Here is a 72,089-nt window from a genome sequence, read left to right on the forward strand (position 1 = left end):
GTGTACTCAGAATCCTGACACTTCTGACTCTTTTTTGTGAGATTTACAGCAACGGATACGAAATCTCGTTTACCTCGTAATCTCGCGAGATTTTGTATCCGTTGCTGGAATCTCACAGAAAAGAGTCAGAAGTGTCTGGATTCTGAGTACACATGACGTCCAGGCTGGATGGTCATGTGTATTCATTATCAGGACACTGTAGTAATGTTAGGGTTTGTGTATGAGGCTGCACATAGTGATATAACTATATCGCTAGTGCAGTGTAAATGAATGGAGAGGAGTGCATGATGCCGATTGGTCAGCGTCATGCACTCCTCTGTACAACGCCCACTTGTTCGAAAGTAAAAATACACCCACTTGGGCATTAAGAAAGCTCATTAGCATAAACTAAAATTGCTCCTAACGTTGTGAAAAAAGATAGTTTTTTTTAATAAAAAGCATTACTGTCACCTACATTATAGCGCCCATCTCCTTATGTAGGAGACAGGGCACTTATAATGTGGTGACAGAGCCTCTTTAATTTCTCCTGTGGTGCTGCAGATTAAAAAATTCTTACAACAGGCCAATTTTTGCATGGAAATTTTACATAGCAATTCCGCTACGTGTGAATATATCATTAGGCTAAGTTCACATGTAGAGTAAATACTGGAGAATTTCCAAGTGGAAATTCCACAGCATAATACAGTAGCAGCAAAGTGGATACGATTTGAGCAAATTTCACCCACTGCCCAATCTGCAGCATGTCAATTTTTCTTGCGAAAACACAGCAGAATTTACCGGACGGGAATTTCAGATGTATGCACCTTGCCTTATTCTGAATTGGTGTTTTTCCTTGGTGCATCTCTTTGGTTATGTTCACACAAGGCAAATACGCTGCATAAAAGCACACAGTGTATATGCCCTGGGTGCCGCAGGGAATTCCGGCCGAAAAACCGCACCAAATTGTGTCGTTTTCCAGCCGGATGTAAGCTGCGGAAAACTGCAAATAAAAAAAGTTTCATACTTACGCAGCCATGGCGACACGTCCTTCTGCCGTCCTGCAGATCGGCCTCCTGGGATGACATTTCATCCCATGTGACTGCTGTAGCCTGTGATTGGTTGCATCGGTCACATGTGATGAAACGTCATCCCAGAAGGCCGGCCTGGACGAAGAAGCACAGAATTCTAAGTAAGTATAAGATTTATTTTTTTCTGAGTTGCCATCACAGCTCTTCCGCCGTAAAAAAAGCAACACCTGCTATTTGTTGCTGGTTTTACCTCCATATTGAATTAAATGGGGAAAACCCGCAACAAAAAAGCAGCTATTGCGCAAATATAACTGACATGCTGCAGATTAAAAAACCGTAGCACAGGTCAATTTCTGAGCGGTTTTTACTCAAATCATTTATGCAGCGCGTGGTTGAGATTTGTTCAAATCTCATCCACTCTACTGCTACTGTATTATGCTGCAGATTTTCTGCAACAATATCTCTTGTGGAAAATCCACAGTATTTATGCTACGTGCGAACTTACCCTAAGGCTAGGTTCCCACAGTGCAGATTTGCTGCAGATTTTGAATGCATTTTTTAAGCCAAAACAATGAACGGAACCTAAACAGAAGAAAAATATAAAGAAAGGCAGTATTGGTCTGCTCTCCTGAATCCAGTTCTGTTTTGTGCTTACAGAATGCTGGCAAAATCTGCAGCAAATCTGCACTGTGGGAACCCAGCCTAAGGCCCCATGCACACGGCCATAATTGCGGATCAAAGTACGGACCCATTCATTTCTATTGCACTGTGAGAATCCAGCCTAAGGCCCCAATGCACATGGCCGTAATTGCAGATCAAAGTATGGACCCATTCATTTCTATTGCCCACGAACACCTTCCCGTATATTTAGAAGAAGGTGTCCGAGGATCCGCAAAAAATAGGACATGTCCTATTTTTTTATTTTGTGGACCGTGCTCCCATACTTTATAATGGGAGCACGGCCCGCAAATGCGGATAACTGTCCGCAATGACCTGGATCAAGGCTACGGCCGTGTGCCTTAGTCTTGAACTACTTAGCCTAAACACCGATTATAAACCTCTGCTTGAGCTTTATATGGGAATGCAAAAACAAAATCCACTAGATGGCAGTAGTGTCAAACATATCGGTTCTGTTTTAATGAGCTTGATTAAAAGATTTATTCATAGTCTGCAACTGTCCCTGATCAGGGTCCGGATATATTAATTATTTACTAAAGGGATTATGATATAATCACCCCTTTATTACACATTTTCTATTGGAACAGGCGATTTAAAAAGCAAATGTACTATAGAATTATAAAATATCATTCAGGACATAGCTCAATAGCAAAGCATAGACTAGTTGATCAGAGCTCTAACACTGACATTTCTGCTGCTTTATATAAAACAGGCCTGTTGATAATGCATGATTGGTGCATTGTGTTCCATGATAGCATACATCAATGGAATTAATCTATAGGTAAATTCCCGAGATACCTAAATTAGATTAACTAAAAGAATGATAAATGTTTTCCCTATTTTGCATTGGATCTCTTATGAAATGCTTACGTACATTAGAGCTAATCCAGAATAAAACCATAAAAAAAGATCTCTTCTCAATGTGAAATATTCAGAAAAAATATTTGCATGTGGACTAAAAAATTCTCAAGGCAGGGGCGTAGCTAGGGGGGGGGGCAAGCGGGGCATGTGCCCCAGGTGCAGCTAGGAGAGAAGGTAGGCGGGCGCCGTGCCGTGCGCAGATACAATTAAATACTCCTCCTGGAGCGAAATCCCCCCTGACGTCACTATCCATATATGGACAGTGATGTCAGGGGCTCCTCCTCCAGGAGAGGAATAATACCTCCCAACCGTCCCGGACGGCCTGGTGTATGTCTAGCAGTCAACTGCATCTGTGTCCTAATGCTAAAGCAAGGAAACGTGTAAGGGGGTGATACTGCCCTTCTAAAGTGAACTGTCTTCCCTGTGCATCTTTCATGTTTAGTGGTACTTCTATTCTGTGTTCCCTCTTGTCTGGAGTATGACTGCTCCTGTTTTATCTGTACCTACTATGTGTTATCCTGTGTATGCCTGCCATATTATTAGCAGCCACAAGGTGTCACTGCAGGACTAGGGACTGAGGAGACAGAGCTGTGTGACAGGAAGTGGAAGTCAGTGAGAGCCATGTGACACGGTGGAGAGAGAGAGAGAGACAGACAGAGAGAGAGAGAGGCTGCAGCCTGTGAGGAAGAGTTAGGCTATGTTCACACGGAGTATTTTGTAGGAGGAATATCTGCCTCAAAATTCCGTTTGGAACTTTGAGGCAGATTTTCCTCTCCCTGCACGCCGATTTTCGTGGCGATTTTCGCGCCGTTTTTCGCCCGCGCCCATTGAGCGCTGCGGGCATAAAACACCGTGAAATACGCTTTCTCTGCCTCCCATTGAAGTCAATGGGAGGTCAGAGGCATAAACGCCCGAAGATAGGGCATGTCGCTTCTTTTTCCCGCGAGGCAGTTTTACTGCTCGCGGGAAAAAGACGCCGACGCCTCCCATTGAAATCAATGGGAGGCGTTTTCGGGGCGTTTTTGACGAGTTTTGCGACGCGGTTTCCGCGTAAAAAAACTCGGCAAAATACTCCGTGTGAACATAGCCTTAGGGTCTTCTTCAGCCTGAAGCAGTTAATGGAGGCTGAATTGCATCCTTATTATCCAGGAAGAGCAGAAGAGAGTCCACTGTATTAGGCTATGTTCACACGGGGTATTTTGCAGAGTTTTTTGACGCGGAAATCGCGTCGCAAAACTCGGCAAAAACGGCCCGAGAACGCCTCCCATTGATTTCAATGGGAGGCGTCGGCGTCTTTTTCCCGCGAGCAGTAAAACTATCTTCGGGCGCTTCCGCCTCTGACCTCCCATTGACTTCAATGGGAGGCAGAGAAAGCGTATTTCGCGCTGTTTTATGGCCGTGGCGCTCAATGACCGCGGGCGAAAAACGGCGCGAAAATCGCCGCGAAAATCAGCGTGCAGGGAGAGGAAAATCTGCCTCAAAGTTCCAAACGGAATTTTGAGGCAGATATTCCTCCCCCAAAATACTCCGTGTGAACATAGCCTTACTGATTCTCTGAATGGAGCAGCTCTGATATGGTGAAGAATTCTGCTGAAAGCTACAGGACCCTCAGACTCTCCTATTGGCACCCAACAGACCCTGCAGGACGAGTTAAGTGTTACATTGTGGAGTTCTGGTGAAGCAGAGTGTGTTGTTATCTGCAAAGCTGCTGTTTAATAGCGAGTTGGTCTTAAAGGGACGGTAGCCTGCAAATTGAATTGTGGACTACGAACTAATGCTGTGGCACCATTGTCCTGTCTGCAGAGTAAATTGGGTTGCTTGTGAAGTTTGCAAAAAACTGCTCGAGTGTGTTACCGGTGATACTGTGAAAGGTAGTGGTTAACCGCCACTAGGACCCGCAGTGGCGTAGCAGCGACGTTCTCTAAGTTCGTGGCGCAACCAAGAGCAGAGGGCTCCTCCCTTACTCTTGGAGTAGGCCGTGAGGTAGTGTGGTGGTTCCCGCAGTGACCCACGGAGGCGCAGTAGGAACAACGATCGACCGGTCGGACACGAATATTAGACGCAACCGGTACACGGTGGGACTCCTGCGTTCAGTTGAGGTCCCCGGCCTCGAGTTGACCACTCAGCGTATTACTACTGTAATTCATCTTAATAAAATACGAAAGAAACCTATTGTCTCCTTATTGCCGCTCTACAGGTGAGCTGCAGAGGGGTCCCGTAATGTATGTGTGCTGTATTGTATTGTATTGTACTGTCTGTGTTTGCGGTGGAGAGGGGGGCTTTAACCCCTTCCTCCTGCTTGCATTCTGGAATTAAGGGCCAAGCCATTTTTTACATTGTCACATTCGAAGACCTATAACTTTTTTATTTTTGCGCCGACATAGCTGTATAAGGTCTTGTTTTTTGCGGGAAGACTTGTACTTTTATTGGTACCATTTGAGAGTAGATGCAACTTTTTGATCACTTTTTATCACATTTTTTTTAAGTCAGGATTAACAGAAAACAGCAATTTTTACATTGTTTTTTATTTTATTTTTTACGGCGTTCACAGTGCGTGTTAAATAATGTAACAGCTTTATAGTCGGGGTTGTTACGGACGCGGCGATACTAAATATGTGTCACTTTTTTGCTTTATTGTGGGGTTTTTTAATAGTAAAGCATTTTGTAAGGGGTAAAAGTGGGTTTTTCATTTTTTTTTCACATTTTTTTTTATTAACTTTATTCAACTTTATTCAACTTTTTTTTACTTTTATACTAGTCCCACTAGAGGACTTTAATATGCGATCCTCCGATCGCTATTGTAATACACTGCAATACTTTTGTATTGCAGTGTATTACTGCCTGTCCGTTTAAAATGGACCGGCATCTGCTAGGTCATGCCTGCGGTATGATCTAGCAGGTATTCGCTACAGGCAGACCTGGGGGCCTTTATTAGGCCCCCGGCTGCCATCGGAGACACAGACACTCGGCGATCTTATTGCCGGGTGTCAGTGGGATGAGAGGGAGCTCCCTCCCTCTCTCCAAAAACACTCAGATGCGGTGCACGCTATTGAGCACCGCATCTGAGGGGTTAAACGGGTGAAATCGATACTTATATCGATCTCACCTGTTCGAGCAGGGACGCCCCCAGCCCTCAGCTGCCTCTGGTAGCTGAGAGCAGGGAGATTTCACGGCTCCCTGCTCTGTTTACTTTATTCTAATGCAGCGCCGTGGAATGGCGGCGCTGTAGAATAAAGCCCATTAATGACCGCCGTGAAAAGGCTATTCGGCGGTCATTAAGGGGTTAAATTACAGGCCCCCTCTCCACCGCAAACAAAAACTGCATGACACAATACATTACAAACTGTGGGTCGCACTCCCCCTGGGGGGTCGTGTGAAGACCTCCGGGGGGTCGCGAACCACTCACGAGTTCCTGCTTCCAACTGTATTTGCGTCCTCAGGACGCAGATCCAGTTGAATTTAATCTTGGAGCAAGGAGCAGACGGCTCCTTCCTCCAGCATTCACTGCCGTGATCTATTAGCGGCTTGGCGCAGACAGGCGAGATTTAGTGACGTCATCCTGCAGGGGCGTAACTAGGAAAGACTGGGCCCCATAGCAAACTTTTGACTGGGGCCCCCCCTCCCCTGGGTGTCACACAACCCCCCCCCCCACTTGTAGATAGTGCCTTTTTTACAGCCCCCCCTGTAGATAACGCCATACAGCCCCCCCTCTGTAGATAGCGCCATACATCCCCCTGTAGAGAACGCCATACAGCCCCCCTGTAGATAACGCCATACAGCCCCCCTGCAGAGAACACCATACAGCCCCCCTGTAGAGAACGCCATGCAGCCCCCCCTGTAGAGAACGCCATACAGCCCCCCCTGTAGGGAACGCCATACAGCCCCCCCCTGTAGAGAACGCCATACAGCTCCCCCCCTGTAGAGAACGCCATACAGCTCCCCCCCTGTAGGGAACGCCATACAGCTCCCCCCTGTAGGGAACGCCATACAGCTCCCCCCTGTAGGGAACGCCATACAGCCACCCCCCCCTGTAGGGAACGCCATACAGCGTTCCCCCCCCTGTAGGGAACGCCATACAGCGTCGTCCCCCCTGTAGGGAACGCCATACAGCGTCCCCCCTCCCAAAAAAATGCGACCTACAGTGTGTCCTACAAAATACATGTATCCCTTCTCCACAGGATCTCCACAGGATAGGGGATACATGAGTGATCACTGGCAGCGATAGGGAGAACGGGGGACTGAAAGTCCCCTGAACTTCTCCATGACAAACCTCTGACTTCCGGCGTCTGCGCAGCTCAATAAAAATGAAAGGAGCGCTGGTCACGCATGCGCACAAGCACGACCGGCACTCCATTAATTTCTACGGAGCTGCCGACACAGACCCCGGAAGTCCGAGGTTTGTCATGGAGAACTTACTTCAGGGGACTTTCGGTCCCCCGTTCTCCCTATCGCTGCCAGCGATCACTCATGTATCCCCTATCCTGTGGAGATCCTGTGGAGAGGAGATACATGTCCTGTGGAGATCCTGTGGAGAGGGGATACATGTCCTGTGGAGATCCTGTGGAGAGGGGATACATGTACTGTGAAGATCCTGTGGAGAGGGGATACATGTCCTGTGGAGATCCTGTGGAGAGGGGATACATGTCCTGTGGAGAGGGGATACATGTCCCGTGGATGTCCTGTGGAGAGGGGATACATGTCCTGTGGAGAGGGGATACATGTCCTGTGGAGAGGGGATACATGTCCTGTGGAGATCCTGTGGAGAGGGGATACATGTCCTGTGGAGAGGGGATACATGTCCTGTGGAGAGGGCAGTGGCGTAGCTATAGGGGTCGCAGCGGTCGCAATTGCGACCGGGCCCCGAAGCCTGGGGGGCCCACGACCCCCCCACCACATTTTCGTGAAGTTACTAGTGTAAAAATGCTGCATAAGCAGCATTAAAGTTGGACAGATGCCGTTTACTAAAGGACCTTTAATGACGTCATGCGCATGTGACCTGATTCGCCTTTGAGGAACAGAAGCCACGCCCACCGATCAGGTCCTTCTACCACACTATAGCAGCAGCAGAGTCGCCAGAAGAGAAGGCACGTTCACCTCTCAGGTCCTGGTGAGCGCTTCCTTAACCCCCTCTCTCCCTGCATCCCCCATTGTCTCTTCTTTACTTGTCTCTCCTGACCCCAACTCCTGTAGGGTTTGTTAAGTTTTTTAATTCACCATGCGTTTTGCCGCGATTTTCGTAATCGCGGCAAAAATGGCGCGGTTTTGCCGCGATTATGAAATTTGCAGCAAACCACACCATTCATATCACAAATTCGAAGATTGCTTACAAGTAGTACAAGATGCATGAAAACATTAGGCTTAGGGCTTATTCAGACGAACGGGATATACGTCCGTGCGACGCGCGTGATTTTCATGCGCGTCGCACGAACCTATATTAGTCTATGGGGCCGTGCAGACAGGTGCGTGATTTTTACGCAGCGTGAGTCCGCTGCAAAAAACTCACATCATGTCCGTTCTTTGTGCGTTTTTCGCGCATCACGCACCCATTGAAGTCAATGGGTGCGTGAAAATCATGCGCACCACACAGAAGCACTTCCGTGGGACGCACGTGATTCGCGCAACAGCTGTGAAAAGTATGAATGAAAACAGAAAAGCACCACGTGCTTTTCTGTTTACAAACATCCAAACAGAGTGTCATCATGATGTGCGCGCAAAAGGCACTTAACAGCTCCGTGTGTCAGCCCTGTATGCTGCTCGGCTGCGTGATTTTCACGCAGCCGCACATCATACAGGGCTGACACACGGAGCTGTTAAGTGCCTTTTGCGCGCGCAAAACGCACACGCTTGTCTGAATCAGGCCTTAATTGACACAGTGCTGTCAAATCACATCATGTGCTGCGATTTTGTGAAAACCGTTGCAAAAAATGCAATTTGACCGCACTGTGAACACAGTACATCCTAATATCACAAGTACCGTGTTTCCCCGAAAGTAAGACAGTGTCTTACTTTCTTTTTATCCCCAAAAGCCCCACTATGTCTTACTTTCGGGGTATGTCTTATATTGGAAAAAAATTGTCGAATTATTATATATTTTTTTTTCACAAACTTTATTTAACTGTTTTACATTTTTTTTTTTAGTCCCACCAGGGGACTTCACTATGCGATGTGCCGATCGCATATATAATGCTTTGGTATACTTCGTATACCAAAGCATTATTGCCTGTCAGTGTAAAACTGACAGGCAACCTGTTAGGTCATGCCTCCGGCATCGCCTAACAGGCAGATGCTGAAGGCAGACCTGGGGGTCTTTGTTAGACCCCCGGCTGTCATGGAAACCCGACGGCGACCCGCGATTTGTTTGCGGGGGCGCCGATCGGGTGACAGAGGGAGCTCCCCCCTCTGTCAAACACATTAAATGCCGCTGTTACTATTGACAGCGGCATTTAATGGGTTAAACTGCCGGAATTGGCGCGCGCTTCGATTCCGGCAGTTGCAGCAGGAGCCAGGCTGTGTATAACAGCCGTGCTCCTGCTGCTGATCGCGTGGGTACAGTCTCAGTACCCGCGCTATCACAGGACGGCGCGGTGACGTATGGAGAGGGGGGCGGCGCGGAAGTGGGCAGGAGGCGGCAATACCCCCGTGTTTCCCCGAAAGTAAGACATATGTCTTACTTTCGGGGTACGGCTTATATTAGCCGACCCCCCTGAAACCCCCGATACGTCTTACAATCGGGGGTGTCTTACTATCGGGGAAACACGGTAGCAAGAAAGTATAGGTATGATGAGCGCTGCAGAATGAATCCAGTAGTTCTTTAAATGATTAATAACTAGCAAGTGCTGCCTCCATCAATTACATGATTACGGTTCGGTGCCGTAATGCTTAGGGGGAGTTCACAGTCTTTTGGTGCTGTTTTTGACGTGGAAACCGCCTTGGAAATTGGGCCAAAAAACGTTAAAAATCGCCTCCCATTGATTTCAATGGGGGGCAAAGGTGTTTTTTTTTTTCCCACGAGCGGAAAAAAAGCGTTGTGTCCTTTCTTCAGGCGTCATAGTCTCTGACCTCCCATTGACCTCAATGGGAGTCAGAGAAAGTGTTTTCCGCGGCGGTTTTTACCTGCGGCGCTCAATGGCTGCAGCCAAAAAATACGGCAAGTGTTCTGCCGGCAAGTCAAGATCTGCCTCAAAATTCCTGAAGGAATTTTGAGGCAGATTTTTTTGCCTGCAAAAAACTCTGTGTGAACTAGGCCTTAGTATTTAACAAAGTAATTATTTAAATGAATCCACAAACTACTGGCTTCCTCCTGCAGCGCTCATCATACCTGTGTTTTCTTCTTTTCTTCTTCTTGTGATATTACGATTTGGGCAGTGGCACAGCTATTGGGGTCGCAGCGGTCGCAATTGAGACTGGGCCGTGAAGCCAGGTGACGAGGATACCGGGGTAATAATGGGGGTTAGTGTGGACCTTTTCACCGGCAAACATTAAGCCCCACCTTAGTAATGGAGGTTGTTAATCAGCCAGCGGCCATTACTAAGGCGGTAATAATAAAGATAAAAAAAAATACAAAGACAGAAAAATGTATTTTATTGAAACCCTTGTTAACCATTTTATTCAGAGTAATAATCCGATGTAGTCCAACATCCGATATCTATCTAATCCTATCATGTGTGATACTGTCTGCTGAGCTGCTGTATCTAATCCTATCATGTGTGATAGTGTCTGCTGAGCTGCTGTATCTAATCCTATCATGTGTGATAGTGTCTGCTGAGCCACTGTATCTAATCCTATCATGTGTGATACTGTCTGCTGAGCCACTGTATCTAATCCTATCATGTGTGATAGTGTCTGCTGAGCTGCTGTATCTAATCCTATCATGTGTGATAGTGTCTGCTGAGCTGCTGTATCTAATCCTATCATGTGTGATAGTGTCTGCTGAGCTGCTGTATCTAATCCTAACATGTGTGATACTGTCTGCTGAGCCACTGTATCTAATCCTATCATGTGTGATACTGTCTGCTGAGCCACTGTATCTAATCCTATCGATAGCTACAGGGTCATAGTGCTACAGATATGCTGTCTCCGATATAGAATTATATATTTGTGTGTGTGTGTATATATATATATATATATATATATATACACACATAAATTTTTTATGGGGGGAACATATATATTGAGGCTATTGCCCCTGATGTTTTAAGCCCTTAACTACGCCCCTGAGACCCAGCGATTGAGCTGAAAGCTGTGGGCCGTCAGCCATGAAGAGAACTGGGGGGGGGGCCCATGAAGGACTTTTGCATCGGGGCCCATGAGCCGTTAGCTACGCCCCTGGGAGAGGGGATACATGTCCTGTGGAGATCCTGTGGAGAGGGGATACATGTCCTGTGGAGAGGGGATACATGTCCTGTGGAGAGGGGATACATGTCCTGTGGATGTCCTGTGGAGAGGGGATACATGTCCTGTGGAGAGGGGATACATGTCCTGTGGAGATCCTGTGGAGAGGGGATACATGTCCTGTGGAGAGGGGATACATGTCTTTTGCTCTATTTTGCGCCTTCAGGACCAGACACCGCTTAGCCATTTTTAGCACGTGTTAGTTAAATGGCTAAAAAAAAAATATTTGTTGGGCTAACTACATGATTTTTGCGACGTTTTTTTCCGTAGATAATGCAGGTTTCATTTTTTATCGTTTTTATGCACACCTTTTTTTCTATTTTAGAATTTTTATTCATAAAGTTTGAAAATAATAGTAAAAAAATAAGCTTTTTTACATTTCAGCTATTTTTTTTTTGGTAATAACATAGTTTTACCCTAAAATAGACCTTTTATTTGTGATCGCCATTGTCTACCGTAAATTTTTATATATTACATGTCTATATTAGGGTAATTGGGTCAGCGCCAGCGTTACAACAATGATTGGCGGGGGGGAACGTTTTTTTTTGGGGTGGGTATTTTATGTGTATTTATTATTTACATTTTTTTTGCACTTTATTTTATTATTTTTTTATTACTATGGTCTGTCCCTCAAAGGTCAAAGAAGACCTTTGGGGAACTTTATATATTTTTTTTCTTTCTTTTACACCATGTTTTTCCACTGTAACTGGAGCTGCACAGCAGCCCCAGTTACAGTGGAAATCAGCCCTCTCATAGTGACGATTGTCACTAATAAGGCTGTGCTGGGTCTAGTAAGACCCAGCAGCAGTCTGTCAGTAACGGCACCCGGTGATCATGTGACCAGTCACATGATCACCGGGAGGAATAGAGACAGCGCCGCTGCTGCTGTCTCTATTCCTGTACACAGCGCGCATTCAGCGCTGTGTACAAGTGATCAGAGAAGGCGGCTGGCCATAGGCGCGGCAGGGGTCTTGTGGTGTTGGGGAGGGGTAGGGGGGGGCCAAGCTGAATTCTTGCACCAAGGCCCATGAGCCTTTAGCTACGACCCTGCAATGCACCATTATAACCAATATGTTCAATTTCAGTTCAAATTGCAGTGCTACCTCGGGGGGAATAAAACATTGCACAGCTCCCACTGAAATTACTGGGCTGTCCATGTAATGTACAGAGGTGCTTGGTCCTCCTGAGCGAGAGACTTTCTTTATAGCAACTCTTTACTCTGGCTCATAGATGAGGGTGCTGAAACGTGAGACCCCCTTGTATTAACTCAGAAGTCCCAAATAGGATATTTGGAAATGGGTTTTCTAAACCATACAACACCTTTAACAGTAGCAGCTAATCTCCTCTGCAGGCACAGATTCACGGCCCCTTGTCTAGGGTTGTCACCTTTCCACCTAAAAATATCAGCCAGGATTAGGGTGTATTCACACGTGCTGGCATTTGCCGTGATTTTGCACAACTTCGTGACAAATAACACAACAAGACTGGTACTTTTAAATAATTATACTGCCTATTTTCCGCAATGGAAACCGCTGTGGAAAATTCACAGCAAATACAGTAGCAGCAAAGTGGAGGAAATAAAACAAATCTCATCCACACGCTGCGTAAATACCGAGCTGAAAAAACACAAAAAAATTGACCTGTGGTATGGAGTTTTATTCCGCAGTATGTCAATTGTATTTACGTAAACACTGCTTATTTGTTCCAGGATTTCCCTATTAACCCGTTAGTAACCGGCCCATATTGTTTCTACGTCGGTCACTAACGGGCCTTATTCCGATGCAATAGACTTTTTACGTCGCTGCATCGGAATAAGTAAACAGAGCAGGGAACTGTCAAATCTCCCTGCTCTCAGCTGCCAGAGGTATCTCAGGGCTGGGTGCGTCCCTGCTCGACCGGGGCCCCCAGGTCTGCCTGTAGCGAATGCCTGCTAGTTCATGCCGGAAGCATGACCTAGCAGATGCCTGTCCGTTTTACGCGGACAGGCATAATACACTGCAATACAGAAGTATTATCGCATAGTGAAGTCCCCTAGTGGGACTAGTAAAAAAGTTTAAAAAAAAGTTTAATAAAAAGTGGAAAAAAAAAAGTGAAAAAGAAAAACACACTTTTTCCCCCTTACAAACTGCTTTATTATTAAGAAACAAAATAAAGTAAAAAGGTTACACATATTTGGTATCGCCGCGTCCGTAACGACCCCGACTATAAACTTATTACATCATTTAACCCGCACGGTGAACGTCGTAAAAAAATAAAATAAAAAAACTATGCAAAAATAGCTGTTTTCTTTGAATCCAGCCTTAAAAAAAAATTGATAAAAAGTGATCAAAAAGTTGTATCTACTCCAAAATGGGACCGATAAAAACTACAATTCGTCCCGCAAAAACAAAGCCCTCCTACAATTGCATCGGCGAAAAAATAAAAAAGTTACGGCTCTTCAAATATGGAGACACAAAAACAAATAGTTTTGAAAAAAAAATGTTTTCACTGTGTAAAAGTAGTAAAACATACAAAAACGATACAAATGTGGTATCGTTGCAATCGCAACAACCCACTGAATAAAGTTATTGTGTTATTTATACCACACGGTAAACGGCGAACATTTAGGACGCAAAAAAGTGTGGCGAAATTGCTGGTTTTTTTCCATTCCCCCCCAAAAAAAAGTTAATAAAAGTTCATCAATAAATTCTATGTACCCCAAAATGGTGCTATTAAATTCGAAAAAATGCTCAATTTGCAGCAATTACAGCATTGCAGACCTTTGGCATTCTAGCTGTTAATTTGCTGAAGTAATCGGGAGAAATTTCACCCCATGCTTCCAGAAGCCCCTCCCACAAGTTGGATTGGCTTGATGGGCACTTCTTGCGTACCATACGGTCAAGCTGCTCCCACAACAGCTCTATGGGGTTGAGATCTGGTGACTGCGCTGGCCACTCCATTACAGATAGAATACCAGCTGCCTGCTTCTTCCCTAAATAGTTCTTGCATAATTTCGAGGTTGTGCTTTGGGTCATTGTCCTGTTGTAGGATGAAATTGGCTCCAATCAAGCGCTGTCCACAGGGTATGGCATGGCGTTGCAAAATGGAGTGATAGCCTTCCTTATTCAAAATCCCTTTTACCTTGTACAAATCTCCCACTTTACCAGCAGCAAAGCAACCCCAGACCATCACATTACCTCCACCATGCTTGACAGATGGCGTCAGGCACTCTTCCAGCATCTTTTCAGTTGTTCTGCGTCTCACAAATGTTCTTCTGTGTGATCCAAACACCTCAAACTTAAATTCGTCTGTCCATAACACTTTTTTCCAATCTTCCTCTGTCCAATGTCTGTGTGCTTTTGCCCATATTAATCTTTTCCTTTTATTAGCCAGTCTCAGATATGGCTTTTTCTTTGCCACTCTGCCCTGAAGGCCAGCATCCCGGAGTCGCCTCTTCACTGTAGACGTTGACACTGGCATTTTGCGGGTACTATTTAATGAAGCTGCCAGTTGAGGACCTGTGAGGCGTCTATTTCTCAAACTAGAGACTCTAATGTACTTGTTTTGTTTCTCAGTTGTGCAGCGGGGCCTCCCACTTCTCTTTCTGCTCTGGTTAGAGCCTGTTTGTGCTGTCCTCTGAAGGGAGTAGTACACACCGTTGTAGGAAATCTTCAGTTTCTTGGCAATTTCTCGCATGGAATAGCCTTCATTTCAAGAACAAGAATAGTCTGTCGAGTTTCACATGAAAGCTCTCTTTTTCTAGCCATTTTGCGAGTTTAATCGAACCCACAAATGTATTGCTCCAGATTCTCAACTAGCTCAAAGGAAGGTCAGTTTTATAGCTCCTCTAAACAGCAAAACTGTTTGCAGCGGTGCTAACATAATTGCACAAGGGTTTTCAAGTGTTTTCTAATCATCCATTAGCCTTCTAACAAAGTTAGCAAACACAATGTACCATTAGAACACTGGAGTGATGGTTGCTGGAAGTGGGCCTCTATACACCTATGTAGATATTGCATTAAAAAACAGATGTTTGCAGCTAGAATAGTCATTTAGCACATTAACAATGTATAGAGTGTATTTCTGATTCATTTAATGTTATCTTCATTGAAAAAAACTGTGCTTTTCTTTCAAAAATAACGAAATTTCTAAGTGACCCTAAACTTTTGAACGGTAGTGTGTATGTATATATATATATATATATATATATATATATATATATATATATATACACATATGGAAAAAATCGAGCAAAGAAGCAGCACTCAATAGCAAAAAATGAAATTTATTCACCCATCACAGCAGTGTGTTGGGTGAATAAATTTCATTTTTTGCTATTGAGTGCTGCTTCTTTGCTCGATTTTTTTCCATATACCTTATTGGGAGAACGTCACTCCCTGTTATTTGAAGCTTAGCACCAGTTGTTTTTGGTTTTTTGCACAGTGCTGCTCCTATTATATGTTTGTTTCTATATATATATATATATATATATATATATACACCCACCAAAACCAAGCTCTGTACATAAATACAGCACCAGAACCAAGCTCAGTACATATATACAGAACAACCCAAACAAGCTCAAAACATATATCATTCAATTAAAAAAGTGAAACTCATATTCTATAGATTCAATACACACAGAGAGATCTATTTCCAGCATTTTTTTATTTTAATGTTGATGATTATTGGAACAGTTAATGAACACCCAAAATTTAGTGTCTCAGAAAATTGGAATATTATATAAGCCCAATTTCAAAAAATGTTAATAACAAAATGTTGTCCTACTGAAAAGTATGTACAGTCTCTGCCCTCAATACTTGGTCGGGGCTCCGACTCTGCATGAATTACTGTTTTCATTAACTGTTACCATAATCATCAACATTACAAGAACAAATTGCTAGAAATAGATCCTTCTGTGTGTAATGAATCTATAGAATATATGAGAGACACTTTTTGAATAGAATTACTGAAATCAATTAACTTTTGATGATATTCTAATTCATTGAGAAGGACTAGTATATATACTGAGCTTTGTTCTGGTGTTCTACATATGTACTGATCTTGGTTCTGGTGCTGTATATATGTACTGAGCTTTGTTCTGGTGTTGTATTTAGGTACTAAGCTTGGTTCTGGTGTTTGTATATATTTACTGAGCTTTGTTTTGGTGCTGTACATATGTACTGAGCTTTATTCTGGTGCTGTATTTATGTACTGAGCTTGGTTCTGGTGTTGTATTTATGTACTGAGCTTGGTTCTGGTGTTGTATTTATGTACTGAGCTTTGTTCTGGTGCTGTATATATGTACTGAGCTTTGTTCTGGTGCTGTATATAAGTTCCTAGCTTTGTTCTGGTGCTGTATATATGTACTGAGCTTTGTTCTGGTGCTGTATATATGTACTAATCTTGGTTCTGGTGCTGTGTTTATGTTCTGAGCTTTGTTCTGGTGCTGTATTTATGTACTGAGCTTGGTTCTGGTGCTGTCTTTATGTACTGAGCTTTGTTCTGGTGCTGTATTTTGTGTACTGAGCTTTGTTCTGGTGTTGTATATATGTCCTGAGCTTGGTTCTGTTGTTGTATTTATGTACTGAGCTTGGTTCTAGTGTTGTATTTATGTGCTGAGATTTGTTCTGGTGTTGTACTTATGTACTGAGCTTGTTCTGGTGCTGTATATATGTACTAATCTTGGTTCTGGTGCTGTATTTATGTACTGAGTTTTGTTCTGGTGCTGTATTTATGTACTGAGCTTGGTTCTGGTGCTATATTTATGTACTGAGCTTTGTTCTGGTTCTGTATTTTGTGTACTGAGCTTTGTTCTGGTGTTGTATATATGTACTGAGCTTGGTTCTAGTGTTGTATTTATGTACTAAGATTTGTTCTGGTGCTGTATTTATGTACTGATTTTTGTTCTGGTGTTGTACTTATGTACTGAGCTTTGTTCTGGTGCTGTATATTTGTACTGAGCTTTGTTCTGGTGCTGTTAAGGATCTGCCAGGCACAGCTTCTGTATCCACGCCCATAGGTAATCAGTCTGCACCTGCTTCTATGTCTGTGAGACTGACTCCATCTTCCACCACTCAGGATGGCAGGCTTAGGAGTGGGAGAGCCTATCACAGCCTGGCCAGACGGAGCTAGCTCCCGCCCTCTGTCTATTTATACCTGCCTTTCCTGTTCCTCCTTGCTTGTGATTCTTCTCTGTTGGTTTCCTGGCCCTGCTGCAGCTTCTTGAACTACTTGACCCTGGCTTACTGAATACTCTTCTGCTCTGCGTTTGGTACCACGTACACTCCTGGTTTGACTCGGCTTGTTCACTACTCTCCTGCTCTGCGTTTGGCACCTCGTACTCTCCTGGTTTGACTCGGCTCGTTTACTACTCTTGTTGCTCTCGGTGTTGCCGTGGGCAACTGCCCCGTTTCCCTTTGTTCTGTGTTTCCTTGTCTGGTTGTCTGTCGTGCACTTACTGAGTGTAGGGACCGTCGCCCAGTTGTACCTCGTCGCCTAGGGCGGGTCGTTGCAAGTAGGCAGGGACTGAGTGGCGGGTAGATTAGGGCTCACTTGTCTGTTTCCCTATCCCTGTCATTACATAATCACAAGCCCATATACCTACTCTACCCTGGTCCCTCACACTACTATGGACCCCCTTGAGACTCTGGCTCAGCAATTGCAGGGTCTCTGCCTACAGGTCCAGGCCCTGGCTCAGAGGGTCAACCAACCTGATGCTACCATGGTAGTGCCCCTCACCTCACCTCTTGAACCCCACCTCAAGTTGCCTGACTGGTTCTCAGGGGACCGGAAGACTTTTTTCTCCTTTCGGGAGAGTTGTAGGCTCTATTTTCGCCTAAAGCCCCACTCCTCAGGTTCTGAGAGCCAGCGGGTGGGTATAATTATGTCCCGGCTCCAGGAAGGGCCCCAAGAATGGGCCTTCTCCTTGGCTCCGGACGCCCCCGAACTTTCCTCCGTTGATCTTTTCTTTTCTGCTCTCGGACTCATTTATGACGAGACTGACAGGACTGCCTTTGCCGAGAGTCAGCTGGTGACCTTACGTCAGGGTAAGAGACCTGTTGAGGAGTATTGCTCTGACTTTAGGAAGTGGTGCGTAGCTTCTCGGTGGAATGACCCTGCCTTAAGGTGCCAGTTTAGGTTCGGTCTGTCGAACGCCCTGAAAGACTTGCTAGTTAGCTATCCCTCTTCTGACTCCATAGACCAGGTTATGGCTTTAGCGGTACGACTTAACCGACGTCTCAGGGAACGACAACGTGAACGTTTATGTGTTTTCTCCTCTGACTCCCCCATGATGCCTCCCGAGGTTCCGTTGCTTCGTTCTTCCATGGAAGACTCGGAGGTACCTATACAACTCGGGGCCTCCGTGTCCCCCCAACAACGTAGAGAGTTCCGCAGGAAGAATGGTCTCTGCTTCTATTGTGGGGATGACAAGCATCAAGTGAACACCTGTCCTAGGCGTAAGAATAAGCAGCCGGAAAACTTCCGCGCTTAAGTGATCATCGGGGAGGTCACTTGGGCGCACAGGTATTTCCCGTAAATATGAAACGTAATAAAATCTTGCTTCCCTTTCAGGTCTCTTTTGGTGGTAGGTCTGCTACCGGCAGTGCCTTCGTGGATTCATGGTCATCTGCTAATATCATGTCTGTGGAATTTGCTATGTCTCTAGCTATGCCTTTGATTGACTTGCCTAAACCTGTCCCGGTAGTGGGTATCGACTCCACTCCTCTTGCTAATGGTTATTTTACACAGCATACCCCTGTTTTTGAACTCCTTGTTGGCTCCATGCATTTGGAGCAGTGCTCTGTACTGTTGATGCAGGGATTATCGTCCGATTTGGTTTTAGGCCTTCCCTGGTTGCAGTTGCATAATCTCACGTTTGACTGGAATACTGGGGATCTTACCAAATGGGGTAATGAATGCTTGACGTTATGTTTTTCTGTTAATTCTATTTCTCCCCCTGAGGAGGTGAACACCCTACCTGAGTTTGTTCAGGACTTCGTTGATGTTTTCTCTAAGGAGGCCTCCGAAGTGTTACCTCCTCATAGAGAATACGATTGCGCTATCGATTTGGTACCAGGAGCTAAGCTCTCTAAGGGTAGGATATTTAATCTCTCTTATCCCGAACGTGAAGCCATGAGAGAGTATATCCAGGAATGCCTGGCCAAGGGTTACATTCGCCCCTCTACTTCTCCGGTAGGTGCTGGCTTCTTCTTCGTAGGAAAGAAGGATGGTGGTCTTAGGCCATGCATTGACTACCGTAACTTGAATAAGGTCACTGTAAGGAACCAGTATCCCCTTCCATTGATTCCTGATCTCTTTAATCAGGTTCAGGGGGCCCAATGGTTCTCTAAGTTTGATCTACGGGGGGCGTATAACCTTATCCGCATCAAAGAGGGGGATGAGTGGAAGATTGCGTTTAACACGCCCGAAGGTCATTTCGAATACCTCGTCATGCCCTTTGGGTTGTGTAATGCTCCCGCGGTCTTCCAGAATTTCATAAATTAGATTTTAAGAGATTACCTGGGGGTATTTCTTGTAGTGTACCTTGATGACATACTTGTGTTTTCCAAGGACTGGTCCTCCCACATTGAGCATGTCAGGAAGGTGCTCCAGGTCCTTTGGGAAAACAAACTGTTTGCGAAGACCGAAAAATGTGTGTTTGGGGTGCAGGAGATACCATTTTTGGGTCAAATCCTCACTCCTCATGAATTCCGCATGGACCCCGCCAAGGTCCAGGCTGTGGTGGAATGGGTCCAACCTGCCTCCCTGAAGGCGTTACAGTGCTTCTTGGGGTTCGCTAATTATTACAGGAGATTTATTGCTAACTTCTCGGTCATCGCTAAGCCTCTTTTGGACCTCACTCGCAAGGGTGCTGATCTCCTCCACTGGCCTCCTGAGGCTGTCCAGGCTTTTGAGGCCCTTAAGAAGTGCTTTATCTCGGCCCCGGTGTTGGTTCAGCCCAACCAAATGTAGCCATTTATCGTGGAGGTTGACGCGTCCGATGTGGGAGTGGGGGCTGTCTTGTCCCAGGGTACCAGGTCCCTCACCCATCTCCGTCCCTGTGCCTACTTCTCCAGGAAGTTTTCGCCCACTGAGAGTAACTATGATATTGGCAACCGCGAACTCTTAGCCATTAAATGGGCATTTGAAGAGTAGCGCCACTTCCTGGAGGGGGCTAGGCACCAGGTAACGGTCCTTACCAACCACAAGAATCTGGTTTTCCTAGAATCGGCCCGGAGGCTAAACCCGAGACAAGCTCGATGGGCGTTATTTTTTACCAGATTCAATTTTTTGGTTACCTATAGCGCTGGGTCTAAAAATATTAAGGCTGATGCACTGTCGCTAACTTCATGGCCAGCCCTCCTTCGGAGGAAGATCCTGCTTGTATTTTGCCTCCAGGTATAATCATTTCCTCTATTGATTCTGATTTAGTCTCTGAAATTGCTGCTGAACAAGGTTCAGCTCCCGGGAACCTTCCTGAGAACAAGCTGTTTGTTCCCCTGCAATTCCGGCTAAGGGTACTTAGGGAAAATCATGACTCTGCACTATCTGGTCATCCAGGCATCCTGGGTACCAAGCACCTCATTGCCAGAAACTATTGGTGGCCTGGGTTGCCTAAAGACGTTAAGGCCTACGTCGCCGCTTGTGAGGTTTGTGCTAGGTCCAAGACTCCCAGGTCCCGACCAGCAGGCTTACTACGTTCTTTGCCCATTCCCCAGAGACCTTGGACCCATATCTCCATGGATTTTATCACCGATCTGACTCCATCTCAAGGCAAGTCGGTGGTGTGGGTTGTAGTAGACCGCTTCAGTAAGATGTGCCACTTTGTGCCCCTCAAAAAACTACCCAATGCTAAGACGTAAGCTACCTTGTTTGTCAAACACATCCTGCGTCTCCTTGGGGTCCCTGTCAATATTGTTTCTGACAGAGGGGTACAATTTGTTTCTTTGTTTTGGAGAGCCTTCTGTAAAAAGTTGGAGATTGATCTGTCCTTCTCCTCTGCCTTCCATCCTGAAACTAATGGCCAAACCGAGAGGACTAATCAGTCTCTAGAACAATATTTAAGGTGTTTTATCTCTGACTGTCAATATGATTGGGTCTCATTTATTCCCCTTGCCGAATTTTCCCTTAATAACCGGGTCAGTAACTCGTCAGGGGTCTCCCCCTTTTTCTGTAATTTTGGGTTTAATCCACGGTTCTCCTCCGTTTCACCTGGTAGTTCCAACAATCCCGAGGTAGAGGTCGTTCATCGGGAACTGTGCACAGTCTGGGCCCAGGTTCAGAAGAACCTAGAGGCGTCCCAGAGCATACAAAAAACTCAGGCAGATAGAAGACGTTCTGCTAACCCCTTGTTTATGGTCGGGGATCTGGTGTGGCTATCGTCAAAGAAATTGCGCCTTAAAGTCCCGTCCAAGAAGTTTGCTCCCCGGTTTATAGGGCCGTACAAGGTCATTGAAGTCCTCAATCCTGTCTTCTTCCGACTGGAGTTGCCCCCATCTTTTCACGTACACGACGTGTTTCATGCCTCCCTCCTTAAACGCTGCTCCCCGTCCTTGGCTCCCTCGAGGAAACCTCCTGTCCCCGTTCTCACCCCTGAGGGGGTAGAATTCGAGGTGGCCAAGATTGTGGACAGCAAGATGGTCCAAGGCTCCCTCCAGTACCTGGTCCATTGGAGAGGATACGGGCCTGAGGAGAGCACTTGGGTACCCGCCCGGGATGTTCACGCTGGGGTATTGGTCAGGAGGTTCCACCTTCGTTTCCCTAATAAACCAGGTCCATCTAGAAAGGGTCCGGTGGCCCCTCATAAAAGGGGCGGTACTGTTAAGGATCTGCCAGGCACAGCTTCTGTATCCACGCCCATAGGTAATCAGTCTGCACCTGCTTCTATGTCTGTGAGACTGACTCCATCTTCCACCACTCAGGATGGCAGGCTTAGGAGTGGGAGAGGTTATCACAGCCTGGCCAGACGGAGCTAGCTCCCGCCCTCTGTCTATTTATACCTGCCTTTCCTGTTCCTCCTTGCTTGTGATTCTTCTCTGTTGGTTTCCTGGCCCTGCTGCAGCTTCTTGAACTACTTGTCCCTGCTTCGTATTGACCCTGGCTTACTGACTACTCTTCTGCTCTGCGTTTGGTACCTCGTACACTCCTGGTTTGACTCGGCTTGTTCACTACTCTCCTGCTCTGCGTTTGGCACCTCGTACTCTCCTGGTTTGACTCGGCTTGTTTACTACTCTTGTTGCTCACGTTGTTGCCGTGGGCAACTGCCCCGTTTCCCTTTGTTCTGTGTTTCCTTGTCTGGTTGTCTGTCGTGCACTTACTGAGTGTAGGGACCGTCGCCCAGTTGTACCCCGTCGCCTAGGGCGGGTCGTTGCAAGTAGGCAGGGACTGAGTGGCGGGTAGATTAGGGCTCACTTGTCTGTTTCCCTATCCCTGTCATTACAGGTGCTGTATATATGTGCTGAGCTTTTTCCTGGCACCGTATCTGTGCATTTGCCGGGAGAGTTGTCACGGCTTCCTGCGCACTCCGCACTGTCCTCCACCTTTCTCATGTGCACAGCCTAACTAAATTGGCTGAGCACGCTTTGGATATTGAATGTGCGCATATAGGCCTATACGTAATGGGTGAGTTTAATATAATGTGTGGGTAGGTCTGTACGCTTATGTAATTATATACATAGTGTGGCAATCCACACTAAAGCGTTCTGGACAGGGAATTTCTTTATTTAGAGTTCACTTTAATGTAGGGGGTATTTGGAATATCGTAATTATTTTATTATTATAATCATTTTCAATGGCGCGATACACCGCAAAACACTGTGATCCTAAAATATGAATCCCACTCCTGCACAGCCCCGCTCTAACGTCGGAGAGAAGAGAAACCTCTTCTCTCTGCCGTTAACCCCTTGAATGCCGCGACCAATGTAGCAAATCCCTGTGACGCGATCAAAGCCCATAACTTGTATGGCCGGACAGCCCAGGGTCCATTGAAGTAACCCAGAGCTGTCTGAACATATTTCCTGTTATTAGGGTATATATACAGGGTGGGCCATTTATATGGATACACCTAAATAAAATGGGAATGGTTGGTGATATTAACTTCCTGTTTGTGGCACATTAGTATATGGGAGGTGGGAAACTTTTCAAGCTGGGTGTTGACCATGGCTGCCATTTTGAAGTCGGCCATTTTGTATCCAACTTTAGTTTTTTCAAAGGGAAGGGTGTCATGTGACACATAAAACTTATCGAGAATTTCACAAGAAAAACAATGGTGTGCTTGGTTTTAACGTTACTTTATTCTTTCATGAGTTATTTACAAGTTTCTGACCACTTATAAAATGTGTTCAAAGGGCTGCCCATTGTGTTGGATTGTCAATGCAACCCTCTTTTCCCACTCTTCACACACTGATAGCAACACCGCAGAAGAAATGCTAGCACAGGCTTCCAGTATCCGTAGTTTCGGTTGCTGCACATCTCGTATCTTCACAGCATAGACAATTGACTTCAGATGACCCCAAAGATAAAAGTCTAAGGGGGTCAGATCAGGAGGCATTTCTTCTGCGGTGTTGCTATCAGTGTGTGAAGAGTGGGAGAAGAGGGTTGCATTGACAATCCAACACAATGGACAGCACTTTGAACACATTTTATAAGTGGTCAGAAACTTGTAAATAACTCATGAAAGAATAAAGTAACGTTAAAACCAAGCACACCATTGTTTTTCTTGTGAAATTCTTGATAAGTTTGATGTGTCACATGACCCTCTTCCCATTGGAAAAACTAAAGTTGGATACAAAATGGCCGACTTCAAAATGGCCGCCATGGTCAACACCCAGCTTGAAAAGTTTCCCCCCTCCCATATACTAATGTGCCACAAACAGGAAGTTAATATCACCAACCATTCCCATTTTATTTAGGTGTATCCATATAAATGGCCCACCCTGTATATGCCAGTACATTACAGTTAAAAAATAAAAATAAAAATGAAAAATCCCTTTATGTGATTTAAAAAAAAGTTTAATTAATGTCAATTTTTTTATGTTAAATAAAAAGAAAAAGTACACAGAAATACAAACTTTTTACAATAAATAAATTTTTTACAATAGGAGTCCCCAAACATGAAATAATACAGACATATTTGGTAACGCCACGACTGTAGCAACCTGAACAACAAATGTATAACATTATTTATGATGATCGGTGTATGGTGTAAAAAAAAATATATTAAAACTGCAAAGCAACTGCTTTTTTTCTGCATTTTTGCCCAAATAAAAATGTATATAAATGAAACGATAATGTATTTGTATCAAAAAATGGTACCTTCATAAAGTACAACTCGTCCTGCAAAAAACAAAGTCTCATACAATTACGTCGCACAAAAAATAAAAAAGTTATGAGCGTCGGGATGCAAAGAGGGAAATATAAAAAAATTGTTCTGTCCTCAAGGCCAAAATTGGCCGTGTCCTTAAGGGGGTTAAAATCACTAAATTCTCCTTTACTTACTTGGGAGTGAAAATTTGCTCAGATCATAAGAAACTATTCAACCTTAACTATCCTCCCTTTCTACAAAAGATGGAAAAATATATTAATAGCAGGGAAACTCTCCCACTTTCCTGGTTTGGGAGATGTAACTTAGTTAAAATGTGCACCCTTCCGAAAATCTTATATCTGCTACAAACTCTCCGTTGATATCCCGAGTAGTCACTTTAAAGGAATTAAAAAAAATCATAAACAAATTTGTTTGGAAAAAAAACAAACAACGCACCAAATATGATACATTGATCAAACACAAAAGGGGAGGTGTATAGGGCTTCCAGACTTTCTAAGCTATAGGAATTGGACGCATGTTTGTCGGATCACTGAATGACTCGTAAACCCTCCCAGGAAATTGTGGGTAGAGATAGAAAGAGACAAATCTATGCAATATTATACATGGTATTTGGAAAACTAAATACAACAAAATCTGCTATAAAAAAAAAAATCTAATCCTTGCACATTTACATTGTTAAAAATAGGACAATCTTAATAAGAATTTAAAATTTCTACCGCAACATAGTAAAGACAATCCTATAATAACGATAATACCAAACAAATATAGAAGTCTTAGGAAAAAGATTGCTTTGTCTGATAAGAAGCATACACTTTCCATTGAAATGATGAAAGCCAAAGGGACTTTAATCTCACTAAATGAACATAATATAAACCATCCAAACTATACCCTAATAGAAAAGGAGTTTGAATTTATCACAAACGCATTTAATAGCATAGAAATAAGTACTCTGAATGACTACTATTATAATGCAATACAGAGAGCAACTATTAACCCCTTCCCGTCGTAAACAACGTTCAGATTTTAAGTTTCGTTTTTTCCTCCCCACCTTCCAAAAGCCATAACTTTTTTATTTTTTCATCAAGTCCTATGAGGGCTTGATTTTTGCGGGACGAGTTGTAGTTTTTCGTAGCACCATTTATTGTGCCATATAATGTACTAGGAAACGGTAAAAAAAAATTTGTGGGGTAGAAAATGAAAAAAAACGCTATTCCTCCAATGTTTTTTGCGCTTCGTTTTCACGGAATTCCCTGTGCAATTTAAGCAACATGTTAACTTTATTCTGTGGGTCAATACAATTACGGCGATACCAAATATATATAGTTTTTTCTATATTTTACAAGTAAAAAACGAAGTGTAAAAAATGTAATTTATTTTGTGTCGCCAAATTCTGAGAGCCATTACTTTTTTATTTTTCCGTCGATTAAGTGGTATGAGGGCTTATTTTTTGCAGGATAAGCTGAATTTTAATGATACCATATTCGGGTTCATGCTACTTTTGATCTCTTTTTATTAGATTTTTTGTGCGAGATGATGTGACCAAAAAAATAGCGATTCTGGCGTCTACAATTTTTCTTTTTTACGCCATACACCGTAAGGGTTAAATAATGATATAGTGTAATATTTCAGACTTTTATGGATGCGGCGATACCAATTATGTTTATTTTTATTTCATTTTTTTACTATGCCCTAGGGGGAAAAAAATTTTTTGTAACTTTTAATGAAAACATTTTTTTTTACATAAAAAAACAACTTTATTTTACTCATTTTTACTTTTCTTATTAGTCCCATAAGGGCACTTCAACCAGCGATCATTGGATCGCTTGCACAACATACTGCAACACCAATGTATTGCAGTATATCGTCTTTCTGACAGGCTTCTACTAAGCCCTTAGTAGGAGCCTTCTATTAAGCCTTAGTAGGAGCACAAAGATGGTGGACCTGGGGGCATTCATTGGGCCCCCAGGTAGCCACCCGCAGCCATCGCCACCCCGCGATTGCATTGTGGGGTCGCGATGAGCTGCTAGAGGGGGTCGCCCCCTCTTTCTAACTAATTAAATGCCGCAGTCGTTAATGACCACGGCATTTAACGGGTTCCATACTTCCTCTACCTGGCTATGACGTATGGATACGTCAAATGTCAGGAAGGGGTTAACAAGTGCTCCCCTCCACACTCCATTTAAATTTATTATAAGCTTCTCATGAATGGTACTCTTCGCCCGTCCTATATAAACAGTGCCGCACCTGCCATGAGGCGAGGTGGGCCGACAGCCTCAGGCAGCGCCACCTACCCGAAAATGGGGTGCAGCATTTTCGGCCAGGGACGGACTGGACTGGGGGTAGGGGGCATGCAGACTTAGCAGCCATGCTGCATGATAGGCACGTGTGTAACACTCCTCCTCCTCTCTGACGCTGCACGAGCCACCAGAGAGGAGCAGGTCTGCAGGAGGAGCGGTCGAGCGAAGAGGAGAAGTAACGAGACGCACCAGGTACCTTCCTGCCTTAACTCGGTCGACAGGGAGCATACTGCAAGGGGGGGTCTGGGTGTTTTACTAACACCCAAGGGGTCTATGGAGCTGGAGTAATCCACCCCATAGAGCCCACACATCACTATAATTGAAGGATTGGGGGGGGGGGGGGTCTGAGCGTCTTACTGCAGAGAGCTCTATAGGGGGGGTTCTTAGAGCAGTCAGATGCTCAGACCCCCCTATCCTTGCAGTATAGTAACTAGTCAGGGCTCTATGGGGGGGATAATTCCCTCCTATAGAGCCCTCTGCTGTCAGTAAAACGCCCAGACCCCCCTTGCAATATTCTCCCGGACCCCCCTTTTAAATTAGTGGGGCAGGAAGCGGAGTGCAGTATAGCTCCCCCACAGCAGTCAGAGTCAGTACCCTTCTTGCAGTATAATCCCCCACAGTACCCTCAGTAGTTACTACACTGCAGGGGGGGGGGGTTCAGTGTGATTGGTGTAACTTTCTAATTACTTTTATTAAAAATTATTTTACTTTCTGAGATACAGCTGCTTTGTATCCTGTATACAGAGCAGCTTTATATAGCGCTGAATCCTGTATGCGTCAGGTCAGCGGGTCCTGCAGGATCGAGCCGTTACCGATCACATCTAAGTTCATAACTAAGATGTGATCGAAAATAGGTGACCTAATGGATACAGGTCTTAGCGCTATATACAGCTGCTCTGTTTATAGGATACAAAGCAGCTGTATCTCAAAAAGTAACGATAATTTTCAATAAAAAGTAATCAAAACTTGCACCAATCACATTAGATAGACATCTATTTTTATATATATATATATATATATATATATATATATATATATATACACACACACACACACGTTTTTAAAGGTGTACATAGCCTTTAAACTGTAACTAAACTTTTATCATGTCATACTGGCATGTCAGGAGTTTTCATCGGTGGGGGACCGAGCACCGATCGCTAAAACGAAACAGCAGAAGTGCTCGGGTGAGCGCAGTGCCGCTTCATTTATGATCGACTTTCAGCCGCGTCAGCGGTGTACGGACTCATAGACGTTCTATTGAGCCTGTACACTGCTCCAAGGAGAGCCAAACAGAATCGACTTTTTTTCGTTTTAGCGACTAGTGGGGGGGTCTCAGTGCTTGGACCCCACTGATCAAAACTTCTGACATGTCATAAGTTTTTTAAAAAGTTGTTACACTTTAAAGAGATCCTTTTACCTGCCCAAAGATGTGCATTTGAATGCAGCATGTAATGGTCAGGGCTGCACAAACTCTGGGGCACTTTACATTTTTTTCCTACCCTCCTTCCTTAATTAGATATCGGTGCTGTAATATTTGGCGTCCCATATGTGAAGAACCCCCTGAACTGTGAATGGGGCGGTAATTGGCAAGGGGGCATGTAACATCGCTGTGACACTGTCCAATCAGCTATGGACAGTGTCAACAGCAAGAGCTGGAGAGAGGAGAGCGTGTGCGCGCGCACGCTCTCACTCTTCAGCTCTCGGCAGGCACGTACAAGACCGTGTGATCTCTCGCGAGAGATCAGTCTTGTCTTTGTCTGTCGAGAGCTAAAGAGTGAGAGCGTGCGTACGCGCACAGCTTTGATAACATGGAACAGAAGAAGAAGAGTTCACACTTTTCTACTCTTCTGTTCCGTAGTGGTGGCGGAGCTGTGCACTCGCGCTCTCCTCTCTCCAGCTCTTGCTGTGACACTGTCCGTAGCTGATTGGACAGTTTCACGGCGATGTTACACGCCCCTTGCCAATTACCTCCGCATTGACAGTTCAGGGGGTTATTTAAATATCGGTCACAAATATTACGGCACCGATATATAAATAGCAAAGGAGGCTAGAAAAAAAATGTAAAATGCCCCAGAGTTTGTGCAGTCCTGCCCATTAGGCCTGATTCACACGAGCGCTGCGCCTCTCAGACATGAAAAACTGCAGTTTTTCACGTCCGAAGTGCATCCGTGCTCAGCGCTGCGGGACGCGATGTCTCGCATCCCCCATAGTTGAGAGTCTATGGAGGGATGCGTGATGCCTGATAAGAACGGACATGTCCTATTTTCTCATGGACCCTTCACACGGTCCGTTGAAACAACGGCTGTGTGAACGGCCACATTGAATTACATAGGTCCGTGGGACGGCCGCTGTTTCAACGGTCGTCCCACGGAATTTTAACATGTTCGTGTGAATCAGGCCTTACATGCTGCACTCAGCTGCACGTTTATGGGGAGGTGAAAGGTTCTCTTTAAAGGAAAGGTGTTGTTTTTTTGTTTTTTTTATTTGATATGTTTTACTTAATGGCCTATTTTTTCTAATTATTTTAATATGTTCCCTAAAGTAACTATTTATTCATATGTTTGTACTTCTGTGGGGTCAGCCATCTTTATTTTTATTTTTCATACTGCTAATTTTTGTTTAGCAGTATCCGCTGGACCATTTGGACTACATTGTAGATTCGTTGGACTACTTCGCTGATTTAAGCTTTTTTAATTTTTTTTTATAAAATGGTTAAAGTGGATTGTGTGGAAGAGTTATTTCAATAAAATACATTTTTTTTATGTCTGTTTTTTTAATACTTCATTACCACCTTAGTAATGGCAGCTGTCTGATTGAGAACGTCCATTACTAAGAAGTGGCTTAGTCTTAGTCAGTCAAAAAAAATTCTAAATACCATTTACTCAGCATCTATAAAATTTACACCTAATCTTATTCTCATGAACTTCTTTGACGCTCAAAATTGTGACATCAACACTGAACTCACATTACATTTATTAAATTCTGCAAAACTGCTTATTCCTCGCCTATGGATGGAAAAATCTACTCCCTCAATAAAAGATTGTTACACGGAAACTTGTATTTATAACTTTGAAAAAAGACGTTGGGTTAGGCCTCATGCACACAAACATATTTTTTTCCTTCCGTAAATACGGGTCCTTGGTCACACGTATTCGACCCGTATTGCACCAGTATTTACGGACCCGTGCCCGTAAATACGGGTCCGGTGTCACTAGTATTACACCCGTACTTACGGGCACGTTTTCGATGCAAAATTGCACTGCTAATCGGCAGCCCCTCTCTCTATCAGTGCAGGATAGAGAGAAGGGACAGCCCTTTCCGTAGTAAAAGTAAAAGAAATTCATACTTACCCGGCCGTTGTCTTGGTGACGCGTCCCTCTTTCGACATCCAGCCCGACCTCCCTGGATGACGCGGCAGTCCATGTGACCGCTGCAGCCTGTGATTGGCTGCAGCGGTCACATGGGCTGTAACGTCATCCCAGGAGGCCGGACTGGAGGAAGAAGCAGGGAGTTCTGGGTAAGTATGAACGTCTTTTTTTTTTACACGTTGATCTATATTGTGATCGGTAGCCACTGTCCAGGGTGCTGAAAGAGTTACTGCCGATCGTTTAACTCTTTCAGCACCCTGGACAGTGACTATCCACTGACGTCGCCTAGCAACGCTCCCATAATTACGGGTGCACACGCGTAGTCACCCGTAATTACGGGAGCCCCATAGACTTCTATGGGCCTGCCCGTGCCGTAATTACGGCCTAAAATAGGACATGTTCTGTATTTTTCAACGGCCTGGGCACCTTCCCGTAAGCATACGGGGAGGTACCCGTGGCCAATAGAAGTCTATGGGCCCGTGATTACAGGCGTTTTTAAGTTTGTGTGCATGGGGCCTGAGAGGTAGAAACTATGATAAATTTCTCAAGATATAGCAAAAATCTGTTGACTTATATCTAAATATTGGTCTAGAAAATATTGCTTGATATAGAAACATAAAAAGATACCTTTATCTGTATTTTACTGATTATCTTTCTAGATCATCATTAAGCGGAATCCCCTACCATTTCTTTTTTTCTCCCCTTATTTGTTCTGTTCGGATTTATATTTTACTGCTCTGTAATGTTACAGTGATTCTGGAGAAAATATACTATAGTTGTATCTGCATTTTATATACAGTAGATGCTGACAAGAAGTGATTTATAGAAAAGACAATATTCAGATTAGACGGCCTATGAACTAAGAACAGAGCAAACACCATTTCATTTGTTGAACTGAAGAGATTAATATCCGATTAGAAGTAATGATACTATAAAACCTCAGACACAAGAGAGAAAGGATTATAGACCCATCAGTCAATTTAATTGTCTGCTACTAAAATGATCCTAATCTGCCAGTCGTATGTTTTACAAGTGTATATACACTTTACAATCTTCATACCTCTACAAGTGTCAGATTATAGCTATATTGGCGATAAAGGAACCGGTCAAGTGGTAGAATAGACAATCCACCCAATATCTGCTTTACTGCACTGTAAACTGTTTATTGCACTCACTTTTGGAGTTAATTTCATTTACTATAATCTTCTGTTGATAATGTTTTAAAAAAGCTCATTATGCTGGTAATTGGTCACATCCTAATTACTATAATAAAAGTATTTCATTACATAGAAGCAACATACAGTACGAAGCTCTAGTCCTTGTCTACCTTCTCACAGTCTCCCGCATATATTACACACATTTATTATAAAAAATCTTTTTTTTTTCATTGTCATGAATGAGCACCATTAAATGAAAAAAATAAATTACTGAACTGTTTGTATTTTTTTTAATGTATTATTTGTATTGCTTTTTAGTCGTCAATTTGCATTAAAGCGATTATCCCATAAGGGAAAACCCCTTTATAAAAGGAAACCTGCAGACGATCAGCTGGGAGCAGAGCTGCTAAAACCCTGCAGACGGTCCAGCACTTGACACTGTGGGTGGCCATACATTTCACCAATTCAAAAAAATGGGCGACCATGTAATACATGGTTGTGTTAATTCCTCCAAGCAGGAGATGCACTTTGAAACAGATCTCTACTCTAGAAAATAGAAGGGTGTCCTCGGTGAGGGACCCACCACACTGTGAAGTCCTTATGCAAATGGGAAAGGGTTATCCTGATGGACAACCCCTTTAAGACCCTTTCTGAAAGAGAGACTTGAGCTACACAATGTCTCTCAGCAGCCGGAGATGTGCCCTGCTGCACCTCATTGGGAAGCATTGTGGAAAATGGCGCTATTATCTATCCAAAATATTAAATCATTCTGGACATTATAGATATTTTATATAATATATATATGTACTGTAGAAATATATAAATCACATAAATCAAATAGGCAGCTGTCTACAGCCTCATTCACATACGTTTCATATTTGGAAGGTCCTGAATACAGAGCTAATGTCATTCACTGCAGAAATTTCCATGTAAAAACATGCAGATTCTTATTTAAATAGGAATTTACACCCATATTTGATCGGATTTATATAATATAAGGTAAATGAAGGCAGAAAACATCATGAAAATAGGGAAACAATCTTTTATCCAACAAATGATGGCAAAATGATTTAGCATAAAAACCCATGTGGATTTGGCTCTGTTCACATTGGTGTTTCTGTCTGTACAACTAGCAACTAGCTCATTGATGCTCATAATGAGCTTAAAGAGGAGGTCAAATGGCTCAAGGAAAAACTTATGTACCAGGAAGATAGGTCAAGAAGGAATAACCTCAAAATACGTGGTAATCCTGAGGCCATAGCACCTTCTGAACTTTCCAACTACCTCCAAGTTTTGTTCAAGGCTCTGGTTCCTATATTTGTTCCTCTGTATTTGACACTTGATAGGTCACACAGGATTCCAAAACCCCATTCAGCTCCTGATAACGCTCCCAGGGATGTTCTGTCCAGAGTGCATTTTTATCAAGTCAAGGATCGGATTTTACAAGAAACAAGGAAATTGTGAAAATGGCCAGATCCCTACGCTCATATTTCCATATACCCGGATTTATCTGCCTCTACCCTGATGTTACGAAGACAATTCCAACAGATTACTCTTGCACTCAGAGAGCACAATGTTAAATATAAATGGGGCTTCCCGGTAAAGATCATCGTCTCCAGAAATGGGTCTTTACACGTTATCACCTCTACTTCTGAAGGACTTGCCTTACTGCGACAATGGAACATCCCTGTGCTTGGAAAGGAAGCTTTCTCTGCAAGCAAACCTCCAAGACAACTTCACCCTGAATGGGAAATTGAGCAAGGACACTCTAACACTTGAGTATATTCTTGACTGTCTAACTTACACGTTTTGCTACATGCTTTTATTCTAAACTTTTCTCCTCTCCCCCATGGAGGCCTGTGCGGCGCAGACTAGGCGCCATTTCTTTTTACATTTTTTGTTGTTGTTTCTAGTTTTTGTGTGTATGACCTTATTGTTCTGTCTACCTAGACTATACCTTATTGAATTATGTATGGTGTGGCAAGGCTAGAGGCACCTACATTTGCTTGCATTTCAACCTCATTGTTTTAGATGCCTTTTACATTATCCTCCTTAAATGTTAAGGGGCTTAACAGCCCATACAAGCGACACTTGATGTGGAAGGAGGCTATGGCCCTTCATAGTGATGTTTTCTTTGCACAAGCGACACATTTTTAGGCACACAAACCCCCAAAATGTACTCACTCTAAATTCCCCCATGTGTTCTTTGCATCTAGCCCCCACAAATCTAAGGGTGTACTAATCGCAATTAAGGACTCTGTTGTTTTCCATAAAAAAGAGGTCATCTCTGATCCTCTGGGTAGATTTCTCATTTTTGTGTGTGACATCAATAATATCACATACACTTTGGTCATTTTGTATCTCCCTAATTCCCATCAACTTAGATTTTTTCATAAAAATCTCCGCAAAACACAGAAGATTGTAAAAGTAAGATTGGTGATTGGGGGAGATTTTAATGATGTCATGCACCCTTCAATCGACTCCTCTAACATCCATAGTCCCAGATCTAGTCTGTAACAAACAGCTCTAATGGAGGAACCATATGATGTTTGGCGATGCCAACATGGCAGCGAGCAGGATTTTACATTCTTCTCTGCTACACATAAAGTATATTCCAGGATTGACATGTTTCTGATTAGCAGGCTTGGCCTTGTATACGTTTCTACCTCATCTATTGGAACTATAACATGGTCCGACCACGCTCCAATTTCTCTGGTAATATTGGATCAGTCCCCCTCGCCTCCCTTCTCACTATGGAAGTTGAATGAATTGGTGTTGAACCATCCCCACACTAAAGATTTTATGGATACCCATTTGCAAACGTATTTTCATTTGAATTCACCGTCTTCTACGCATTGTTTCTCCTTATGGAATGCACATAAAGCGTATATGAGAGGGATCGGAATTCAGACTGCTTCTAGGTTGAAAAAAATATAAAATGACATCCTGGCTCAACTACAATCTTTAGAATTCCTTAACAAAAAGCAAGTAACCCATTCTGTCTCATTTCAGATTAAGGCAGTTAGGGATCAGCTACCGCTCTTATGTCTAGACACACGGCAATATTTTAAAAAAATGCAGTTTGTTTTTTATCTACAGGGCAATAAACCTGGTGCCCTGCTGGCTAGAATAATTAAGAAAAAATCTGCCAAGTAAAAGAACCGCGTTTATTGTAGATGAAAGGGGTCACCGTATAACTCATCCTCAAGATATAAGCAAACAATTTTTCAACTATTATCATAAAATGTATCATCTTAAAGAGGCTCTGTCACCAGATTATAAGTGCCCTATCCCCTACATAATCGGATCGGCGCTGTAATGTAGTTAAGTGTTTTTTATTTTGAAAAACGATAAATTTTGAGCAAGTTATGAACAATTTTACATTTATGCTAATTAGTTTCTTAATAGACAACTGGGAATTTTTTTACTTTTTACCAACTGGGCATTGTAAAGAGAAGTGTATGACGCTGACCAATCAGTATCATACACTTCTCTCCTTTCATGTCCATCTGTATTCACAGCACAGTGTGATCTCGAGAGATCACGCTGTGCTGTCACCGATGTCTATTCACACTCCCGACACTTCGGTAAAGTTTCTGAAGGACTTAATCACAGCACAGCGTGATCTCGCGAGTAAGTCCCACAGAAACTTTACCGAAGTGTCGGGAGTTGAGAATAGACATCGCATCCTGGCTGGAGGCAATGTCTATTCACTCTCAAGACATTTCGGTAAAGTTAATGTGGGTGTATGTGACAGCACAGCGTGATCTCGCCAGATCACGCTGTGCTGTGAATACAGATGGACATGAATGGAGAGAAGTGTATGACGCTCATTGGTCAGCATCATACACTTCTCTTTACAACGCCCACTTGGTCAAAAGTTAAAAAACGCCCAGTTGTCTATTAAGAAACTAATTAGCATAAATCTAAAATTGTTCATAACTTGCTCAAAATTTATCGTTTTTCAAATTAAAAACCACTGTAGTTATCTACATTACAGCGACGATCAGATTATGTAGGAGATAGTGCACTTATAATCTGGTGACAGAGCCTCTTTAACCGGTTAAGGACTAGGCTGTTTTACAGCTAAATGACCAGAGCAAATTTCACAATTTTGCTATGCGCTTCTTTAGATGACTATAACGCTGCAGGTGAATAAAGTTCATCTTTGAATTTTACACTCTTTTTAAAGGACAGATAGGGCTTTGTTTTAGTGGCATTTGTCAGTATATATCATTTTTATTTTTTTCTCTAAAGTGGGCAAAATTGGAAAAAAATTCAAGATATTTAGCAAATGCGTCAGTTTAGGCTAGCATTTTTCACACACGGTATAGTCCACGGACAAAATTCATCTCCTTTCACATTCTTCCTCTTCTCCCGTGCATGGGGATACCAAATATGTGTGCCTTATTCGCTGTGTGGGCATGTGCCAGGGCTTGGCATAAAAGGAGGCTTTTTGGCCTTTTCGGTCCAGGAATTTTGCATTTGATTTTAGAGCCGCATACTGTTTTCTGGGGGGCCTAATGCTGCTGAAACATTAGAAACACCCCATAAATGACTTCATTCACACAAGTAGACCCCACAAGGTTTTCTTCAAGGGGTTTATCATATTTTTAGACAGTCCAGTTTTCTTCTGAAAGTTTCTGGAATAAGATGGAACAAAATAAAATCAGCACTTTTTTAGCAAATGCGTCAGTTTAGGCTAGTATTTTTCACACACGGTATAGACCACGGCCAAAATTCATCTCCTTTCACGTTCTTCCACTTCTCCCGTGCATGGGGATACCAAATATGTGTGCCTTATTCACTGTGCGGGCATGTGCCAGGGCTTGGCATAAAAGGAGGCTTTTTGGCCTTTTCGGTCCAGGAATTTTGCATTTGATTTTAGAGCCGCATACTGTTTTCTGGGGGGCCTAATGCTGCTGAAACATTAGAAACACCCCATAAATGACTTCATTCACACAAGTAGACCCCACAAGGTTTTCTTCAAGGGGTTTATCATATTTTTAAACAGTCAAGTTTTCTTCTGAAAGTTTCTTGAATAAGATGGAACAAAATAAAATCAGCACTTTTTTAGCAAATGCGTCAGTTTAGGCTAGTATTTTTCACACACGGTATAGACCACGGCCAAAATTCATCTCCTTTCACGTTCTTCCACTTCTCCCGTGCATGGGGATACCAAATATGTGTGCCTTATTCACTGTGCGGGCATGTGCCAGGGCTTGGCATAAAAGGAGGCTTTTTGGCCTTTTCGGTCCAGGAATTTTGCATTTGATTTTATAGCCGCATACTGTTTTCTGGGGGGCCTAATGCTGCTGAAACATTAGAAACACCCCATAAATGACTTCATTCACACAAGTAGACCCCACAAGGTTTTCTTCAAGGGGTTTATCATATTTTTAGACAGTCCAGTTTTCTTCTGAAAGTTTCTTGAATAAGATGGAACAAAATAAAATCAGCACTTTTTTAGCAAATGCGTCAGTTTAGGCTAGTATTTTTCACACACGGTATAGACCACGGCCAAAATTCATCTCCTTTCACGTTCTTCCACTTCTCCCGTGCATGGGGATACCAAATATGTGTGCCTTATTCACTGTGCGGGCATGTGCCAGGGCTTGGCATAAAAGGAGGCTTTTTGGCCTTTTCGGTCCAGGAATTTTGCATTTGATTTTAGAGCCGCATACTGTTTTCTGGGGGGCCTAATGCTGCTGAAACATTAGAAACACCCCATAAATGACTTCATTCGCACAAGTAGACCCCACAAGGTTTCCTTCAAGGGGTTTATCATATTTTTAGCAAGTCCAGTTTTCTTCTGAAAGTTTCTTGAATAAGATGGAACAAAATAAAATCAGCACTTTTTTAGCAAATGCGTCAGTTTAGGCTAGTATTTTTCACACACGGTATAGACCACGGCCAAAATTCATCTCCTTTCACGTTCTTCCACTTCTCCCGTGCATGGGGATACCAAATATGTGTGCCTTATTCACTGTGCGGGCATGTGCCAGGGCTTGGCATAAAAGGAGGCTTTTTGGCCTTTTCGGTCCAGGAATTTTGCATTTGATTTTATAGCCGCATACTGTTTTCTGGGGGGCCTAATGCTGCTGAAACATTAGAAACACCCCATAAATGACTTCATTCACACAAGTAGACCCCACAAGGTTTCCTTCAAGGGGTTTATCATATTTTTAGACAGTCCAGTTTTCTTCTGAAAGTTTCTTGAATAAGATGGATCAAAATAAAATTAGCAATTTTTTAGCAAATGCGTCAGTTTATACCAGCATTTTTCACACACGGTATAGACCACGGTCAAAATTAATCTCCGTTCACATTCTGCCACTTCTCCCGTGCACGGGGATACCAAATATGTGGCCTTATTTATCACATAGAGATGTAGGAGGGCGGAGGATAGAAGAAGATTATTTCACATATCGCTTTTTTTCAAAGCTGGTTTTACAAAACTCAACAGAGTTTCTATAACAGTTCCAAAATATCTGCTCTTGAAGCAGAAATCCCAAAATATTCATCTAGGGGTATAATGGGAATTTATTTTTTGGGGTTTTCTAAAATAAGAAATTGCAGGTTAATGCAAATGGACTCTCCAGCAGATGAACTTTAGAGAATATGCAAACATGACATCCACCCCCCACCCACCCATTCCCTCCCTCACCCTTGGAGTAAAATCATGGGAAAAATAAAAACGTAATGTAGGGCAAATATATTTTCAACAAATTAACTAAAATCTAATAATTCAGAACAGTGTGGTATTTTTTAAAACATGGCTCAATGCACAGGCCTGGTTGCGAGGGACATGAGGGACAGAAATATCGGGAATCTTTGCGGTGCCCGTCTTTTCTGCAGACGCGGCACTTTTTCTGGGGGTTGCTTCTGGTTGCTGTTGGGGGAATCCGACTGATGAAGTGTCTTTCAGTCAGTCGCGTGACATCCTCAGACTGGGGGCATTCTCGGGTGTCCTGAACATCAAAAATGAGGCCTTCAATAATTTTTTCCTGGAAATCCAGGTATGTGTCTCTGCCTCTGTTTTTTTTGTAGAGCACAAATGAATTGTGGATTGCCACCTGTAACAAATAAATGGCCACCTTTTTGTACCAGGTTTTAGTTTTGCGTTTTACTAAATAGGGCTGTAAAACCTGGTCGCTTAAGTCCACCCCCCCCCATGTACTTGTTATATTCGGACACGCTCACTGGTTTGTGCTTGTCCGATGTTGCCCCTCTTTCCCTCACTGCCACTGTTCCTGCGGTATGAATCGTGCTTAGCACATACACGTCTTTGCGATCCCTGAACTTGACCGCCAGCAATTCTTCAGATGCATAAGCACAGGAGTCCCCCTTTACCATGCGCTTCCCCACTAATTGCTGTGGAAAACCAATTCTGTTTTTGCGCATGGTACCACATGCCCCAGTCCTTGCAGCATGCAAATGCCTAAACAGGGGCACACTCGAATAAAAATTATCACAGTACAGGTGGTACCCCTTGTGAAGTAGAGGCTGCATTATCTCCCACACGATCTTACTGCTGGTGGAAAGATCAGGGGGGCATCCAGGAACATTTATTGTGCGGTCCCGCCCTTCATAAATCCTGAAGGCGGTGGTATATCCTGACCCGCTTTCACACAATTTGTAGAGCTTAACGCCATATCTTGCCCTTTTGGAAGGTAGATATTGGCGAAAGCTAAGTCTGCCATGAAAGTTGAGGAGGGATTCGTCCACACTTACATTCTGCTCAGGGGTGTAGAGTTGCAGAAATAAATTATTCAGGGAATTTATTAGCGGTCTTATTTTGAACAACCGATCCCGGTTTGCATCGGTACTTGGGGGGGCCTGTGCGTTGTCATTGAAGTGGAGGAACCTCATTATTGTCTCATAACGAGACCTGGGCATTACTGCAGAATATACTGGGGTGGCTTGGGCGGGTCTTGTTGACCAGTAAGACCTAATGGAGGGCTTTTTGACAATACCCATATTTAGGGTGAGCCCCAAAACATTTTTTAATTCCTGCAAATTGGTGGGCGTCCAATCTCTGGCATGGGTGGATGAAGGTTTCTGCCTTATATATTGCGTGGCATATAAATTTGTTTCGTGGACAATCTGATTTAGGATGTCGTCCGTTATAAATAAATGGAAGTAATCCATTTGGACAAAATTTGTATTGTCCACGGTTATGCCAGGAGTGGCCGTAAATCCGTGGATTCTAGGCCCAAAAGATGGGGCAGGTGCCCATACAAGAGCCTGGACTGGAGGGACCAGGCTGTCCCGTGCTACAGCGCTACTTGGCCCTGCGCTTTCATGTTCTGCAGTTTCGACTGCATCAGGGACAACGTCCCCTGAAGATGAACCTGAAGTGACGCTGTCATCGTCACTACCTAAAACAGGTTCCATCTCGGACGCCATCTCTGATGCGGTCTCCGACTCAGACCACAGCATGGCGTATGCCTCCTCGGCGCTAAACAACTTCCTCGCCATAACGTAAATAACACTAACACTAACTAAACAAATTTTTTTATTTTTTTTTTTTTTTTTTTATAAAACACACAAGCTAACTGCTATATATATCTACACTACCGCTAACAAAAAAATAAACCGCTATTGCTATATATATTATATATATGTGGATATATATATAATTATATACTCCCTACCTGCCTATTCTAATAGAATAAAAGAAAGAAAGGTAGATAGATAGAAAAAAAGATAGATGGATAGATAGATTGTATAGATAGATAGAAATCTATCTATACAGAGAATGTTTTAGAGTGTAACTGTATTTTTTTGTAACTGTAACTGTATTCTTCTGCAGCAATTCTCCCGAGTCTCTTCTTCTCCTCAAACTGAAACAATGTTTGAGGAGAAGAAAAGAGGCAGGAGATTTACTGCCAGAAAAGTCAAAATAAAACAAACGTGGTCGCTGTGATAGGTTTTCACAGCGATCACATGTTCAGGGACCATCAGATTGGTCCCTGATACTCTGCCCAGTGCCCAGAGCCCTATACGCCGGACTTTAGAGACCCTGACCGCTGGCCGTATATTTACGGCCAGCGGTCGGGAACCTGTTAAAGAGGATAACACAGTATATCAGCCTTGCTTAATAGAAATTGACAATTTCTTGGGCGGCCTGGGTCCCCCTCCCTTTCGGAAGAGAAACAGTCGTTCCTTGGTACACCCTTTACTATCACAGAAGTGTAAAACCTACAGAGTGTGGGGTACAATTAACACACAGTAATATATATGAAAAATACAAACTTTATTCAAGATACAAAATGATTAAAAGATGAGTCATGCAAAGCAGGACAAGACGTCCCTCAATGCAGGGAGCATGTACAAACAGCAATGCAAAACATGGGCATGAGGTATGCAGATAGGGTAAACACAAAATATAAAGTGCATGTGTCCTGAAGTCCATATAAATCCCCAGATGTAATGACTGCACAGTTAACAAAAATGCAAGTATAGTGTGTGACTGATCACATAGTAGGATAATCCATAGTATGAGGAGAAACATATAAATGGACCTGCATGAACAAAGATGTATACAAAAAACATACCTATGCCACTCACTCTGCAAGGAGAGAGACGTCAGACCCGATGCGCGTTTCGGCGGAATGCCTTCATCCGGGGGTGACAGAAGTGTTTACGGCTATTTCAGGGCTAAAATTGGGGAAAGCCCCAAGACCTGACTGCTTCACCGCCCTTTATTACAAAAAATATTGAGAAATGTTATCCCCCAAATTAGTTGAGGTCTATAACAAGGCAGCAGCTGTGGGTTCCTTCCCTGCTGAGATGTTGTCGGCTACAGTAATCACCCTCCCTAAACCGGGTAAGACACCTGATTGTCCTGCCAACTTCTGGCCAATTTCCCTGCTAAACACGAATATAAAACTGTATGCCAAGATAATATACAATAGATTGGTTGCCTTGCTCCCTGATCTGATACATGAAGATCAAATGGGTTTGGTCTCTGTTAGGCAAGCACCAGATGGTACCAGATGCTTTACTAACCTTGTACATTGGGCTAGGACCCATCGAGTGCCTTCCGTGCTCCTTGTCCTGGATGCAGAGAAGGCATTCGATCGGGTCCATTGGGGCTATCTTGGTGCGGTCCTAACTATGTTTGGGTTTATAGGTTTTATTAAATCTGCAATCATGGCTTTATACTCTTCCTTCTGCTAAGGTTATGGCCTCCGGCTACATATCAAACTCATTCCCGATTACTAATGGCACTTGCCAAGGTTGCCCCTTATCACCCCTAATTTTTGCCGTGGTTATGGAGAAATTGGCGGTGTCTATACGACAAAATTCCTTAATACATGGTATTCAAGTGGGAAATACCCAGCATAAAATTGGTCTTTATGTGGATGATGTGATACTATCCTTATCGGATACAATGTCTTCCCTCACAGAAGTGCACTCCGTTCTAGATTTATTTGGGAAATTGTCCTATTATAAAGTTAACTGTGCTAAATCTCATTTGTTGGATGTGGGTCTCCCCCAAGGTATTCAATCTACTATAGGTCACTCATTTCCTTTCAAATGGAATACTCATAAAATATCGTATTTGGGTATCTCTCTCACTAACTCTTTCCCTCTCCTCTTTAAGCATAATTAGTCCCTCCTCCTGCAAAGTATCCCTCAAACCTTAAAATTATACTCCCATGCCTGTACATCAAAATTATGATACTGCGCACTATATTATATCTCTTCTACACAGTTGTAATCCCCCTCCTCGGATCATTTTTGAAAAATCTTCAAAGAATTGTTAACAACTTTATATGGATGCAGAAAAAACCAAGGGTAAGGATGAACACATTGTTCAGACATTGGAGAAATGGAGGCATGGGGGTGCCGGACATTCAAAAATATTATTGGCCAACAGTACTGGACCAAATGAGGTCTTGGAGTGTTTCCTCAAACTCGAAAAGGTGGATTCAAATTGAGCAAACCATGGTTGGTCGCCCATTGATGTCTCTATTTAGTGTGGTCCTGCGAAATTGAATCCCAAGTTCATCTTCAATGTCCCTTAATGTGAAACTTGGAAAAATTATGCCTCCCAACGTCCTACATCCGCCCTAATTCCGTTGGGGAAGCTGCCCTTGCAATATTTGCTATCTGAATTGACGGATATTTCTCAGGATAATTGGATATCTGGGGGATCTCCCACATCCATATGCTATTTAATGATCATTCCCTAAACTCATTCTCGGAGCTAACTGCTCAATACTCTATTCCCAATAAAGACTTCTATAAGTACTTATGTATTCGCCACCTACTTACCTCCAGTTATACTAGAATGCCCATGTTCCCCTCCTTTGCTCAGAGATTTCTCTTTGACCCCACATGTAAGAGTAAGGGTATTTTGGGTTTCTATACTGACCTGGTCTCCTACCTCTCCCTCAGCAAGCCTCCTTATCGCAGAAATTGGGAAAAAGAATTTCAATCCGTATTCTCTTTGGAGGATTTGGGAAATTCCTTGTCTTGGACTAGAAAGGTTTCTAAGGGGGCTCAACATCGGGAATCTTCCCAAAAATTATTATTGAGATGGTATCAAACTCCTTCACAAATTGCAAAATCTAGCCCGACTTACTCGGAGGTGTGCTGGCGGGTATGTGGGTATAAGGGCTCATATATGCACATGTGTTGTCCAGGGGTACATTCCTTCTGGAGTAAAATATTTAGCCTCATTTCTATTACTTCCTCATGCATAATTCATCCGGATCCAGCATTGGCTCTATGCTTTTTGAAAATGGAGACGATCCCGGTGCCTTTCCAAGTGGTGGACAGTCATATTATAATTGCAGCACACCTACTTATTGCAAGGTCATGAAAAATAATGTTACCATTTTTATCCCCGAGGTTATCAATCTCGTAAATATTTATTTTACAATGGAACGAATGTTGGCTCTGAGATCCAATAATTTTTCTAAAATTCTTTCTATTTGGGAACCCTGGACCCAATACCTTGCCTCCAAAACACCAGGGGGTGTCTCACAACCTTCTTCAGTATCTCTCTTTTAAATATGTGTGCATAGATAGTATACAATTACTTTTGTACTGGTTACCAGACTCAAGCCATTTACATTCCCTATTTTTGCCCTTCAGAAATTAATGTTGCCGTTGCTGTAAACTTGTAGGGGTAGTAGTCTCTTGATCTGATTCGATTTGTTTTAATTTTTCCTGATATATCAAGCATCAAGTGCAAAAGTCGATTGTAACCTGCTAATATTTAAAGTTACTACAGATGTCTCAAGGAAGACAACATGATAGGTAATGTTCTGGGCGGACATGTTTGGTTCTGTTTTTTCTTTCTATTTTATTTATTTTTTCTTATTTTACTTTTTCATTGGGTCTTGTTTTCTGGACTAACCCATTGCTTGGTCCTATATTGTACAACGACCACATACTTGTAAAGTATGTCACATACTTGTAAAATGTATGTATGTATGTATGTATGTATGTATGTCACATTTACTATACTGTTGACTCAACATTAATGTGGTAACTGCAACTTTTTATTGCTATGGAAATGTTTCATTTATCATTGATTGTATTTTGTATTGCAACAAAAAATGTAATAAAAATGTAATATTGGAAAAAATATATATTTAACCTCTTTCTTCTGAGATCTTTTCCTCCACATGCTGTTATAACCAACCCATTACTGAAAAAAACATATCTTGACCCGTCTTGCTCTGCTAACTACCGACCTATCTCTTATCTCCGCTTCATCTCTAAATTCCTGGAACGCTTGGTCTACTCCCTTCTAATCGGTTATCTCTCTGTTAAATATTAATGTTAGATATAAATGCTATTCAATAGCAACTAAAGATATAATATGCTGAAATTGACAGTTGAGCAAAACATATATCAGCTATCATTGAACCCAAAAGGGATGCATGATTAATGACATATATAAGTCTTCCAAATGTAGACAGAAAAGCCATCTAAATGTTAAGACAAGCTTATATTTTTGGGTATTTATGATAGCCAGAGATAGACATGGGGTGCGTCACCCCTTGAGACACCCAAGACATACACTGATTCTGACGGAGGGACACACCAAGGGTCAAGAGAGATGGAGATGACAAGTGTACCATACAATGATTATGTAAGATCATTTACCTTTCCCATGTAACTTAAAACTATTCTATATTGTCCTGTATATCTCTTCCTGTATTTCTTAACGTATATTTATTACAATATTACTGCATTTAATTAAACTAAAAAAAAAATTGTATACGTTTCGCATTTCTCCTATTATATACAGATCAAGAATATTGAAGGAACCACAATTAATATTTAACATTGGAGACATTTATCTATTTGGTGAGTAAGATAGATCAACATTTAACACGCTCTACTCTCTTCTTGACCTCTTACAATCTGGTTTCCGCACTCTACACTCGACAGAAACTGCCCTTACTAAAGTCTCAAATGATCTCCTGAGGGCTAAATCTAATGGAAACTACTCTCCATTGATTCTTCTGGATCTCTCTGCAGCCCTTGACACTGTAGACCACCAACTCCTATTCCGTATACTCCACTGTATTGGTCTCAAGGACACTGTTCTCTCTTGGATTTCTTCCTATCACTCTGACCACTCGTTCAGTGTGTCATTTGCTGGTTCTACTTCTTTTTCTCCACTCCTTCTTGCTATCGGGGTTACTCAGGGATCAGTCCTTGATCCGCTCCTCTTTTCTCTACACAGCCCCTATTGGACAAACCATCTGCAGATTTGGATTCCAGTACCATCTCTACACTGATGACAGCAAGGGCCAGCCTTAGGCTACAGTGTGCCCTGTGCGGAATGGCTCTTTGGTGCACCCCCCACGCCATTTATCATTGTTATATATCGTGGGCATTTGGTGCTTTTGTTTGTACTGTAAGGCCTTGTTCACATGGCGTGTATTTGTCATGCTGAAAAACGTGGCAAAAATGCTTGACCTCAATGGGATAGCGCGCCGTTAGTGCATACGACGCATTTTGTTTAAAACCGCGTCGCGTAAAAAAAAGAAGTGTCAGGTCAATTCTTTGGCACATAAAACGCGCCGAAAATGCACCAAAAACGGCTGTAGTTTAAAAAGCGCTTTACAAAAACGCTATTGTTTTTAACACGTTTACACATTGTTGTTTTTTAGCACCGTGTGAACAAGGCCTATGTTTTGTTAAAGCTGTTTTCAGATTACGTCCTGTCTGTCCATTTATATAAAAATAAGTAAAAATCGCTAAAATCGCTGTTTTTTGTTCACATTAGCTCTAAGAAAATTGAATAGGTGATCAAAAAGTTGTATACCAAAATAATGTACCAATAAAAGCTGCAGCTTGTCACGCAAAAAATAAGCCCCCACACCGCTTTATAGACGAGAATCTAAAAAAAAGTTATGGCTCTCGTGCCACCTTGGTGCCCATTTGCCACTTGTTTCCCCTTTACTGTCCTCATGTTCAGTGCCCCCATGATGCCGATTTGCCATTTACTGCCCCTTTAGCACCCTTTGTGACAGAAGAACAATAAATGGGCGATAAATGGCAAATGGGCATCGAAGAGGCACTGAACAGGACGACACTAAAGGGGCAATAAGTGGCAAATGGGCACCAAGGTGGCACTGAATCCTCTGCCCATTTGCCATTTTTGCCCTTTTTAGACCCCCTTCAGTGCCCCCATACAACCAAAGCCCACTGTCTGACTGACCTTCTGGGTTTCTTACAAGCAGTGTACTGTGCCCACTGATGCTGCTGGAGCTGAGCCCTGGGGAAATAGCTAAGGCCGGCCATGATGACACCCAATTATATGCCTCTTCCCATGAAATCACCCGTTTTAATACAGAACACCAGTGATTGTCTGTCCACTGTCTCTAACATCATGTCCTCTATCTAAAACTGAATGTTCCCACCATCTACTACTCTACCTAAACCTGTTGTCTCCATCTCAGTGTGTGGTATTACTATAACTCTTAGGGTATGTTCAGACGAGGTCATTACGTCATCATTACTGTAATCATGTTTTCAGTACGAGACAGTTGTCCGGCAGCGAGGCAGGGACTCCTAGCGTCGTACATAACTATGATGCTAGGAGCCCGGCTCCCTGCACTGTGTTCGGTCCGTTACTTGCGGCCGAAATACGTCCGTCAAGTACGGACATAATGTCCTCGTGTGAACATACCCTTAGGCAGCACACACACTGTCTTAAAGTTATGTTTGACTCCAATCTTTCCTTTACTCTTTATTTTTAATCACTTGCATGCTCATATGGCCTGCACCTCACAAACATCTCTAGAATCCACCTTTTTCTTACAGAGGAAACAGCCAAAACTCTCGATATTGCTCTGACTCATTCTCCTCCATCTTGGGATGCGTTTGCTAGGCTCTGTAACATGTGTGTACATGCGTGCATCATCACACCTGGGAAGGGCGGCTAGGTCTATAAAATAGGGGTGAGCCAGTCAAACTGGGTTCAGCGTTGCTCAGGGGTGAACCTAGCCCCTTTGCTGCCTGAGGCGAACTATAGAAAGGCGCCCCCCCCCCCCCAAATCTATTCAAGTAACCACTGCCGGACGTTCTGACTTTCTGCTGAGTTCAGCAGCCCAGCGCGGATGGCATGATGCAGTGACGTAATCGCGCTAGGCCGCTGACGTCAATAGCGTGCTCTTGGACTGTTGTAGACCGCAGGCCTAAACCAGGCTGTGGTCTACGAGAGAAAACGGTGGGGCAGGGAGTCAACAGCCCAGGGCTGTCTGGCACATTTTAGCCTGGAGGCAAGCACACAGCACTTTACCAGGAGTAGCGGCCCATTTTGGGGGCATTGTGCAATTGCTGAGTTTGTCCTCCCTAACACCACCACTATAGAACTGCTACATGTCAATGGAAAAATCTTCCACTGGAGGAAAAAATGTTTCCCAATGGTGGAGTAAAAGAAAGCTTCACCCGAGCCTGGGACCTGGTACTCTGCCATGTGGAAAAAATGTTCCCTCTGGCGAAAGACTTTTCAGTTGACAGGTAGCAGAGTCTGAAGGGGAATTATTATTTTTTTTTACCTCTAGACTCTAGTGCATTGCAGGGGAGAAGGAAAGTGTATATTTTTTTATTTTTCATACTTTTCCCGGTTGGTTCCAATGGACCGTTTGGACTACGCCGTAGATTTATTTGACTACTTTGATGATCTATGTTTTTTTGTTTTTTTTAATTAAAATGGTGAAAGCGGGTTGTGTGAGGGAGTTTTTATTTAAATTAAAAAATGTTTCTTATGTCCATGTGTTTTTTTAATACATTATTACTGCCAGTGTAATGGCCGCTATCTGATTGACAGCATCCATTACTAAGGCTGGGGCTTACTGTTAACCAGTAAAAAGGCTAGCACCAACCTCCCATTATTACCCCGGTACCCAACACCGCCAGGGGTACCGGGAAGAGCCGGGTACAATCCAATACCTGAACATATGAAGCGACGGCCGGGCACCGTCATTCCTTCAGATGGTCGGGTCTTGGATCGTACCTGGCTCCTCCTGGTACCCCTGGCGGCGTTGGGTACTGGGGTCATAATGGGAGGTTGGTGCTAGCCTTCTTACTGGTTAACACTAAGCCCCAGCCTTAGTAATGGATGCTGAAAGACAGCGGCTATTACGAAGACGGTAATAAAGTATAAAAAAAATACATATTTTTTTAATTGAAATAAAAACTCCCTCACATAACCCTCTGACCATTTTATTTAAAAAAATGTAGATCATCAAAGTAATCCAACGAAACCACGACGTTGTCCAAATGGTCCAGCGGAACCTGCAAAACAAAACATAACCAGTATGAAAAATAATAATACTTCTACTCACCTACTGCAGTCTTCTGTCTTCTGTCTCCTCCCCTGCGCTGCAATAGAAACTAGAGGTCAATGAACTGTACTTCCTATTGTGGCACCCGGGACCTAGAGATCCGGCAGAAATGTTAATCGTTATTAATTATTCTGACACATTTGACACATTTTTTAAACTTTAATGTTCTCATAAACGGTGGGGGTCCTAGCTGTCAGACACCCACCGATCAGCAAGTTACCCCCTACCCTACGAATAGGGGGTAACTTGTTGTAACCGGAATACCCCTTTAATGTACTGGCATATATCTATAGTATATAGGCAGTTGTTAGGACATACCTAAGTATGCCCTAGCAACAGGAAATATGGTAGGACAGGCCTGGGGTCCTTCAATGGACCCTGGGCTGTCTGCCCATATATGGTATGTCCCTCAATCGCGTCACAGGAATTCCCTGTGACACATCCAAGGGACATCCCCCCTTCTCATTTTTCCCTGAATGCTGCAGTCCGTTGTGATCGCAGCATTCACGGGAATAACAGCGGAGATGAGAGGCTTCACTGATCTCCGCCAGCGGGGCTGCGGCTGTGTAATACAGCCATTGCCCCGCTCCTGACAGGAAGTGCGCGCGCGGTCAGCATGAGGTGATGCAGCCGGCGCTGCACTAATGAGCGGCGGTTCAGGCACTGAACACAGAACATGGGTGTGTTTTGCAGCGCGCCCGCCATGTTCTGTCTTCTGTGCCGCTGCTCATTAGTGCAGTGCCGGCCGCATCGCATCATCCTGACCCCGCGCACTTGTTGTCAGGACTCAGGAGTGCGGCAATGACTATCACACGGCCGCAGCTCCGCTATCATACATTCATGTGTTACTATACTGAGCTGTGCAGCCACACAGCTCAGTATCGAAATACATGAAATAACGGTATCGAACAGTTTGGGGATGCAGAGTATCGAAGCAGTAATGAAGTTTCGATGCATCGTGCATCCCTAGCCCTGAGTGCACCATATATCACTTGTGTATGTGTCATGCAGAAACACATATACAGATGCTAATAAAGATGGCTGCCCCCTTCTTTATTAGTACAAACATATGAATAAATACAGTTATATTAGGGAACATTAAAGAGGCTCTGTCACCAGATTCTCAAATCCCTATCTCCTATTGCATGTGATCGGCGCTGCAATGTAGAGAACAGTAATGTTTTGTTTTTTTTTAAAAACGTTCATTTTTGGCCAAGTTATGAGCTATTTTATATATATGCAAATGAGCTTTGAAATGGACAACTGGGCGTTTTTTTTCCGTTATGTCCAACTGGGCGTGTATTGTGTTTTTAACTGGCCGTGTTTATGTGTATGACGCTGACCAATCAGTGACCAGTCAGCATCATACACTCCTCAACATCTGCACGCTCCTCTCCTGAAATATTCTGTGCTGCTGTGAACTCTGCTCTTACCATTACGTAGCTCTCAGTCTGTTACCTCTCCTCCACTCCTGTCCTCAATAACACCTTCACATGATTGGCAAGTCACCACCCCGCACAAGATCGGCACACTCCTCTCCTGAAATATTCTGTGCTGCTGTGAACTCTGCTCTTACCATTACATAGCTCTCAGTCTGTTACCTCTCCTCCACTCCTGTCCTCAATAACACCTTCACATGATTGGCAAGTCACCACCCCGCACAAGATCTGCACGCTCATCTCCTGAAATACTCTGTGCTGCCTTAAACTCTGTGGACAGGTCAGGATCCTGTTTTTTTTAAATGCTGCTGGGGAACCCGCTCGATCCACTATATAAGTCTGCGCCTCCATCCTCTTCTGCCCCAGTCACTTATTCCCAAGCACTGTAAACTTTCAGATTGGTTGCGCTGTGAATATTCGGAGAACGTGATTGGTTTATGTGCAGGGTAATGAACATACAGACAAGCAGTAGAAGACTGACTAAGGGCTGAGCATTTAATTGAATTCAGTCTTCTACTGCTTGTCTGTATGTTCATTACCCTGCACATAAACCAATCACGTTCTCCGAATATTCACAGCGCAACCAATCTGAAAGTTTACAGTGCTTGGGAATAAGTGACTGGGGCAGAAGAGGATGGAGGCGCAGCCTTATATAGTGGATCGAGCGGGTTCCCCAGCAGCATTTAAAAGAAACAGGATCCTGACCTGTCCACAGAGTTTAAGGCAGCACAGAGTATTTCAGGAGATGAGCGTGCGGATCTTGTGCGGGGTGGTGACTTGCCAATCATGTGAAGGTGTTATTGAGGACAGGAGTGGAGGAGAGGTAACAGACTGAGAGCTACGTAATGGTAAGAGCAGAGTTCACAGCAGCACAGAATATTTCAGGAGAGGAGCGTGCGGATCTTGTGCGGGGTGGTGACTTGCCAATCATGTGAAGGTGTTATTGAGGACAGGAGTGGAGGAGAGGTAACAGACTGAGAGCTACGTAATGGTAAGAGCAGAGTTCACAGCAGCACAGAATATTTGGTGGCACAGGAGCGATATTCTCTTAAGGAGGCAACACATCTTGCAGCTGCAAATAAGTGATGGAAACGTCGGCCAGCAGCTCTGTAATGCCGCCCCCTCTAAGACCCTGCAGTGTGCCGCCTGAAGCCAGAGGCTCAACTTGCCTCATGGTAAGTGCGGCCCTGAGCGTTGGGAGAGAGTTTGGAGTGACCTGAAGTGCACGCTGTGAAGATAGGAGAGGAGCGTGGCTTTTTGAAGGAGTCTAAGAAAAGTACTAAAACTGAACCGTCATATGAGGACAGGTAGGGACTGTAACTGCAGCAGGACCCGGGAGAGCAAGCAGTGGTTGGGGAGGTAGCTAACACTGTGAAGAGAGCTAGCTAGGTGGTTAACAGAAGAATGTAAAGGAGACGTTCAGGATAGTCAAAGACAAGAGTGAGCCTGCAGTGCCCAGCAGTAAAGAAACTACTTAGGATTAGGGATGCACGATGCATCGAAACTTCGATACTGTTTCGATACTGTGCAACCCCAAACGGTTCGATACCGTTATTTCATGTATTTCATGTATTTCGATACTGAGCTGTGTGGCCGCACAGCTCAGTATTTGTAACACATGAATGTATGAGAGTGGGGCTGCGGCTGTGTAATACAGTCATTGCCCCGCTCCGGAGTCCTGACAAGTGCGCCGGGTCAGGATAATGCGATGCGGCCGGTGCTGCACTAATGAGAGGCGGCACTGAAGACAGAACATGGCGGGCGCACTGCAAAACACCTCCATGTTCTGTCTTCAGTGCCTGCACCGCCGCTCATTACTGCAGCGCCGGCCGCATCACCTCATGCTGACTGCGCACGCACTTCCTGTCAGGAGCGGGGCAATGACTGTATTACACAGCTGCAGCCCCGCTATCGGAGATCAGAGAAACCTCTCATCTCCGCCGTTATTCCTGTGAATGCTGCGATCATTGCAGCATTCAGGGGACTGCAGCATTCAGGGGAAAATGAGAAGGGGGGGATGCCCCTTGGATCGCGTCACAGGGAATTCCTGTGACGCGATTGAGGGACAAACCATATATGGGCAGACAGCCCAGGGTCCATTGAGTGACCCCAGGGCTGCCTTACAATATTTCCTGTTAGGGCATACTTAGGTATGTCCTAACAACTGCCTGTGTACTATCAGTAAACAGGCTAATGTACTGTAATATAGATATATGCCAGTACATTAAAGTTTAAAAAATAAAGTAAAAACATAAAGTGATGTTAAATTTAAAAAAAATACACATACATCTTTTTTACAATAAACATTAAAATAAGTCCCAATACATAAAACATACACATATTCAGTATTGGCGCGGCCGTAATAACATGTACAACAGTTTTTCTGCATCATTTATGATGTGTACGCTGTAAAAAAATAAAATAAAAACTGCTTTCTATCACTTATTGTGGGGCACGAGGGGTGATGAATTTAACCTCCATGTGCCTCACATTAATAGTAATTAACCCCATCATGTACCTTACACATTAACCCATTATGACTGGGAAACATGATGGGGTTAATTACTATTAATGCGAGGCATGTGGAGGTTAAATTCAGCATCGCACCTCGTGCCTCACATCAGAAAATGGAAGAACTTTTTTTTTATTATTACTTTTGGCAAAGAATCAAATTGGTATCAAAATCGCAATACTAAACGAAGTATCGGTATCGAAGTCCAAATTCTGGTATCGTGACATCCCTACTTAGGATATTGCCGGGTCTCAAACAATAGGTCTATAAGGCCTAACTTGCCTAGGGAGACTTCCCCTTGCATCAAGGGAGGGGTGCCCTTGGCTCTAATTCTGCTGGTCACACAGAACAACAAGCCAGCTATCTTGCCAGCCTGCTCTACCTGTATATAGTTGTAACTACGTGTTGTACTTTCCACACAGAGAAGAATGTATCATTTGTAACCGAATGCGCCATCAGCAACGAACTGTACATATGTTAAAATGAAAGTAAAAGCTAAACTTGATATGTTAACTTTCTGCTTCATTTCATCTTTTTCTGGGCCATTCCTGCGGGGGTTTTATCATTTCCCCTCACCCAACCTGGAACAAAGACTCATTTAAGGACTAACAAATAAAATCTAAGTGCAGCTGTAATGGCAGGAAGGAGGTGAAGGGAAAGTGAGCCCTAATCTACCCACCGCCCTGTCCCTGCCTACTTGCAACGACCCGCCCTAGGCGACGAGGTACAACTGGGCGGCGGTCCCTACGCTGGCTAAGTGCACAGGAAGACAAACAGGGAACACGCAAGGGAAGGGGCAGTAGCCACGGAACGCCACGAGGAAACGGGGCGGCGAACGAACAGTCAGGACCAGGACGAAGTGAGTACACCCGAGCGGACACGGAGACAGAAGCAAGCCAGGGCAAGCAAAGCAGGTCAAGCAGAACTGCAGCAAGGCAGAAGCACGGCAGAAGCAGGCTGGAGCAAGCAGCAGTGGGGCCAGGAATCCAAAAGAATTACAAGCACTGAGGGAGAGCACAGGGCAGGTAATAAAGGGCAGGGGGCGGAGCTAACTCCGAGAGACCAGGCCGCGATAGGCTCTCCCACTCCTGAGCCTGCCACCCTGGTTGGTGGGAGAAGGTGTCAGTCGAACAGGTCTGGCCTCAGGTGTGGATTGATTAATCCCAGGAGTGTAGCTAGATGAAGTACCTGGCAGATCCCTAACAGTACTCCCCCTTTTATGAGGGGCCACCGGACCCTTACTAAGGGGACCCGGTTTAGTGGGGAAGAGGAGGTGGAACCTCCTGATCAATACCCCAGCGTGAACATCACGGGCAGGTACCCAAGTCCTCTCCTCCGGCCCGTATCCTCTCCAATGGACCAGGTACTGGAGGGAGCCCTGGACCATCCTACTGTCCATAATCTTGGCCACCTCGAATTCCACCCCCTCAGGGGTGAGAACGGGAACAGGAGGTATCCTCGAGGGGGACCAGGACGGGGAGCAGCGTTTAAGGAGGGAGGCATGGAAGACGTCATGTATGCGAAAGGATGGGGGGAGCTCCAGACGGAAGGATACAGGGTTGAGGACTTCAATGATCTTATAAGGTCCAATAAATCGGGGAGCAAACTTCCTGGACGGGACCTTAAGGCGCAAGTTCCTGGACGACAACCAGACCAAATCCCCGACGACAAACCGGGGGATAGCAGAACGTCTACTATCCGCCTGAATCTTTTGTGCGCTCTGGGACGCCTCTAGGTTCTTCTGAACCTGGGCCCAGACAGTGCACAGTTCCCGATGAACCTCCTCTACCTCAGGATTATTGGAACAACCAGGGGAGACGGAGGAGAACCTAGGGTTAAACCCGAAATTACAGAAAAACGGGGAGACCCCTGACGAGTTACTGACCCGGTTATTCAGGGAAAATTCAGCAAGGGGAAGGAATGAGACCCAATCGAATTGACAGTCAGAGATGAAACACCTTAAATATTGTTCCAGGGATTGGTTGGTCCTTTCCGTTTGGCCATTGGTTTCGGGATGGAAGGCGGAGGAGAAGGACAGATCAATCTCCAACTTTTTACAAAAAGCTCTCCAAAATAAGGAAACAAATTGTACCCCTCTGTCAGAAACGATATTGACTGGGGCCCCATGGAGACGCAGGATGTGTTTCACAAACAAAGAAGCTAACGTCTTGGCGTTAGGTAGCTTCTTAAGGGGCACAAAGTGGCACATCTTGCTGAAGCGGTCGACTACCACCCACACCACCGACTTGCCCTGAGATGGAGGCAAATCGGTGATAAAATCCATGGAGATATGGGTCCAAGGTCTCTGGGGAATGGGCAAGGAACGTAGTAGGCCCGCAGGTCGGGACCTAGGGGTTTTGGACCTAGCGCAAACCTCACAAGCGGCGACGTAAGCCCTAACATCTTTAGGCAACCCAGGCCACCAATAGTTTCTGGTAATGAGGTGTTTGGTGCCCAAGATGCCAGGATGACCGGATAGAGCGGAGTCATGGTTTTCCCTGAGTACCCTCAGCCGGTATTGCAGGGGAACAAACAGTTTGTCCCCAGGGACGTTCCCGGGAGCTGCACCCTGATCAGCCGCGATATCAGAAGCTAAATCAGAATCCGTGGCAGAGACGATTATACCAGGGGGTAAAATACAAGCGGGATCCTTCTCGGAAGGAGGATTGGCCATGAAACTACGTGACAGAGCGTCAGCCTTAATATTCTTGGACCCAGCCCTATAGGTAACCAAGAAATTAAATCTGGTAAAGAATAGTGCCCACCGAGCTTGTCTAGGATTAAGCCTCCGGGCCGATTCTAGGAAAACCAGATTCTTGTGATCCGTAAGGACCGTTACCTGGTGTCTGGCCCCCTCCAGGAAGTGCCGCCACTCCTCAAAAGCCCATTTAATGGCTAGAAGTTCGCGGTTGCCAATATCATAGTTACTCTCCGTGGGCGAAAACTTCCTAGAGAAGTAAGCACAGGGGCGGAGATGGGTGAGGGAGCTGGTACCCTGGGACAGGACGGCCCCCACTCCCACCTCGGAAGCGTCAACCTCCACAATAAATGGCTCCTCTTGGTTGGGCTGAATCAGCACGGGGGCCGAGATAAAGCACTTCTTGAGAGTCTCAAAGGCCTGGACGGCCTCAGGGGGCCAATGGAGGACATCGGCACCCTTGCGGGTAAGGTCCGTAAGAGGCTTAGCGACGACCGAGAAGTTGGCAATAAATCTCCTGTAATAGTTGGCGAACCCTAAAAAACACTGTAACGCCTTAAGGGAGGCAGGTTGGACCCATTCCGCCACAGCTTGAACCTTGGCAGGGTCCATGCGGAATTCATGAGGAGTGAGGATTTGCCCTAAAAATGGTATCTCCTGTACCCCAAAGACACATTTTTCAGTCTTAGCAAACAGATTATTCTCCCGAAGGACCTGGAGCACCTTCCTGACATGCTCCACGTGGGAGGACCAGTCCTTGGAAAACACCAGTATGTCATCAAGGTACACAACAAGAAAATTACCCAGGTACTCTCTCAGGATTTCATTAATAAAATTCTGGAAGACAGCAGGGGCATTACACAACCCAAAGGGCATGACCAGGTATTCGAAATGACCCTCGGGTGTGTTGAACGCAGTTTTCCACTCATCCCCCTCTTTGATGCGGATAAGGTTATATGCCCCCCGTAGATCGAACTTAGAAAACCATTGGGCTCCCTGAACCTGATTAAAAAGATCCGGAATCAAAGGAAGTGGGTACTGGTTCCTTACGGTGACCTTATTCAGGTTACGATAATCAATGCACGGCCTAAGACCACCATCCTTCTTCCCCACGAAGAAGAAGCCAGCACCTACAGGAGAAGTCGAGGGGCGAATGAAACCCTTGGCCAGGCATTCTTGGATATACACCCTCATCGCTTCACGTTCAGGACATGAAAGATTAAATATCCTACCCTTAGGAAGCTTGGCACTAGGCACCAAATCGATAGCGCAATCGTAATCTCTATGGGGGGGCAACACCTCGGAGGCCTCCTTAGAAAACACATCGGCGAAGTCCTGAACAAACTCAGGAAGTGTGTTTACCTCCTCCCGGGGAGAAATAGAGTTAACAGAAAGACATGACATCAGACATTCATTACCCCATTTGGTGAGATCCCCAGTATTCCAATCAAATGTGGGATTATGCAACTGCAACCAGGGAAGGCCTAAAACCAGATCAGACGATAATCCCTGCATCACCAGTACAGAGCACTGCTCCAAATGCATGGAGCCAACCAGGAGTTCAAAAACAGGAGTATGCTGAGTAAAATAACTATTAGCAAGGGGTGTTGAGTCGATTCCTACTACAGGGATAGGATAAGGTAAATCAATACAAGGCATCTTTAGAGACATAGCAAATTCCACAGACATGATATTAGCAGATGAGCCAGAATCCACGAAAGCACTGCTCGTGGCAGACCGGCCAGCAAACGAGACCTGAAAGGGAAGCAAAATTTTATTGCGTTTCACATTAACGGGAAATACCTGTGCGCCCAAGTGACCTCCCCGATGATCACTTAGGCGCGGAAGTTTTCCGGCTTCTTATTCTTCCGCCTGGGACAGGTGTTCAGTAGATGCTTGTCGTCCCCACAGTAGAAGCAGAGACCATTCATTCTGCGAAACTCCCTACGTTGTCGAGGGGACATGGAGGCCCCGAGTTGCATAGGTACCTCCGAGTCCTCCGTGGAGGGGCGAGGAGACGGGACCTCGGGGGGAATCGCAGAAAAGTCAGAGGGGAGCACACTGAAGCGTTCTAGCTGACGTTCCCTGAGACGTCGGTCAAGTCGTACTGCTAGGGCCATAACCTGGTCAAGGGAGTCAGGCGAGGGGTAGCTAACCAGCAGATCCTTCAGGGCGTCAGATAATCCTAACCTAAACTGGCACCTTAGGGCCGGATCGTTCCACTGAGAAGCTACGCACCACTTCCTAAAATCAGAACAGTATTCCTCAACCGGTCTTCTACCCTGACGTAAGGTCACCAGCTGACTCTCGGCTAAAGCAGTCCTGTCAGTCTCGTCGTAAATGAGTCCGAGGGCAGAGAAAAAACGATCAACAGAGGAAAGTTCAGGGGTGTCAGGAGCCAAGGAGAAGGCCCACTCTTGGGGCCCTTCCTGGAGTCGGGATATGATGATACCCACCCGCTGGTTCTCGGAACCTGAGGAGTGGGGCTTTAGGCGGAAATACAGTCTGCAACTCTCCCGGAAGGAGAGAAACGTCTTACGGTCCCCTGAAAACCGGTCAGGTAACTTGAGGTCGGGTTCTAGAGGTGAGGTGAGGGGTACTACTAAAGCAGCGTCACCCTGATTGACCCTTTGGGCCAGGGCCTGGACCTGTAGGGAGAGGCCCTGCATCTGCTGGGTCAGGGTCTCAAGGGGGTCCATGATAGCGTCAGCGTAGGAGAAATGGTAGACTAGGTAAGGGCTTGTAATTATGTAATGGCAGGAAGGAGGTGAAGGGAAAGTGAGCCCTAATCTACCCACCGCCCTGTCCCTGCCTACTTGCAACGACCCGCTCTAGGCGACGAGGTACAACTGGGCGGCGGTCCCTACGCTGGCTAAGTGCACAGGAAGACAAACAGGGAACACGCAAGGGAAGGGGCAGTAGCCACGGAACGCCACGAGGAAACGGGGCGGCGAACGAACAGTCAGGACCAGGACGAAGTGAGTACACCCGAGCGGACACGGAGACAGAAGCAAGCCAGGGCAAGCAAAGCAGATCAAGCAGAACTGCAGCAAGGCAGAAGCACGGCAGAAGCAGGCTGGAGCAAGCAGCAGTGGGGCCAGGAATCCAAAAGAATTACAAGCACTGAGGGAGAGCACAGGGCAGGTAATAAAGGGCAGGGGGCGGAGCTAACTCCGAGAGACCAGGCCGCGATAGGCTCTCCCACTCCTGAGCCTGCCACCCTGGTTGGTGGGAGAAGGTGTCAGTCGAACAGGTCTGGCCTCAGGTGTGGATTGATTAATCCCAGGAGTGTAGCTAGATGAAGTACCTGGCAGATCCCTAACAGCAGCCATGTATCCATGTCCATATCCTTGTGGCATTTAACTCTTTTCGCCACAGCATTTTAAGTTTTCTCGTTTTTGTTTTTCACTCCCCGCCTTCCAAGAGCCATAATTTTTTTATTTTTCAGCCAATGGAGTGGGGTGAAGGCTTACTTTTTGCGGGAGAAGTAGTAGTTTCTTTTTTACCACATGATTTTATTGTAAGTATTTTATAACATTTTACAACCAGCCATGGAAATCCACCGCAAACAGAAACAGGAGGGGAAGGGAGGGCAAAAAAAACAAAGAAAGATGTGGGGAGGATTAACCCCTTCCCGCTCCTGGACGTACTATTAGGTCATGGCAGCTGTATCGTTCGCGCTCCATGACCTAATAGTGCGTCTCGGGAGTAACGGCCGTTTCGGCCGTCCTCCCGACACATACAGGAGCTGTGACAGCTGCTGTCTTGTTCAGCAGCTGTCACAGCTCCTACAGCGGGGACCGATCGCTGTGTCCCCGCTGATTAACCCCTTAAAAGCCGCGTTCTATAGAGATCGCGGCTTTTTAGGGGTTAAGCTGCCATCGCCGGCCTGCTACGCGATAGCGGCCGGCGATGGTGACTATGGCAACCGGACACCAAACAATGGCGTCCGGCTATGCCATAGACGGAAGCCTAGTGGGTCCTGACAACGTCAGGACCCACTATGCTTGCTGTCAGTGAGTAGCTGACAGTTCTAATACACTGCACTACGCATGTAGTGCAGTGTATTAGAATTGCGATCAGGGCCTCCTGCCCTCAAGTCTCCTAGTGGGACAAAGTAATAAAGTAAAAAACAAGTTAAAAAAAGATGTGTAAAAATAAGAAAATAAAAGTTTTAAAAGTATTAAAAGTAAAAATCCCCCTTTTTACCTGATCAGTCATTTATTATTAATAAAAATATATAAACAAACAAATAAACTATACATAATTGGTATCGCCGCGTCCGTAAGGGCCTGAACTACAAAATTATTTCGTTATTTATCGCGCACGGTGAACGCCGTAAAAGAAAATAATAATAAACCGTACCACAATCACAATTCTTTGGTCACTTCACCTCTCAAAAAATGGAATAAAAAGAGATCAAAAAGTCGCATGTACCGAAAAATGGTACTGATCGAAACTACAGTTCGTTACGCAAAAAATAAGTCCTCGCACGGCTTTATTGATTGAAAAATAAAAACGTTATGGCTCTTAGAATAAGGTAACACAAAAAGTGAATGATTGTTTACAAAACGTATTTTATTGTGCAAACGCCATAAGACATAAAAAAAACTATAAACATCTGGTATCGACGTAATCGTATCGCCCCGCAGAATAAAGTGAATATGTCATTTATAGCGCATGGTGAATGCTGTAAAAATAAAAAGAATAAAAAAACAATAGTAGAATTGCTGTTTTTTAGTCACCACGCCACCTAAAAATAGAATAAAAACTGATCAAAAAGCCGCATGCACCCCAAGAAAACTACAATGGATTCCACAAGGGGTCTAGTTTCCAAATTGGGGTCACTTTTGGGGGGTTCCCAATGTTTTGGCACCACAAGACCTCTTCAAACCGGACATGGTGCCTAATAAAAAAGAGGCCTCAAAATCCACTAGTTGCTCCTTTGCTTCGGAGGCCGGTGCTTCAGTCCATTACCGCCCGAGGGCCACATGTGGGATATTTCTCAAAATTGCAGAATCTGGGCAATACGTATTAAGTTGCGTTTCTGTGATAAATCCTTTTGTGTTATAAAAAAAATGGTATAAAGAGGATTTTCAGACAAAAAAAAATATGTAAATTTCACCTCTACTTTGCTCTAAATTTCTGTGAAACACCTAAAGGGTTCATAAACTTTCTAAATGCTGTTGTGAATACTTTGAGGGGTCTAGTTTCTAAAATGGGGTATTTGATAGGGGTTTCTAATATATGGGCCCCTCAAAGCAACTTCAGAACTGAACTGGAACCTAAAAAAATAAATAAATGAGGCAATACTTCGCTTCTTACATTATACTGATAATGAGCCGTGCCCACCCCGAGATGACCCCAGTTTTGACCGTTTGTATAAACGGAGACCCATATTAGACCGTTTCAGTGCCCGGTTTTCCCAAGCATACACCCCCGAGAAGTGTATTTCTATTGATGAGTCCCTGGTACATTTTAAAGGGAGGGTTCAATTCTGCGAGTATCTGCCGGGTAAGAGGGCAAGTTATGGCATGAAGATGTATAAGCTGCGAGAGTGCATTAGGGTATACCTACAGATTTAGGATATATGAAGGAAAGGCCACCCCCAAACCAGACTGCATCCTGGACTACAATAGGTACATGGGAGGGGTGGACTTGTAAGATCAAGTCCTGAAGCCCTACAGCGCCATGCGGTGTGGTATAAGAAGCTGGCCGGGCACATCATACAGATGGCTTTGTACAATGCGTACGTACTACGTCGATGTGCAGGCCAAACGGGAACTTTCCTGGAATTTCAAGAGGTGATTATCAAGAACCTAATCTTTAGGGACCAAGAAGGGGGGCCACACGCATCGTACCAGGGCGGCAACACTTTCCAGGAGAAGTTCCCCAAACTGGCAAGAAGGGAAAAAGTCAAAAGAGGTGCAAAGTCTGCTATAAGAGGGCTATAAGGGATGACACAATATATCAATGTGACACGTGTCCCGAATAACCAGAGCTCTGTATGAAAGAGTGTTTTAAAATTTATCATACATCCCTTGGTTTATAATTTACTCCAATTTTACTTACCCTGATGCACTCCGCACAGCTTATCCCCCCTCGCCTTTCCCCTCTGAGCCCTGCTGTGTGCCCAGGCAGCTGATAACAGCCACATGTAGGGTATTGCCATACCCGGGAGAACCCACATTACAGTTTATGGGGTGTAGGTGTCCGGTCAAAATGCTCACTACACCTCTAGATGAATGCCTTAAGGGTGTAGTTTTTAAAACGGGGTCACTTCTTGCGGGTTTCAACTGTACTGGTACCTCAGGTGCTTCTGCATACATGACTTCGCACTAGAAAATCCCCAGTAGGCCAAATGGTGGTCCTTTCCTTCTGAGCCCTCCCATGGGCCCAAACGGCAGTTTATTACAACAAATGGGGTATTGCGGCACTCAGAACAAATTGCGCAACAGAATGGGGTATTTTGTTTCTTGTGAAAATAAGAAAGTTTCAGCCAAAACTACATATTATTTGAAAAAAATAATTTTGTTTTCATTCCTAGCCCAATTCAAATAAGTTCTGTGAAAAAACTATGGGGTCAAAATGGTCACAACACCCATAGATGAATTCCTTGAGGGGTGTAGTTTCCAAAATGGGGTCATTTGTGGTTGGTTTCTATTGCTTTGATACCTCTGGGGCTCTGCAAATGCGACATGGCACCCGAAAACCAATCCAGCAAAATCTGGACTCCAAAGAACACACAGCGCTCCTTTCCTTTTGAGCCCTCCCATGGGCCCAAACGGCAGTTTATCACCACAAATGGGGTATTGCCGCACTCAGGACAAATTGGGCAACAAAATGGAGTATTTTATTTCTTGTGAAAATAAGAATTTTTGAGCTAAAATGACATATTAGTGGAAAAAATATATATTTTTTTTAATTCCCAGCCCAATTCAAATAAGTTCTGTGAAGAAACTATGGGGTCTAAATGGTCACATTACCCATAAATGAATTCCTTGAGGGGTGTAGTTTCCAAAATGGGGTCACTTCTGGTGGGTTTCCATTGCTTTGATACCTCTGGGGCTCTGCAAATGCCACATGGCACCCGAAAACCAAACCAGCAAAATCTGTACTCCAAAGAACACACAGCGCTCCTTCCCTTCTGAGGCCTCCCATGGGCCCAAACGGCAGTTTATTGTCATAAATGGGGTATTGCTGCACTCAGGAGAAATTGGGCAACAAAATTGAGTATTTTGTTCCCTGTGAAAAAAAGAAATTTTGATAAAAAATTACATCTTATTGGAAAAATGTCATTTTTTTAATGTCACAGTCCAATTGAAATAGGTGCTGTGAAAAAACTGTGTGGTCAAAATGCTAACAACAACCATAAATGAATTCCTTGAGGGGTGTAGTTTCCAAAATGGGGTCACTTTTGGTGGGTTTCCATTGCTTTGATACCTCTGAGGCTCTGTAAATGCGACATGGCACCCGAAAACCAATCCAGCAAAATCTGGACTCCAACAAACATATAGCGCTCCTTTCCTTCTGAGCCCTCCCATGGGCCCAAACGGCAGTTTATCACCACAAATGGGGTATTGCCACACTAAGGACAAATTGGGCAACAAAATGGGGTATTTTGTTCCTTGTGAAAATAAGAAATTTTGATCACAAATGACATTTTATTGGAAAAAATGACATTTTTTTCATTTCACAGCCCAATTCAAATACGTGGTGTGAAAAAAATGTGCGGTCAAAATGGTAACAACAACCATAAATGAATTCCTTGAGGGGTGTAGTTTCCAAAATGGGGTCACTATTGGGGGATTCCTACTGTTTTGGCACCTCAACACCTCTTCAAACCTGGCATGCTGCCTAAAATATATTCTAATAAAAAAGAGGACTCAAAATGCACTAGGTGCTTCTTTGCTTCTAGGGCTTGTGTTTTAGTCCATGAGCGCAGTAGAGCCACATGTGGGACATTTCTAAAAACTGCAGAATCTGGACAATACATATTTAGTAATGTTTCTCTGGTAAAACGTTCTGTGTTACAGAAAAAAAAATGAATAAAATTGAAATTCAGCAAGAAAAATGAAATTTGCAAATTTCACCTCCACTTTGCTTTAATTCCTGTGAAATGCCTGAAGGGTTAAAAAACTTTCTAAATGCTGTTTTGAATACTTTGACGGGTCTAGTTTTTAAAATGGGGTGTTTTATCACGGTTTCTAATACATAGGTCCCTCAAAGCCACTTCAGAACTCAAGAGGTACCTTAAAAAAAAGGCTTTTGAAATTTTCTTAAAAGTATGAGAAATTGCTGTTTATGTTCTAAGCCTTGTAACGTCCAAGAAAAATAAAAGACTGTTCAAAAAATGATGCCAATCTAAAGTAGACATATGGGAAATGTGAACTAGTAACTATTTTGGGTGGTATAACCGTCTGTTTTACAAGCAGATGCATTTAAATTCTGAAAAATGCTATTTTTTCGAAATTTTCTCTAAATTTTGCAGTTTTTCACCAATAAACACTGAATATATCGACCAAATTTTACCACGAACATGAAGCCCAATGTGTCACGAGAAAACAATCTCAGAATCGCTTGGGTAGGTTTAAGCATTCCGACATTATTACCACATAAAGTGAAATATGTCATATTTGAAAAATGGGCTGAGCCTTAAGGCCAAAACTAGGCTGCGTCCTTAAGGGGTTAAAGAGTTCAGCAAGGGAAAAGTCTCTAGGTCATTGAGGGATATGTTCCGATGAGTGTTAGGCAAGAAGGCTTTAAGCTTGGGGGCCACATGGGATCATGGCGCCCTTATTATTTAAAGAGGCTCTGTCACCACATTATAAGTGCCCTATCTCCTATATAAGGAGATCGGCGCTGTAATGTTGGTGACAGTAATGCTTTTTATTTTGAAAAACTATCTATTTTAAACCACTTTATGAGCGATTTTTAGCTTTATGCTAATGAGTTTCTTAATGCCCAAGTGGGCGCGTTTTACTTTAGACCAAGTGGGCATTGTACAGAGGAGTGTATGACGCTGACCAATCAGCGTCATACACTTCTCTCCATTCATTTACACTGCACTAGCGATATAGTTATATCGCTATGTGCAGCTACATACATAAACACTAACATTACTGCAGTGTCTTGACAATGAATATACATTACCTCCAGCCAGGACGTGATGTGTATTCAGAATCCTGACACTTCTGAATCTTTTCTGTGAGATTCCAGCAAGGCAAGCTTAATCTCGCGAGATTACGATGTAACTTGTCATTTCAAACGAGATTCCGCTTGCCTTGCTGGAATCTCACAGAAAAGATTCAGAAGTGTCAGGATCCTGAATAAACATCACGTCCAGGCTGGTAGTGATGTATATTCATTATCACTACACTGCAGTAATGTTAGTGTTTGTGTATGTGGCTGCACATAGCGATATAACTATATCGCTAGTGCAGTGTAAATGAATGAAGAGAAGTGCATGACGCTGATTGGTCAGCGTCATACACTCCTCTGTACAACGCCCACTTGGTCTAAAGTAAAACACGCCCACTTGGGCATTAAGAAACTCATTAGCATAAAGCTAAAAATCGTTCATAAAGTGGTTTAAAATAGATAGTTTTTCTAAATAAAAAGCATTACGGTCACCTACATTACAGCGCCGATTTTCTTATATAGGATATAGGGCACTTATAATGTGGTGACAGAGCCTCTTTAAGTGGTTTGCTCCTGTGTTTACCCCTTAACCCTTCCTCCCCCTTTATGGGGGTTTCTTGGTACTTACCTTTTCTCTTGAGTTTATTGGCCTAGGTTGTTACTGGGAAGAACACTGGATTATTTTGGTATCTGCACGAGGCAAGCTGTGGATCACCCTGATTGGCCAGCAGCAGTTTCCGGCGAGAAGGTTTCTTCTATAAAAAACTGAGTTTCGGCTGAAGTGGTGTCAGTCTGACTAGTAGGGGATCTGGAGCAGGGTGAGTCCAAATTAGGCGCTTGCAGAGATACAGGAGGGGGTCGTGTCCACTTACTCTCAATTTACAGAATTCCAGACTACTGGACTGCAGCTGCAGTTGTATATTAACCCCTTCCCGTCGTAAACAACTTTCAGATTTTCATTTTCGTTTTTTCCTCTCCACATTCCAGAAGCCATAGCGTCTTTATTTTTCCGTCAATATAGTACTATGAGGGCTTGATTTTTGCGGGACGAGTAGTAGTTTTTTGTAGCACCATTTATTTTGCCGTATAATGTACTAGGAAACGGGAAAAAATTTATTTGTGAGGTAGAAGATGAAAGAAAACAGCGATTGCTCCATGGTTTTTTGCGCGCCGTTTTTACGGAATTCACTGTGCAAATAAAACAACATGTTAACTTTATTCTGTGGATCAATACGATACCAAATATATATAGTTTTTTCTATATTTTACTACTTTTACATGTAAAAACCTAAGTGTAAAAAAGAAAATTTATTCTGTGTCGCCAAATTCTGAGAGCCACAACTTTTTTATTTTTCCGTCGATTGAGTGGTATGAGGGCTTCTTTTTTGTGGCATAAGCTGTCGTTTTTAATAATACCATTTTGGTGTACATGCGACGGTTTGATCACTCTTTATTTCATTTTTTGTGGGAGATGAAGTGACCAAAAAATAGAGATTCTGGCGATTACAATTTTTTTTTTTACGGCATTCACCGTGCGGGTTAAATAATGATATATTGTGATAGTTCAGACTTTTGCGGATGCAGCGATACCAATTATCTGTATTTATTAGTTTTTTTACTATGCTCTAGGGGGAAAATGGGAAAAGGGGGGTTTTTTGAACTTTTAATTTGTTTTTGTTTTTTTTTACACCAAAAAAAACTTTATTTAACTCATTTTTACTTTTTTTATTAGTCCCCCTAGGGGACTTCAACCAGCGATCGTCAGATCGCTTGAACGATATACTGCAATACTAATGTATTGCAGTCTATCATGATTCTGACATTCATCTATTAAGCCCTGCCAGAGGCAGGGCTTAATAGGTGTACAAAGATGGCGGACCTGGGGGCGTTCATTAAGCCCCCAGGCAGCCATAGCAACCATCGCCCCCCCCGCGATTGCGTTGCGGGGGGCGCGATGAGCTGTCAGAGGGGGTCACCCCCCTCTTTCTAAAGATTTAAATGCCGCTAGTTACTCTGAAGTGTCGGCTGTAACATACAGCCGACACCGTCATCGTATAAAGCGAGCTCACTGCGTGAGCCCGCTCCATACTTCCCCTACCCGACTTTGGCGTATGGATACGTCAAATGTCGGGAAGGGGTTAAAGAGGCTCTGTCACCACATTATACACCGCATTCCAAATTATTATGCAAATGTTATTTTTCTCTGATTTTCCTAAATAGTCGATGCAAATGACTGTCAGTATAATCTTCAAGCCATCAACTGTTGTAGTATAATGCAAATTTTATTGAACAAATCTCCTAATGATAACAGATTTTTTTTTAGAAATAAAAAACTCAAAATGCACTGTTTCACATTATTATGCACAGCAGAGATCAAAACATTTTAAAGGTTGTAAAGAGAACTAAAATGGTAATTTGTTGAATTTGCAGCATCAGGAGGTTACATGTTAACATAGGACCCCTTCTTTGATATCACCTTCACAATTCTTGTATCCATTGAATTTGTGAGTATTTGGACAGTTTCTGCTTGTATATCTTTGCAGGATGTCAGAATAGCCTCCCAGAGCTTCTGTTTTGATGTGAACTGCCTCCCACCCTCATAGATATTTTGCTTGAGGAAGCTCCAAAGGTTCTCAATAGGGTTGAGGTCAGGGGAACATGGGGGCTACACCAGGAGTTTCTCTCCTTTTATGCCATAGAAACCAATGGCACAGAGGTATTCTTTGCAGCATGAGATGGTGCATTGTCATGCATGAAGATAATTTTGCTACGGAAGGCACAGTTCTTCTTTTTGAAGAAAGTGGTCAGTCATAAACTCTACGTACTTTGCAGAGGTCATTTTTGACACCGTCAGGGACCCTAAAGGGGCCTACCAGCTCTCTCCCCATGATTCTAGCCCAAAACATGATTCCGCCACCTCCTTGCTGACGTCGCAGCCTTGTTGGGACATGGTGGCCATTCACCAACCATCCACTACTCCATCCATCTGGAAAATCCAGGGTTGCACGGCACTCATCAGTAAACAACTTGGTTTGAAAATTAGTCTTCATGTATTTCTGAGCCCACTGCAACCGTTTCTGCTTGTGAGCATTATTTAGGGGTGGCCGAATAATAGCTTTATGCACACTTGCAAACCTCTGGAGGATCCTACACCTTGAGGTTCGCGGGACTCCAGAGGCACCAGCGGCTTCAAATACCTGTTTGCTGCTTTGCAATGGCATTTTAGCAGCTGCTCTCCTAATCCTATAAATTTGTCTGGCAGAAACCTTCCTCATTATGCCTTTATCTGAACTAAGATTGGTGAAGATCACCTGTTACACAATATTGTATCGTGTCAAAGAGACCACATTGGTGTACACCACCAGGTTAAGCTGAGTTAGATCAGGAAAGGAAAAGGGGAGAAGCATGTGGTCTGTGAGTAAATTAATAAATAACTTTTATTGTTTTTACATTAAAAGGAACAAATGGTTAAAAGGTCCAGTGGTGCAATTGGTATGTGTGAGTGACCCCTCAATTCACATACCCTTGGCCATAAATTAATTGATAAGGTAATATGTAATGTTGCTGTCAGTGTGCTCCGTTAGCAATACTTGGTAATTAGACTGTAACTGCCACAAATTGTATTGCAAATAAATGAAGCTATTGAGCTATAAATTTGCCGATCACTCTGTCTTGAATTAATACAGGCTGTGTTACTTAGGTTGAGGTTATGTTTATTGCACTATGCAGCAATAAGCGCAGCTGGGCCAGTGTAGGTATGCCCTGCTGCTTATTGAGAAGGAAAATTGTGATGTTGTTGAAATGAGCGAGGTGAGACCCCACAAACCTCACTCCCTTGCGTTAATGTTGGTGTAACGAGTGAACAGTCACTTAACTGCACCCTCACGCTGGTGTCCCTGGAGATCAGAGCAGCAGCGTGGGGAACAGTCGTGTGTGAGAATAGGAATGTAAAGGAGTCATTCACAGGAGTGACTCTGCTATAAAACGGCCGTGAACAGTGATGGCCGTACTAAGCCGTCAGCCGAGAGACAGTATCAAATTGTCAGCCTGCACATTGCCAATATATTGTAGCAAGGTGTGCCTGTATGGCAACCTGGGCAAGAGCAGAACGGCAAGGGTTAAGGTTCGAGACCGAACCTCACCCCAGGAGCGACTGTGTGTGTGCGGCGGGGCTGCTCTCAGTACCCGCAAGTGAATGTGAGTCACCAGGGGAGCCGGCACAGAGCCAGACGGAGTGCAGACACCCAGCTGATAGGGAATAACAGCAGGGCGCACTGCAGCCACGAGCACGGACACCAGCAAGCAGCTAGCAGCCGTGAGCGCAATAAGAGGATCGTAAAGTAAGTATGGAGCCTAGACAGCTGGGGCCAAGGGGTGCACCAGAGGATTTGTTAAAATTGTTGCTAAGCACCCGACGCGCGTTTCGCCAGAATTCTGGCTTCTTCTAGGGCTTGTGAGCGTTATTTAGGGGTGGCCGAATAATAGCTTTATGCACACTTGCAAACCTCTGGAGGATCCTACACCTTGAGGTTCGCGGGACTCCAGAGGCACCAGCGGCTTCAAATACCTGTTTGCTGCTTTGCAATGGCATTTTAGCAGCTGCTCTCCTAATCCTATAAATTTGTCTGGCAGAAACCTTCCTCATTATGCCTTTATCTGAACTAACCCATCTGTGCTCTGAATCAGCCACAAATCTTTTCACAGTACGATGATCACGCTTAAGTTTTCTTGAAATATCCAATGTTTTCATACCTTGTCCAAGGTATTGCACTATTTCACGCTTTTCAGCAGCAGAGAGATCCTTTTTCTTTCCCATATTGCTTGAAACCTGTGGCCTGCTTAATAATGTGGAACGTCCTTCTTAAGTAGTTTTCCTTTGATTGGGCACACCTGGCAAACTAATTATCACAGGTGTCTGAGATTGATTACAATGATCCAAAGAGCCCTAAGGCTGGGTTCACACGACCTATTTTCAGGCGTAAACGAGGCGTATTATGCCTCGATTTACGCCTGAAAATACGGCTCCAATACGTTGGCAAACATCTGCCCATTCATTTGAATGTATTTGCCGACGTACTGTGCCGACGACCTGTAATTTACGCGTCGTCGTTTGACAGCTGTCAAAAGACGACGCGTAAAATTACAGCCTCGTCAAAAGAAGTGCAGGACACTTCTTGGGACGTTTTTGGAGCCATTTTCTCATAGACTCTATTGAAAACAGCTCCAAAAACGGGCGAAAAAACGGCTCGAAAACGCCGCGAAAACGGCACTAAAAACGCAGCGAAAAACGTGAGTTGCTCAAAAAACGTCTGAAAATCAGGTGCCGTTTTCCCTTGAAAACAGCTCCGTATTTTCAGACGTTTTTGGCTCAGCGTGTGAACATACCCTAAGGGTATGTTCACACGTAGTCAACAAAAACGTCTGAAAATCCAGAGCTGTTTTCAAGGGAAAACAGACCCTGCTTTTCAGACGTTTTTTTACCAACTCGCATTTTTCGCGGCGTTTTCACGCCGTTTTCGCGGCGTTTTTTATGTCCGTTTTTGGAGCTGTTTTCATTGGAGTCTATAAGAAAACAGCTCCAAAAACGTCCAAAGAAGTGTCCTGCACTTCTTTTTACGAGGCGTAATTTTACGCGTCGTAATTGCCGTACGACGCGTAAAATTACGCGTCGTGTGGACGATACAGCGTTATACCCATAGAAAGTAATGGGCAGATGTTTGACGACGTATTTGAGACGTATTTCCAGACGTAAAACGAGGCAAAATACGCCTCGTATACGTCTGAAATTTGGCCGTGTGAACATACCCTAAGACACAATACCATCCATGAGTTTAATTGAAAAACTAATAATCAAATGTTTATGACACTTAAATCCAATGTGCATAATAATTTGGAACACGGTGTAAGTGGCCTATCTTGTACATAATGTGATCGGCGCTGTACATAATGTAGATTACAGCAGTGTTTTTTATTTCGAAAATTGATCATTTTTGACGGAGTTATGACCTATTTTAGCTTTCGTTTCTTAACCCCTTAATGACCAAGCCATTTTGCGCGTTAATGACCAAGGATCATTTTTTATTTTTTCACGGTCGCATTCCATGAGTCGGAACTTTTTTTTTATTCCATCAACATAGCCGTATAAGAGCTTGTTTTTTGCGGGACGAGTTGTATTTTGTATTTGCTTCATTTTTAGATGCTTATAATATATCGATTAACTTTTATTAACTTTATTTTAGGAGAGAATTGAAAATAAGCAGCTATTCCAGCATTGATTTTCACGTTATAAATTTACGCCGTTTACTAATCAGCGTAAATAACATGTTAATTTTATTCTATGGGTCGGCTCGATTAAGGGGATACCAAATATGTAAAGGTTTTATATGTTTTCCTACGTTTGCACAATAAAAACCCTTTTAGAAAAAAATTACTTTTTTGCATCGCCGTAATTCTTTTATTTTTCCGTCAATGTGGCTGTATGTGGGCTTGATTTTTGCGGGCCGAGGTGTAGTTTTCATTAGTACTATTTTGCGGTACATAGGACTTATAGATTAGCGTTTAATTTGTTATGGGGGAATGGGAGAAAAGAGAGTTGTTTTAGCGTTTTTTTGGGACGCCGTTCATCCGGCGGTTTAATTAATGTGTTCATTATTTTTTTTTTCAAGTCGTTACGATCGCGGGGATACCATATATGTGTATGTGTTATTTGTTTTAAACACTTTTACTAAAAAAAAAACACTTTAGTAGTTTTATTTTATTTTTACTTATTTTTTTTTCACAAACTTTATTTAACTTCTTTACATTTTTTTTTTTTTAGTCCCACAAGGGGACTTCACTATGCGATCTGCTTTGGTATACTTCGTATATCAAAGCATTATTGCCGGTCAGTGTAAAACTGACAGGCAATCTATTAGGCCATGCCTCCTTTGTTAGGCCCCCGGCTGCCATGGAAACCCGACAGCAACCCGCGATTTCTTTTGCCGATGGGGTGACAGAGGGAGCTGACACTTCTGTATCGTCTGTGTGATATTTACAGCAAGGCAAGCGAGATTACGATGTAACCTGTCATTTAAAACGAGATTATGCTTGCCTTGCTTTAAATTTCCCACAGACGATACAGAAGTGTCAGGATTCTGAATAGACATCACGTCCTGGCTTGAGGTAATGTATATTCATTGTCAGGAAACTGCAGTTACGTTAGTGTATGTGGCTGCACATAGTGATATAGCTATATCGCTATTTGTGCTGTGTAGATGAGGGGAGAAGTGTGTAGCGCTGATTGGTCACTGATTGATCAGCGTCATACACTTCTCTCCACAACGCCCACTTGGTCAAAAAGTAAAACACGCCCAGTTGTCCATTAAGAAACTCATTAGCATAAAGCTAAAATAGGTCATAACTCCGTCAAAAATAATAGTTTTTCTAAATAAAAAACACTGCTGTAATCTACATTACAGCGCCGATCACATTATGTACAAAATAGGCCACTTATAATGTGGTGACAGAGCCTCTTTAAAGGCTGGCGGTTAGCAGTAGCGAGGACAAGAGAAAGAAAAAAAAGAAGCAGCAGGAACTCTGATTTATTAACATTGATTGCAAAGCCCATAATAGCTCCCTTAGACTCTATTTCCTGTAAAAGTGGGCCCAGAACCTCCCATGGGTGGGAGACAAAAAGAAGCAAGTCATCCGCAAATGCGGTGAGCCGCAATTCTTCCACGGCAATAACGACACCCCCGGAAGCCCCCCTCCCCCCAATTATGCAGGTGTCGCAGCAGTGGGTCCAAAGAAAGGTTGAAAAGGAGAGGGGGCAGCCCTGCTTGGCGCCCCTCTCTAGATGTATGGGTGGTGAGTTGAGGGCGTTAATGGACAAGCTGGTTTTCACTTGTGTCTGCAGGAGCTGAAGAAATTGGAAGAAGCAATTCTCAAAGTTACGTAACCGGAGGGAAGTGTTTAGGAATTGCCACAACAGAGTCTAAAGACTTCTCTGCATCAAGGCAGGTATTTAAGTTGACCTGCGTGTTCTGTGGGTGTTACGGCTGGGCGTACTGCCTTGGTGGAGTGTCTACCTCTGACAAAGCCTAATTGGGAAGGAGTAAATAGGTTAGGGAGGAACTTTTGGAGTCTAACAGCGAGGATCCTCATCAGTATTTTGTAATCAACATGTAAGAGGGATATTTGGCGAAACGCACCAACATCAGTCAGATCTTTGTCTGGTTTCAGTAGAAGTATGGTCCGAGCTTCATGAAAACCCCCACATAGAATTACTGCTGATAGACGGAGTTCAGCAAGGACATAAGTAATGGGGTGACCTGGAGCTGAATCAATTTAGAATACCCCACTGATAGTCCATCTGGGTTCGGCGTTTCATTATTATGAAGGCAGGCGATGGCACGGTTGAGCTCCTG

At 43.9% G+C, this 72,089-nt stretch overlaps 1 long non-coding RNA gene across 1 annotated transcript; it reads left to right on the plus strand.

Moving 5' to 3' along the window:
* Positions 1-7,419: 7,419 nt before the first annotated feature.
* On the plus strand, positions 7,420-44,883 carry LOC142740573 (uncharacterized). Its single transcript, XR_012880791.1, has 3 exons — positions 7,420-7,653; positions 44,342-44,400; positions 44,783-44,883. It is a non-coding gene; the product is annotated as an uncharacterized LOC142740573 (long non-coding RNA).
* Positions 44,884-72,089: the final 27,206 nt, after the last annotated feature.

Source organism: Rhinoderma darwinii, chromosome 2 (assembly GCF_050947455.1).
Source record: "Rhinoderma darwinii isolate aRhiDar2 chromosome 2, aRhiDar2.hap1, whole genome shotgun sequence".
Taxonomy (NCBI): domain Eukaryota; kingdom Metazoa; phylum Chordata; class Amphibia; order Anura; family Rhinodermatidae; genus Rhinoderma; species Rhinoderma darwinii.